Source organism: Sycon ciliatum, chromosome 8, assembly GCF_964019385.1.
Source record: "Sycon ciliatum chromosome 8, ocSycCili1.1, whole genome shotgun sequence".
NCBI classification, from domain to species: Eukaryota; Metazoa; Porifera; class Calcarea; order Leucosolenida; family Sycettidae; genus Sycon; species Sycon ciliatum.
Genome location: NC_088650.1, coordinates 28,988,940 through 29,061,028, shown reverse-complemented (window position 1 = coordinate 29,061,028; position 72,089 = coordinate 28,988,940). Strand labels below are relative to the sequence as shown.

The window sequence follows — 72,089 nt, the reverse complement described above, 5'->3', positions numbered from 1 at the left end:
GAAATAATGATGGATCTCGGAGTGTTTTTGTAGAGCTGAGCATACTAGGCTCAGCATAGCATCGCTATCAGGACCGTAGCCAGATCATAGAGTCCATCATAAATGATCCTGATCTTGCAAAGGTCCCGGAGTTACGGCGACTTGCTGCAGTTCAAGCCATGTACGTCTCAACCGGATGTTATTACATCTCCTTTTTCTGTGGGGTTGGCAAGACCACGTTCCTTAAACCGTTCCTGCAATGTGCCAGTTTTATACCCGGCGGCAGCAATGCTGCAGGTAGTCTGGTCTCAGTGATGGTGATGTCCTCAGCGCAGAGCGCATTACACCGAAGAAGCGAAGTAAGGCTACTGGCAGCATTGGGAGCACCCGCACTGGCCCAAGACTGGTCAGAGTAAAGCTCACGGTGAAGGAAAGAGAGTGTTGATGTACAGCAAACGTACTGCTAAATATGGCACACATGATGTTTTCATCAACCACGACTTAACATCACAAGAGCAGGCCAGACATCACGAGGTGCTTCCACAGTTTAAGGCCCTCTGAGAAAAGAAGTTTTGCGTGCACCCTCCCTCGAGACGTGGTCCTAAGCAAGGGCCGTCCCGTGAGCACCGATGAAATCACCCGCATTCTGTCCCCTCCGTAGAAATAGGATGTGCATGGGAACCCCTCATCAGTTGCTGTAACACGCCCTATACCAGAATCAGAACTGAATACTGTAAGGAAAAGGACGCACTTCAGGCTCTTGAACATCTTGAAAGTGTATGCGAGTATACTTTTGAGAGGCGTCTGGAGGTATTCAACATTGGTGTGCCTATGGAGAGGTGGGGGTCCTGTGGACGTCCTCAGCGGGAATTTTTGGGAAAATGGCCTCAAACTGCTCATATTTTCAGCGAGTGCGACAAAATGGCCCAAAACTGACAAGGAGCACTGAGACATTCAGTGAGCTGACACCTAGCTGCAACACTTATCCAAGGTTGATAAGGTTGCTGGTTTGCGCCTTGGAGAAGTGTTGGAGCTAGGTGTCAGGTCGCTGAATATCTCAGTACTCCTTGTGGGGTCGGCAATGTTATTTCTTCAAAAAGAACAATATGAAATGACTGTAATTATTACACAAATTTTCGGTGTACTTTTATTTTTGGTACTTTCGATGCATCTGTTTCATATAGGGCTGAAACAATTATACCGATAACTCGCATATCGATCGTTCAGAGTGCAGTCGATAATCGTTAGTGTTCAAAACGAGTGCTAACGATTTTGATGCATGCACATCAGTGACAGCATTCTAGCCCTTGGACTCCATCCGATAGTGAATACGAGTACAATCAGTGTATATATAATAGAAGCCTTGCTTGATACTCTGCCAACCGGGTTATGGTTGTAGTCAGGAGCACTATGCGTCCCCGCCTTGTAACATGCTGTCGAAATCGAAAACATGAGTACAATCATGTACTTTCAAGCACAATAAAATTCATTTGTGGCTTTGAAAGAGATCGGGAGAGAAGATAAGAGCAGTTGCCAGAGGGTGATGACAAGATTCAAATGTCAACAGTGCGGTGCCAAACATCTCTAATGTAGCGAAGGTTTTATGCAATTTCTTCCTAAACAGGTGTTCAACGTACACGGGTAGAGCCAACAAGAATCGATAAAACCAATAAATCGATCGTTAACGATATCGGTTGATCGCTAGGAGTTATCGAATGATCATTTCAGCCCTAGACTTTCCTACCTAAAATGTCTATACACCGAACAAACACTTACACACATAATCCAATAGGGAACTGCTTCTCTGTACCTAAAAATTCTGTTCACCTAACCTGGCCTTTTGTCCTCATACCGAAAATATTGAGCACCGAAAATTTCTGAATTTAGAGTATTGAGGAAGGAAAGGAACATAATGGTTACGAGTTAACAGTAACTGTCCACAACTGTAACTAGATACTATAGTACAGTTAGAAAGTGCGACAACTAGGCACAAAACTGACAGAGTACTGAGACATTCGACGACCTGACAATTACCTTCAACACATCTCTGAAGCGCTGACCAAACAGCCTTCGAACTCGAAAGGTTCTAGGTTAAGGAGAGCCCCAAGAGGGGTCAGGTCGTCGAATGTCTCAGTACTCTGTCAGTTTGGTGCCTAGTTGTTGCACTTTCTGACAGTAGACACCCTTAGCAAAAACGCTATGTTGTAAACGGTGTTACCGTAAGGGGGAAAATAACGTGATTTTGGTTCCACCTTTAGCAAGATGCACGCAATTTTTAGTACGCTGTTGCCACGAGAATAGGGAGATTTCGCTTCACGTTGTTCTGCACTACACCATGAAATTTCACGTCGGTGTGGCAAATGTTGGCGTCGAAACTCCCGTTCATGACGTGAGCTGAGGTCAACTCACGTTCGACGTGAACGCGAGTTTCACGGTGTAGTGCAGAACAACGTGAAGCGAAACCTCTCTAACAGCTTTTATTTCGCGCGGCACAACCATTTATGTCACCATATACGCAATGCAAGGTGAAATGCGTACAGACTATGCAATATTTGGGCAAAACACGTACCGCTGGTCACAACGATAAATCAGCCCCTATAACGTTTTACGCTGCAGCTTCAACGCTATTAGGGTGATCAAGGTACGAGTACCGTAAAAAATTAGCGTTACCGTTGTTTGCTAAGGGTGTCTACTGTCTAGTACTAGTATAATAGTATCTAGTTACACATATGTTCCTTTTCCTGCTCTAAATTATGCTATTGGCTCAACATCCGAGTTTAATGAAATTATCTCCTTTCCGGAGTCAACCTGAGGGTCATGGGCATAGGTACAACACGAACGACACGAACGAAGTCAAACACGACAAACAGAAAGCAGCTGAAAGCACTCGTTCTGAGAAGAGCATTTTTCGTACCGTATCTTTTGAATTTTTCAGTCATTTTCTTCAGGCATTGAACACGTAAAAGCAGGTCCCTTGTCAGTGTGCAACTGCACTTGAACAGGCTTGCGCATACTGTAAAAGCAGAAATTTCCGGTGGTGTTTTATTTTTGGTAACTTCGGTGCCGACAGTTTTTACCAAAAATAAAACGCACGGAAAATTTCGGTACTGCCGGTACGTATACATGTAGTACAAGTACACTTAGCTGGAAAACAGGTTTTACCGAAAATTTCCCTCTACCGAACCGCCGATTTTGGAGAATACCGAAAATATTACACCACCGAAAATTTCTGCTTTTACAGCATGCAACGTATGCACAAGTTGGTTGCGTTTTACATGTACCGTAAAGTACCGCCAGAGCGCCCCACCATCTCATCCTTTCGTGGTCGTATTGTGGAGGTGGTCTGCTGTCTGTAGGTCATACGACACGAACCTTGTACACATATTCCACATTTTGCGGTCAATCCGTACCTTCGAGTGGACACAAGCTCTACACAAAAACCTGCCAAGTGTGCCCTTAGTACACTAAGGGTCTCACATCGCACAAACTTCGTTTCACTCTGCCATACGATTTTCCTTTCCCTGGCTGTAAAATCAAGGTGGGGCGCTCTCGCAAGACGGGGCGCTCTCGCGGTACTTTACGGTACTACTAGTACCTAGTGTGCAAGAGGCCTTTAAATAATACAACGGCTATATGTTTAGTATTTATCTCGAATGGTTCCTCACTGTCTGCTTTGTGGACATAACTATTTTCAATTTTCCATGCCAGGGAAGGCTGAAGGACACCCATGAACGCAGTGCCAAACAAAAATACGAAGTTGAAAAGCAAGCGCAATTGTGCAGCATGCATGGTGGGGAAGAGGAGCCAAGGAAAGTGTGTTGATTTTTTGGTGGAAAGGACAAGAATTCAAAGAAAGCTGGCTGCTTCCTCTATTTCCATGATCGGCCAGAGCCTGCATCACGAACAGTACAATGTATTTCAAGTATGTGAATAGACAGACAAATACACACTAACCTGAGCATGGGTACCGCTCGCTTGTATTCGTGGTCAGGAAAGTGAAAGGACGAACAAAGGGGAAGAACACCTGCATATCCAGAGGGCACACGGCTTGCCAGACCGGGTTTGGCCACATCTTCGCTAATCTTCACTCCTAACAGCATTCGGCTTTGAGGTCGAGGACGACAGCATGTTCGGAAGGAAATTTCAAATTTTCAAATTTTGGAGAAGAAGTTTGCTTTTTGAAAAGCTATCCTTTCACGCAAGGAATCATGCCATGCATGCCCCCATGCTCCAGGCGTGTGTCGGCAGATCTTTCCATGATCATGAAAGACAATCATGATGATGATCCAGGCCTACAATTTTTGCTCCGATACTGAGACGTAGACTACTCTTGCTCTCTGAGCTCATGAGTCTGACGAGAGTAATGTTGCAGCAGCAGTGCCCTGCCACAGTACCAGTGTGGCGCCCACTGCCACTGGCGCCAGTCTGGCGCCCTGTAGCTGTGTGGTCATGTGAAGCAGCTGCAAAGACTAGACATAGCCCGATTTTGCCAGCAAAATCTCGAAGAATTAATTTTAATTTGACAAGAATATTTGCTGGCAAAAACGGAGCAATAATATCGGTATGTTCGCGCTGGAAATAATTCATTGGGGACTGCACTGGGCCATATTATGGGGGGCCGGGGGGGGGGGGGTTGTACCGTATTTCCACAAATAGTAGGCCGGTCTACTATTTTTTCAACCTCGTCCTAACCCGGCCTTATAATCGAGGACGGTCTTGTATTCGAGGACGGTCTTTTATTCTTTCAACCCAGTTTGACCCCGGTCTTCTATTTCTCGCCACACAGTTTTACCCCCGCTCTTCCATTTTCTTCTACACAGTTTGAGCACGGTCTTCTATTTTTTCCCACAGTTTGAGCACGGTCTTCTATTTTTAACACAAGAACAAAGACTCATTTAGTAGGCCCGGTCTTCTAATCGGAGACGGTCTTTTATTTTTTCAATCGCCCCCTGCCCCGGCCTTGTATACGAGGAAGGCGTTGTAAACGAGGACGGCCTTTTATTTGCGGAAATACGGTATGTTATAATTTCCACGGATTCCAGTTTTTCTCCCTTCATTAAAATTTACCGCAGTTTAGCGGGTATTGGCTTATGATTTCTTTTTCTTCTGTTTGTATTTAGCGCTTGACCGGTTATTATTTTCCTTCTCTTTATTTTGCGCTACATATTATTATGTTTCTGGTTATCATGGTTGTGCACAAGTGAAAAAAAGGACTGGGGGGGGGGGGGGGGGGTCGCGCGCCGGGGCCCGGGGGAGACTTTAGTCTTACACGGTGCACGTGACTCATCTTCGCATAGTACTAGACGGCTACTAGACGCATACCGGGTATTTTTCGAACACGTGGCTCACTTTCTCTCAGTTTGCCAACACGTGACCCACTTTCAGTCAGTTTTCCCACACGTGACACTAATTCTGCCCCATACCGGAGCAAAATAAAAGCAGAATATGGAAGATGAGCCAGCAAAATATCGAAGCTTCACTGGCAAAAGCGGGCTTCATGACTCATATTGCTCTTTTTCTCTCCGAAATTCAACACATGCCATGGGCATCTACACACACACACACACACACACACACACACACACACACACACACACACACACACACACACACACACACACACACACACACACACACACCTTGACCTTGCCCATTGTGTACGGAATGATAGCGAATGTCGGAAAGTTCAAGTGAGAACACGAGCGCAGAATTTGGCATGTCGTTTCAGGTCACCTCGTCAGCGAAACGGGCGTCCACAGACACAGAGAAGAGGATCAGGAGCGGGCCGTGGCGGTGGAGTGCTACACACAACCCGTCTCCAACAGGGACGATCTTGACAACTCTCAAGCCAGGTGGTCACGCTTAGGTCCGCCAGGTCAGTCGACACCACATCTCGCCACCTCTTCTTCGGGCCGTGAGGAGGACGGGGGCAGGCACCTCGCCAAACAGCAATTGTTTCGGCACACACACACACACACACACACACACACACACACACCCATCCTTCCTTCCTTCGCCCACTGCCACGATTGGCTATGTGCCCCCAAACGGGGCGACTTGAAGGAGTGCTGTCTTCGGTACGCGGCATGAGGCAGTCCGGCAGGACGTGAACGGCTGTTTCCACACACACACACACACACACACACACACACATGCGCACACACACACACACACACACACACACACACACATGCGCACACACACACACACACACACACACACACACACACACTCACTCCTACACGCTCATACGCATACTCCCACATACGCATACTCCCACATTCCACCACAGGACAAACAACTGCGGGGGCAGCCATGGCAAAACTGGTTGCACTCTTGTATCCAGAACATAAACAGAAACATCCAGCAGAAAAAACACCCCAGAAGGTAACAGCATGGTGCAAGGCACACCATAAATAGAATCGCGCTACAATCAACAGAGCACACACACGTTTCACTCCTTTGACTTATAAACTACATATGGCAGCAGCAACAGCGACAAATCTTTCAGCGACAAATCTTTCAGACAAAAGAACCGAACACTGTTACTACCACGACCAGCTTGAGAAAACGTACAAAGCTCCTCACAGGGAGGGAAAGAAACCAGCTTGCAAAGCAAGAAAACAAAATATGAGGCACTGCGGCATACCAGTACACCCAAACTGTACTACCTCTATCCCAGACATGTTCTTTCGAAAAGAACAACGTTTCTTGTTTATTTCGTAAAACAACTCAGCCGACAAGAAATGAATTTTTCTCCACATGCTCGTACGACATACACAACTGCACACAAGCATGCCTACACATACACACTCCTACACACACTCACATCACATCACACACACACACACAAACGCGCCTCCATGTTCTTACACACACACAAACGCCTCACCACAGAGCAGACAATTGGGACAGGGGCAGCCAAAACAAGGAAGATAAAGCACAACAGTTAGCACTTGGAACACCTGCGGTAGATTGGGTAGGGACTCCTGAATGTAAGCCTGCATAGCATCACTTCGCCTTCCTTCCTGTCGCTGAACGGGCCTATCTGGTACTCCTGCTGCAGCAGCCATAGGTACACCTCCCAACCTCAAACTGTGTAAACCATACTCGTCCGGGTTTACGCCGATACACTTCAGAGCTTCATGCACTAGCTCTCTTGCTCTGCGGTAGGATAGCGAGTGCTAGATAGCGGTCCTGCCCTTCACACAAGTTACACAACCGAACAGTTTGACATGACCTTGGTGCCCTCCTTTGTCAATCCGATGCTCAACTAGCGATACCGGGCACAGGTCACTCCCCCACCGGCTGATGAACACCCAGCTACCTTGCCTCAGTGGGTGGTTCTTGCGAACTTGCAGGAAGACAACCGTATGCGATGACTTGATGACAATCTCCTCCATGAAGATATTGGCCAAGTCATACCACCTCATCTTATCAGAATAACCCAGTACTATGAGGGTTAGGGTCGGCAGGTCTTGCAGTGATGAGCTTGACAGCTTCCGATGGAGGTGCTCCAGAAGCGGTGTGGATAGTGGCACTTTTCTATCCGTCGGTCGAGCAAGTGAGCATTTGGCTGCCTGCATCGCATTCTTCACTACACCGCTAGAACATGTACCTGGCACAGTGTGCGTCCATGACTAGATATAGGGCTACATGAAACTGGTCTGTTGGGAAGTGAGGCACCTTCTAACGTGCTGCCCACTTACTCCATCGGCAGAAAGCCGATTTGCACTTCTTCACAGTTCTTGGTGCACGACTCATAGTCATAATGGATGGCAGACATTGTTCCAGCGCCTTCATGTTCTCTGAGAAGTTGTCCTTAGCTGGGTCTGAGTAGGGAATAGAATAGTATCTGTCAATGTATATCGCTGACTATGTCGGCGCTGTAAACTCGACAGCGTCCGTCTTCACCCAGGGGGTTGTCGTCGCTACATGGCTATCTTCCACCACTTCAGCAATTCACCCATATCCACAGCTTTCCACTGCCAGGCAGTTGATCACATGCTCAGAGCACAATCGCCTCCCCACAGTGGGGACATCCTGCAGCAGGACCTCCCAGACACCGCATGCATTCTCGCTCATCACCGCATGCTCCACAAACACAGATCCTTCCGTCAGAGAAAATTCCAGCAGCCAGGTAATTACAGCATCCCTCTTCTAAAACACATAGTGTGTCACTGTACAAATGCGTAGTGCATACACTTCACAAGGACTCACACTGCCACCAAGGAAATTATATGGACAAGTACCCTCCAGGAAGGTATCAGGTGACATTGGTAGGCTGATCGCCTCCGTAACAAAGGCTGGCTACTTTGGGCCACTACGCGTTACTTTGGCCACCGTGGTGCCGATAGCCACTGAAATGACCAAAGCTGCACAATACTTTTCGGAATATAAGGCGGTACGATGGCATTTTGACAGGATCTCCATATCCACCAAACGCCTTATCAGGTACATTGGTGGCACCAGCCAAACTCTTTCTCCGCTCCATATCATAGCAAATGCATCAATACCCGAGCACCCTGGGTTCCACCACCTTGAGCAGAATCTACTCATTTGCCTTGTTCTGCTGCTTGCAAAGCAATGATCAATGCTGTGAGGGCTCCACACTGAATCCAGCAAATGGTACAATTTCAGATTAGCTGCATGATGGCTGTCATCCATATCAGGCACCTTTGAAAGGTAATCAGCCCGTTAATTTTCTGTGCACGGCTTGTGAATCTCAAGTGCTTTTCTCTGCAAATGAGGTTTAGAACTGCCTGCTTGTATGATGCGCACAGCTGCCTGGTTATCGGTTCTTTGAATGCAAACGCCATCTTCAATCTCTTTCGACAGCGAAATCAGAATTACTAAAATGGCTCGCAGCTCCCGCCATGTGGAGCTGGCACTGGCACTGGCTTGCAAAATTGATTTGGCCCATTCTCCTTTAGTGAATTGAGCTCCTTTGGCTGTGTGGTGCCTTGTCTTGGCCTCAAGCCACAGCTCCAAAAATCTAACTGAGAAACCTCCCCAGCCAGAGTCGCCCGTGTCGGACCAGGAGAGCTCTGTCACCCTGGTGGGTCTTTTCCTCCAGAATGGTTGACCGTGGTATTGACCAAACGAACCCGACCAAAATTCCAGATCTTCAAGCGCCGTTCGAAACCAGCTGAGCTTTGCATGCCATAACTCATGGCTCATAATCAGTGCAACAAATGACCTCCTACTCAACCTGCAAACGGGACCTAATGACAGCGACATAGATAGCAAATACCCTGTAAGCCTGGCTAACTGTCTGGCAGTTGGATATTAAACCTGTGACATCCCTTTTACAAAACTCTTCAGCTTTTCCACCCGTCCCTTAGTGACCCGAATGATCCCCTCCCTCATGTTCACCTCCCGGTGGCACTTCTGTTCGTTTATGGAACAAACCAAGCCTGAATCAGATCTTATTTCAATCTTTTGAATTATTTTCACTATTGCCAGTGCACCCTCGACCGTAGAGTGTTCACCCGACCCTTCATCCATGGAGAGCTGGCATCTGATATTGTCTTTCCGCCAATGTCTGAGTAAAACACGGGTCACGATTATGAAAATGTATCGAGCAGTGGATAGACCGAAGGGCAGAACACAGAAAACAAACCAGCTGTGATCCCCACCCTTCCCCACCCAGGAAAACCTAAGTACAGTCTGTATCGGCTATAGAGTGACCGGATATAAGAATATATCGGCTACAGTGATATTGGTACGAAATATCAAAAACAAAACGTATTTTGTCCAATACAAATATCACTATAACCAATATTATCGGATGTAATTATATCGGATATTATGATGGCAACAAAGAATCAAAACATGCATAACACACTATATTATTATCGGCTATAGTGATAACTTTAAAATACATGTAGCAATGATATCAAAGGCCCTATTTTTTTTCTTTCTTCACGTTGCTTATTTTTATAGTGATACATGTACATGTACATAACAGAATACTTTTATGGAAATGCGGGCACTGTCAACTATGCAGCATGCTCATTTGTCAAAACGCCATGCTAGCTGGAAGTATTTCCTTGCCTTTCATGCGTCGATCGAAAAAAGAAAAAAAATTGATCGTATCGCATATAGTGATGCATCGGTTATAGTGATAAAATCACGGAAATCAAAAGGGTACGCTATAGCCGATACAGACTGTACTTCCAATACGTAAATATTCTAGTCGGAGACAAGATAGCAATTCTTGATACAAACACAACCAATCGACAACCAACGGACACCGATTCGTTTGGACAGAAAGGTTTTTCTCCGGAATTCATCAGTGACTACTTCTGGTAGATGGTAGAGAATAAAGGAAACAGGTCATGGTACGAAATAGTGGTTGCGACTTCGACGATGATTTTGGAATCTGGTGGAGGTGGCTGGGACACCAGCTCGAAAGGGCTGCCTTGCAACGGGGGCTTTTTGGTCAGTATTCTGAATGGCAGCATTTAGCTTTTCGCATAATATTATTTGTGATGACATGATGTCGACCAGCTCTCTCTCTCTCTCTCTCTCTCTCTCTCTCTCTCTCTCTCTCTCTCTCTCTCTCTCTCTCTCTCTCTCTCTCTCTCTCTCTCTCTCTCTCTCTCTCTCTCTCTCTCTCTCTCCCCCCCCCCTGGAATCTGCTGGCCGTTTCATGACCATGCCCATCTGCCACCACCAACCATTCTTGTCTAGCAGACAGCAACAACTTACCTCTCTTTAGCTTTTGGAGAGACGCCGGCCGCCCTTCAGCTTTCCCAGGTGCAGCCTGGTCTTCCTCAGATTTCGTTGCAGGTGGCAACCAGGGTCGAGGAACTAACTTCTGGATTTTTTTCGATTTTTGAATTTTTCAGTTTTTCTATGACGGCGCGAGCTGGAGTCGTCCGACGAGTCTGGGCCTGACGACAACGATGAAGATGATGGAGATGATGATGAAGACGATGAAAGAGGGCCTGGAACTTCTTTCTTTGAGTCATAATCATGATGGAAGGGACACAATAGCTAACTCAAGGGAGTCCAAATTAGGCATGCAACCAACTACATGTACTTGCATTTGTAAAGCAAGAAAACGAAAAATTCTTATTTTAAATATTTCGTAAAAATAATGTGTAAAATTTGCTTTTCTTCTTGTGGCTGTTTGCATGCATGCTCCGGATCCGCGGATGGCTGTATCAAAACATGGGTGCATGGGTACGGTGGTGGCAACAGGCAAATGAGAGCCAGTTTATCGTAGGTCAACATTGACCAAGGGCATGATCGATTGGGACATTTGGTGCATATAATTTAATTCTCCCTACCACGTCGGTATAAATAGTGGTGGGTGCTTTGCCATGTTGTGTAAAATCTGTAAAATAAGCCCTGAATGGACAATGAGGGCAGTGAATTGCTTCCGCAGGGAGTTTTGGACTAGGTCAGGCTGTCTTGCCATCACTAAAGACAATAATAAAGAACAGTGGGTCACGGAATAAACTCTGTGAGAACGAAAATATACCTGAGGACGGTGCTATGCTACCTATCCAATTCCACCGTATGCCACAGCCACTAATTACAAATTCTAAAACACAGCTTTCGCAGCATACAATGCAGTTGACAAGTTAATTTTCATCCACTAGCAATCCTTGAAGTGATATCTATCAATTTCAGAACATTGATGATCGAATCTCCCGGTTTGTGATGCCATTTTACAAATTTGTTAATTCCTGAAAATGACACACCAATTATTTGAATACTATTCTGCTGAGAATACTATGAAAGTAGGACATGATTGAAGACACTTTACAAAGTGAGCTCATTCCCATTTTTTGACAGAACGGGCATGAAGGATAGCACTTCCACTTGCAACAATTCGTGTGGACGTAGCTTTCCTAGAAGTGGATGAAAAAGCGACAACCATGTAATTGTTTAAAAAAGCCAAATCACCTCGTACCTAACGACGCGTCGGCGGGAGAGCATGGTCAGAAAGCACATGACATGTCTCCACATTTTATCAGTTTGTTATGCGCGTGTATTTTTTGTACATGATTGTATGTGCATGCGTGTGTGCGTGCAGGTGCGCATTGCGGTAACATAACGTAAGGTGGAAGGATCTCAGTAACGCTATAATAGAGTCTAGACTGAGTATATAATAGGGGGTATGCGAACGATTTCAGCAAGATACATGTAATCTGATTTTCAAATGGACAGTGGGCATGATTGCCCGTTTGACTTGCGCTGTAAAAATAGAAAACAAAATTCAATAGGCCTTATGCACATTGTACAGATGCACGAAATCCCGTATAATCTTGTAGAATCCCGTAGACCCGGTTGGGTGTTGAATGTGCAGGACCCTATTGTGTTTACTGCTATTTCCACTATGAAATGGGCCATGAAGGCATTTCATACGAAATCTTTTTCCGGCAGAGATCTAGCTAGTCGTTAGTTCAATCCCAAAGTGAAGAAGGCTTGAAAAGTGATCGTTTGCCATGAATTGTGAGGCTAAATGGGTCAAACGCGCATGTATAGCACACAATGAACACCCAACCGGGTATGTACACACCTACGGCCATAGTACAGAACTTCGTACATCTGTACAATGTGCATAAGGACTATACAGTACACCATGGTACACAAGCATAGGATCGTACTAGCGTGAGTCTCCAGTTTTTCGAATGAGTACGCAGCGTGAGTCGCTAGTGCAAGTGCAGCGGCGCAGGTCTGCGACTTCGCCCAAGCACCTCAACTAGAAATAGAATAGTAGTAGCAGTAGAATTTATTATTTTGGGAAGGCCCTACAGACGTTGCCATCTTGTTACATACTGATGATGTAATCGCTTAACCTCTATCGCGTATGCGCTGCTGTATTTCATCGCTGATAAAATACATCATGTAGATGAAGATAGAAGCAGGATGGCGTGGGGCTACAGGTATTGGTTATCTTTTCAAAGTGTTCCTGCATATACTGTGGACCCAAGAAGTAAGTAGTTCTTCCGCAGAGCCAGGCAGCATGGATGGTGATTATAGTTACTCCCCCCCCCCCCTCTCTCTCTCTCTCTCTCTCTCTCTCTCTCTCTCCTTACATCAGCCACTGCCCACTGGCATCAAGCCTGTCAGGTCTGTTCTCAGAACCATGTACACTGTACGTATTATCGCAGAATGCAACGTATCCCCCCCAAAAAAATAAACGTATCCCCACTGCAGCAGGATGCCAGGGTCTCAGAACCTTGTGCATGGCTACCAATACTCAGTAGTTGCAGGTATTTACAAGAGCAGAAGTACATAGCACCCCTGAGCTCTTGGTATTAATATACGAACGCAAGTAAGTTTTTGTGAAAAGAAGAAGGACAAAATGTTACGAGTTATGACTAACTTTTCACAATAATTTGATTGGCTCACCATCCGAGTTGCAAGTACGTTTACGCGGCTTTTTGACCATCTCTGTCGTGTAATAGCGTTGCGCAGCCGGCTAGGCCAACACTTGCGAACACTGGACTGCGAAATGGTGCAAGAGTGGATTTCATTGAGCAGCACTGTACTGTACTGTACTGTAAGGCACACATCACGAGGTCTTGACTTACCGCAAACCCTTCTATCTGACTTTACGTCGCTTGCAACCCCCTCAAGCTCGCTCTCTTATTCGCCAATCTTGATCGCTTTCTAGGTAGACCTTCTCCACCCATCCTACATTATCTCTTCCAACACAGAGCTAAAGGCTATTCCACGCAAAATACATGACACCGCTTTACCTGCCTTCTCGACTTCGCCTCAATTCTCAGAGTTCTGCAACAAGGCAATAAAACGAGCTCCTGGTTTGCTACTTACCCATTCGCTTTCTTGTTCAATAGAGGATAAATGTAGTTTGAGTGATAATAATTATTGTGCCGTACGATCTGACTCCCTTACCACTGCCGAGAGTGTGAAGAAAACCGATCTCTACACGAAAGTCTGACGGTAAGTTCTGGGATCGACCTGGCACTAGGTTTTACGGCTCAATATTGCCAGCTAACTGAGCACCGGTTAAATTATTTTTAAATTAATCTCCTCCTTTGTTCTCAGTCTACTGAATGACACGGCCAGAGGTATTTCAAAGTACAACAACCCAATACGACAACTATATCGGAGACTTCCGAGTCACGAGATATCTGCGTCCGAGACTGATTTCAACATCCGAGGAAAGAAGTGACTACAGCTTGTTACTTTTTTATTAAGAAAAGTTTCTTCCCGCAAGTTAACCGTTGACTCCCACAGTAAAAAAATCAGCTATGCTATCAAAAGAATAGACCATCAAAACCTATCCGAAATGTTTGGAAAATGAGGTATTGAATTCAATCACACTTATCAATTGTCCTTTTTGGCGTGACGCCATAGTGGAATAAAAGTATAATAAACAAAACCTTTGAAGATGGAGTAGTAGGGCGTTATCGGGATCCTTAATGAAGCGTCAGATTCTGAAGAGATTCACTGAAGAGATAGTTCTGTTTTCAGTGCAACTTTTCACCCTCATGATGTGCCATGCCTGAAAATTTGGTGAGCATATTAATTTTGGTGACGTATGCAGCCAGGAAACTGTTGAGTGTTTAGTTGAAGATCCCCGAATTCATGATGTAGAAAACAGCCAAATAAAGTGGACAAACCAGGAATAACGCAGACATGTCCGCAGGCCAGATGATTATCGATTACAATTGCAGGGAGGACATTATCGACACGAGACAGACATCCAACAATGAACAAAATACTCAGCTGATACCATAGACTTCCAGTACAAACAAGACATACAATGTACATGATTGTACATGAGTAAATATTCGCGGCGCCAGAGCTTTCGGCAACACTCCAATTCACTACATGTTCAACCCGTCACCACCACGCGCTCTCAGTCGAACCAATGCACAAAACATAAACACCAGCACACCAAGGGCACTTCCGTTGACAGATATTTGTTACCCCTCTGGACAGCTGCTTCCGAGGCTCCTTGGAGCTCATCAGTTAGAGGATGATACTGAGGATAATGGAGTGTAAAGGAATGATATACAGCAGAAATGGCGCAAATGCGCGCTTTCCACATACATGTCCGGAACATTGGCACATGCAAGCAGCTAAATGTGAGAATAGCGTGAAGAGCTATTGGTCGCGCTCATTGCTGTAGGAATACGCCACGTACATGATTGATTTTTTAATTTTTTTGTGAAGACCCCGGAGTATTGAGGATCCACCGGGGGCAGACCCCACACAGTTCAAATGATCCCAAAACCGGGGCTCTACCAAATGGCTCATGATTATAACAAGAGTACATAATCCACCCGGGGCTCTGGGAGGGGGGGGGGGTATGTACTCTTGGTATTCATATTGTAATTTGTAGTGTTAATGACTTTACAATAATATACAGGTATCAGGAATGCTGGTGACTACAGGGCACTGTACACCAGGAGCAAAATAGAATTTAGCATTACGCTTAGCACTCAGGTGAAGGAGTTTACAAGGGGAGGGGGGGGGGAGAGATTCATGTTCTTCTGAGTTCAAACCGGTAACATACTTTGTCTGGCTTGGTTTCCTGATCACAGTCTTTCAACCCCTCTTGTGAAGCTGAAGCGAAGTGCTGGCACGGCACTAACGACTAACGTAACAATGACACCTGTAAGTAACGTCATGTGCGTACAGGCATGTCTGTGTGACATCATTATTAAACAAAAAATAACATAAGTTTATAGTTGAACTCGGATGCTGCTCGCTGTCTGTATAAGATCTGGTTACGTTCGTGGACAGTTAGTCATAACTCCTAACATTTTGTCCTTCTCTTTATCACCATAAAAACAAGAGTACATGTACTCTTACGAAGTAGTGGTTGCGACTTCGGCGATGATTTGTAAGAAAGTGTGGGGAGCAAACCCTTTCTTACATGTACTCTTGATAATAGTAATATTAACTTTATTAGGACGACCCAAAGGCTGACCGCCTGTCGTGGGGTCCGTTGCGTTGAAGGATGATGATGGTACATGGAGTACAGATTGGGAAGGGGGGGGGGGGCTGTTATGCACAGGGTAGCGGCATGCCAGAGAGTATACCTGAATACTTAAAGGAATGTTTGGGCAGCTCTTTCTTGAATACATGGACAGAAGATTCCGAAGTCAATGTGGCTGGGAGAAAATTCCATAAAAGGGAGGTTTTGAATAAAAAAAAAGTGATTCGGATGTTGCCTGGGCCTTGGGGTAGATAGTGTCATGAGCATCACAACCCCTTTATTAAATTTTAGGATTTGATGATAATACGGATGATTGAAAGGCATCCCTGTGATAGGTGTTTCAGACGTGCTCCCAGGCGAATGATTCGCCTTACCTTACAGATGTCCTTATTTTTTTGTTGTCCTTGTCCATGCGCAGGCTCTGTCACTCCTTGCACTCACCATCACCGTGTGTATTGTGCACAGTGAGGCAAGCGTGAGAAATCTAACGGATGTTAGAATTGACAGTGACGTCACAGCCGATCTTGGAGACAATTGGAAGGCAATCGAACTCTACTTGATCGACTGTAGGGACCACGGGCGGAAGTTTAGCCAACATATGCAAATGGGTCCCACGCACCGTCAAAAGGCACGCCACGGAAATTGCAAACAGAAGGTCCGGTGTGCCGAATTCGTGCCCGGCGTGGTTACATTTCCACGACTCCACTATGAGCAAATACCGCCCACACGTACTCACCATTTTTATGGTTGCAACTGCCTTCCAATCAAATATCCTTTTTCTTATTTAAAGAAAGTTGGCAATCACTGGGAAATGCAGATAAAGGCAATTCTGGTCGGGCAGCGCTGCAACAAGAACCCCACCTGCCGTAGATATGAATGCTGAGGCATCTATTCTTCAATCAAATTGAATGATGTTGCATAGAACTAAGTGGAAATATTTACGACGGCGTAATGCATGCGTTCGCATTTCACTAGTGTAGTAAACTCGCTCTGCACGAATCTAGAAGTGTACGCCTAAACGTAGATCACTATTATTTGCTTCATGTGTTTCATGATCTCTAACGTTACAATCCGTCCAAATTACATGTATATCCAGATAACACAAGAGAGAGAGAGAGAGAGAGAGAGAGAGAGAGAGAGAGAGAGAGAGAGGTAGAGAGGGAAGCTGTGTTGTGTTTTAGTCACGATCACCAGGCAACATGCATATCCAAATACATGTATTAATCCGAATCATTTCCGTGCAATCAGCTCAAACAAACGGCCTACTATTATGGTCCCTACCAACCAAAAGTTCCCATGTTGTCTCCTCTACATGTATTATCCTTCTGCAATATCTTCGATATTTTATCCTTTTGATTATTCCGATTTAACATCATATTACCACTATTTCAAACCATATCATAACACAAAGACAATTCCTTTCAATCATGATCTACTTGTGGAAGAATAAAGCTCTCTGCTTTCGACGCTTGAGCAATAACAGAAGTTTGCAAAGCCAAATCTGTGACTTTGGGTGCCCCAGCAACAATATTCTAACGTAGACATTCTGTGGGAGACAGTACTGTGGGTTGGGGGGTGAAAACATCACCATCACGATTTGAACATAGGCGAAGACAACACTCTCATGTCCATTGACATCTCATTCATATCGCACCACGAATTACTGCACATGCATACAACCTCATGGTGTTGAGATACAGATATACAGATAAGAATGGCAAGAGACCAGTGAAGTACGTGTGACGTTGCATGTGCTTTGGCAGTGTCAGTACGGTCATCTAGCAAACCCACCGGCTGATGGGTGGCCCACGAATCACAAGTAAACATATAGTGGGATATGGTCAGTTTGGATTTTGGAAGGTGGAGTTATACATTAGGCCTTTGATAATGAAGTTAGTACTGAGATGGTGAGCAAAGGAAACTATTAATTTTCCAAGGAAAACGGCGGGGCACAAGTTATGCGTTAGAGTCCACCAACTAAACCAGGTTTTGAACAGTCGGATGTGCACAAGGTAGCACCAGAATGAGTGTAAACCATTGTGTTGAACAGTCAGACGTGCACAAGGTAGCCCCGGACTGAGTCAGGTGCTACCTTGTGCACGTCCGACTGTTCAAAACCTGGTTTAGTTGGTGGACTCTAACGCATAACTTGTAGTCCTAGGGCCCATTTGAAATTTCTCACTTTTACTTGACACATGTTTGCTAACATGGATTTTATGATCATTCCTGGATGGTTTTTGCCTCCTGAATACGATGGCATAGGTTTCGATTGCCGAATTGTGTCCGAACATGGTGAAAAGCATCAAAATAGAAAAGGCCGTCATTACCATGGCAACCTAACTAGAATTGCTCCTATATATCCATTTCTACTGACACGTATATGGCCAAGTAGCACCTCATTTTGCTCAGAATAAGCAGTAGATACAGTACGGCGACAAGTACTGTACTTCTACAGTGTCAAAACAAAATGTCCAAAGTGCAGTGAAACTTGGATATTGTACATGTACATGTACGTACATGTACATTACATGTCACGTCGAATGTTAGCATTGAGGTACGTGTACATGTATGTGCAGCTAGCAGGTACATGATACTATTTACATGCATGCAATACTATAATTACCAGACTGCGAACACGAGAGAGAGAGAGAGAGAGAGAGAGAGAGAGAGAGAGAGAGAGAGAGAGAGAGAGAGAGAGAGAGAGAGAGAGAGAGAGAGAGAGAAGCGTCAGACGGTTGGGCGTTCCACTTCAACTGAGAGAATAGGTATTGTAAACCAAGTACTGACAGTAGAAGGTAAAGGTGGGTAAGACACTGTCAGAGTCTAAGGAAAGAAATGCTATAGGACAGTTGCAACCTGAACTAATTTACTCGAAGTACGTGTAGATAATACGATAGATCTCGCAGCAATGTAAGAATGAGAGCACTACTTGTATGCGATGGCAGTGCTGTAACAAAGAAATGATGAAAATGAAAATACCAAAATCCTTTGCATAGATAAACAGTCCAAACATTGGCTAGCTTGTCACTATTCTTAAATGCTTTGAAAAGACTTCAAGGCTGCAGTTGGACAACACTCACATGTGAATACCTGGAGTTTAAAAAGCTGATCAATCCGAACATTGTGATACAAATACTGTCGCTTCCATATGTTTCACTTTAACTGAAGTTGTTCTTCCGTCTGAGCGTTGGGAACTCAACTCTACGCCGTACAACACATCCCTGCTCCATCACCTACACCATCACTCTTTGCTCTGCAGTCATGGACAATAATTCTTTAGCCACTAGTACATGAGGTATTATATAAACATGGTTTCCCTCTTCACCGCCGCTCTTGAATCGCATCAACTACATGCCGTGATCAGTTTAGGAGAGACAAGCCATGGCATTGGACATCGGACTCTTTCTTGCAGTTAGTGTTTTATAAGTATAACTGTAGTTTCACACTGCCTAGGCCCAGCCATCAAATTCTGTGACAGGGAAAGGATTCTTCTACTGCTGGTGTTGAATATTGGTATAGGTTACCTCAAGGTACTCGGATTTCGTTTTTGTAACACTTAGCTACTCCCTCTCGCCGCAGCATGCCACTCCTAAGGCAGTAGTCCTAGAGCTGTTGAGCTGGTAAATAGGCTTTGTGCAAATGGTAGCTGTCAAACTGTTGGGTTCTCGTCTAGGGTCAGCGGAGGACATTGATGCACGTATCATAGCAGCGAACCGGGCATTTTCCAGTGTATCATGGAAACGCCATACCCAGCAGTCCCGCTTAAGCATGTTCAACTGTCTCATTTTGCCAGTTCTCCTATATAACGGCGCGCTATGGACTCTAACAAAAGCCTTAGAAAGCAAAATTGATGTATGGCACCGCCGTAAACTCAGATACATACTTGGAATCATCTTTCCCAATAAAATTTCGAATAATGCTCTTTATGCTAAAACTGCTCAATGCCCAATAAGTGCAGTCTGTAGACGCCGGCGCTTATTATGGTTTGGACATGTCATTCGTGAAGGGAAGGACGCTGTGTCCTACAAAGCCCTTCACATGGCAATGAATATAACAGATATAAAGAAGCCCAGAGGTCGCCCAGTGACCAGATGGGTAGACAACATTAGGAATGACCTTTTACTTCTCAATATGTCTCTTTTGGAAGCGGAGCAACTTGCCTCAGACAGAACGCACTGGCTCGACGTTGTCGACAGATGCATGACCCTCATTTGATTTTTCATATGAGCTATATGCGTGCTGTATTATTAAATGGTAGCTGATCACCACGGTTGGTGTGTTCAAATCATGGTACTAACACTAGCTGCTCTTGGAGATTCGAATCAAATGCTCGTCCACTGTAACACATCCTGTACTCACAAAGTAAATGCCTTCATTCCAGCCCGATGAAGTAAACCAGGTCTGAAACTTTCCACGGTAGTAGAGTCGTCCTATGAATAGTTTACAACTGGCTTGGCAAGCTATGATGACCTTTCCCCTGCTTTCCACACAATATAATTGTTGTGCTGCTCCTTGTTGGAATCATGCCTACTTTTCGGGGAGCCAAGATGTAATGAAGGTTCTGCTGAACTTAGCATCGATCCATTCGTGGACGTTCCGACAGCTAAAGCGCCAGCGAGTCAATGCAAAACTTTGAAGAAAATGTCGAAATGAGGTAACACCGTTCTGGTATAATCACAATTACAATGTACACTACTTGATGCTCAAAGTTTCCGACTCTCGCACAAAATCCGTGGACGCGTCGGTTCGCATTCTGTGTATGTACGGTGTTACTAGCTCCTGGCACCTAAAAGGGTAAAAACTCCCAGGTCCAGTCGATATAGTACCGAGAAAGTCTTGAAAATGCTTGAATATAGCCGATGAGAACTTAGCTTTTCGGCAATTTTGTATTCCTATCGAGGGTGATTTCGGGACCTTTGGACGCGATTGGACACACCATACTTGGCGAAGATGCTCTTGAAGACATTATCTATCAAATAACACCGAAAAATCCTTGTTAGCCAACATGTGTCAAGGCATGTATTTTAGAGGTCGATTTTTTGAATTGGCCCCAGTACTATTGTGCCCCGCACTGGCACCACCAGTTACGTGACAATCAGCTGATGTGATAATATTGCACGACACTGACCGACCGTACTGACGTTCTACAACTAACGTCAATCATCTCTTTCATGTCTTGGATGCGCACTCCAACAGCTTTCAAACTTGGAAGGTTTTAAGTAGTTATAGGAGTACCATAGGAGGGGACGGTGCGCACAAGCTGTAAGTCTTAGTTGTGAAGGATGTTGGCGGGATGTACATGCATGTCGATGACGATGCTGGCAAGACCATCGGACAATACGATCAAACCACGATCTTCAGAGCCACGCAAATTGCGTGGTATGTTGCTTTGCATCCTTGATTCGTTGTTTGACCGTATTGACCAATGGTTTTCCCAGAGTCGTCATCGACATGCATGTACACACGTACACCCGCCAACGTCCTTCACAACTGCACTTTGTGCTTGTTTTGGTTGCGCACACCTACCCTTTCTATGTTATTTCTAACATTTTGAACCTTCCAAGTGGGAAGGCTGTTGCAGTGCGCATCCAAGACGGGCTGGAGCTGATTGGCAGTTGATTGTAGAACGTCAGTACCGTCGGTCAGTGTCGTGCAATATTATCGCATGAGCCGATTGTCAAGTATCTGTCGGTGTTAGTGGACACTATAGCGTAACTTGTAGTTCCTGGTTCCTTTTCTTTGCTAGAAAGTATTAATACATACTTGGCTCTCCATCCGAGTCCATCCATGCACATCGGATGAGCCTTCCTTATATATATACGGCGAAACGATCGTCGTGTGAAACTGTTGCTTGTTACTGCTGCTTATTGTCCATCTAAATTGTCATAGGTGAAGTACAATACTGTTTTACTGAGGCCCTTCGGTTATACATGATTCTTGTTTTTGGCTTAGCGTTCTCTTCAATTGTATTTCGAATCTTCAAAGCCACGCAAGTTGTGTGGTATGCTGCTGTGCGTCCTTGAATCGTGCTTTGACCGTTATTTTTCCAATGGCCTTGCCAGGACCGTCATTGACATGCATGTACATTCGCCAAAGTCCTTCACGACTTAGACTTACAGCTGCTTGCTCGCACCTTCCCCTCCTATGTTATTCCTATAACTTAGAACGTTCCAAGTCGGAAGGCAGTTGGAATGCGCATCCACTACGTGCTAGAGTTGATTGTAGTTAGTTGTAGAACGTCAGTACTGTCGGTCCGGGTCGTCCTTTGTTATCGGCTTTTTTTGAATTCTTTATTCTCACTTCTTGTTATCGCCAATCAGGGCTTATCGCATGAGCTGATTTTCAAGCAACTGGTGATGTTTGTGGACACTATAGCGTAACTTGTAGTTCCTTGGTCCTTTTATTTACTAAAAACTGTAGTTGGTTAATTTAAATTACAGTTTCTTTGCAAGGCCAGGGGGACCAAGTAATCCCTCGCTCCCATTACCTTGTAAAGCGCGCCCCTTTTCATCCACCAATGCACATTTACACAGCACTAGTACCGGCTAAAAATCGTGCGAGCTTTAAGAGCGCACACCATCCGAAAGTGTGTCTCACCTTTCAACATAATGCCAGCTATATCATCCCTTTTTCATGGAAATATGAGCAATCATCCGACAACATGAATTGTTGATTAATCATAATTACCATAGTACAGTGTATCGGAGGTTGCAACAAAACAAAGTTCCGGACATTGTGAACTTGTGTTGCAAGCTTCTCTTAGTGGGTTGAGTAGGTCTACGTTCGCTAGTTAGCGGCCACCCCGTGGTACTTGTACAACATTTAATGTACAGTCATGTATATGTACATGACTGTACATCCATGTACATGATTGTACATGACACTTTAGAGTTAAAGCATACACATGTACACATGTACACAGATCAGAGACCGGAGATTATTGAATGACAACAGGTGTGACACTGATTTGTTGATCTGGGTTTGACACGAACGTCGCGACGGCAATGAAGCCTGACAAGATCAACAATCGTGTCATCAGGGAGAGGCGTCACGTACCTGTAGATGTACAACGCATAACTTCTATAGCGACGCAGGGATATCAGATCCCCGCACTAACATGATGTGTCAAAGTGTCACACGCGCAGGCAGCGGACACCACTATTTCCTGGTACATACATGTACATGTGCATGCCCCAGTTTCTCTGCGATGATGATTCCACAACGGACGAAACAGTTCTGTCCACAGATCGAGTATTTCGCTCCTGCTCGTGTAGCAGTTGAGCACTCCTACTGTGGGGTAGTGACTTTGCTGTTTGCGTTACGCAGAGCTCACTGACTTGGCAGTTTGAGCACTCTGGGCCTGGCAAGGTACATGTAAGTTTGGGCCTGGTTTGAATCTGGCTTTGGAAATTCGCCTTTGGAAATTGTTTTTTTCATTGCTATCAGGTTCGGCCTCATTTTCTCTGTGCTGCGCTGATGAGTCCAAAAAGGACGAAACAGTTCTGTCCGCAGATTGAGCATGTACATTACATGTACAATCGTCATGTAGTTCTGTACGCAGATTGAGTACTTGACACAATCTTTATTAGGAAACTTGAAATGGAGATGTGAAACACAAATACACCCATGTAGATGGAGCAGCAATGCAATACAATGTCCAAAAACTCAAAAATTCACTATCATGGGACAATGTTCGGCAAATGTCTGTGAGGTACCATCACGCTCAGGCTGCCCTCAGCCGGCACAAGTCGTGAAGTTCATCCTGTTGCAGCGCTACTAGTACATGACATTGTACATTTACATGTGTTCTGTGCACGGTCGACTGGTCCTGCCACCACATGTACGTCCGAATTCATGAGAGGTCAGACGTGGGGCCCTCTGCCTCTGGATAAGAAGTCTCCAAACTGACTGCTTGGATGCCAACTTTGCGAATCCCCGGGCCTCTATATGCGTTGGTAACATGGAACCCTTGTCTGATGACACGATTAATTAAATTGAGGACGATGGTTATGGAGATATTTGCTTGCCCCTGTCCCGCTCCGGTTTTTGCAAGTGAAAAAGATGTTTGTAGTGTGTTCTACTGGCAGATTACAGAACACAATAGCTACATGTAGATGCGATTTGGATTTGCACGAGTTTGTTTTACCTGCCGGTCTACGCTTCGAAACCGGATGGCGGCTGAGAATGGCTGAAGGCAAACATTTCAGCAGTTTCCTTAGCAATGGTGACGTGAAAAAGCTCTTTTCCGATAAATGGCTGAATCGCGTTTGGTGTGACCACAGCCTCATTCAAGACCTTTAAGGCTTTATACAAGCTGCGAATTCGGCATCTCGTTTGGGTCTTCTGACCCACTATGAAATAGATACAATTCCAATGCGGCCTACATGTAATACTAGCAGTGTCGACACAAGGCTGAGTTGCCAATGTCCTGCAACCATGATCACTACTGCAAGACGTGCTGTGTGATCAGTACTAGCAAGAATAGATAAACAGTGAACATGAGCTCTCGGTTATAGTAGTATGGTGATTAAGTGATGTCCATTTAGCTCACCAGGACCATATCAGTATCATTATCACTAGTGGTACTTTTTGGGAACTGACACTCTGTAAGTGCGCTCAGCTAGAAGGCAGAAGTTGGCTGTGCCCATGCCATGGTGAAGTACAATAAGACTAAACAAGCAACACACACTTCCTACCGAAGCTGACACTTGACTGAATCACGACGACCACCTCGAGCACAGGAGGACCACGTTGGCACTCGGCCCTGCAAAACGTCCTAGGCAGGAAGAGTGTGTTCTACGTAGGGGCAACCAAATTCATTCGCACAATTACCGTCGAAGTCGCTACTTCTACGTTGAAAGAAATATGAGTTGAATTACCTACAGCATGTCGAATATCTAACTGTCCAGGGTTCTTACCGAACAGTTCCACTAAATTCTGCATTCATTCTCGCACTGAGAAAACCTTAATATTCTCTAACTGCCATACCAGCTGAACAATTTGCGTACCGCTCACATCACAGCTGTGAGGATGCCCTGACACTTTGCACAGACAGGTGGAAGAACTTTCTACTTGTCAATTATTATACAATCAACTCCAGAATATGCATGCAAGTAATGTGTATGCGTACTGTTTGAAAACTACCCTATATAACAGGCTTGTAACGGTCAGCCATAGTGCGATGAAGAAGGCATTTTGGTTTAGGTAGAATGACCCCAACTGCATTAGCTTTACGACAGTGTCATCTGTATTCGTTTGAGCAAAGAGTTAATTTTAAACTATACGTTTTGGTCTATCGCTGCGTGTCATCAATTGCTACCCCCTCCTTAAATCACTGTTTCTCCTGCGTTCAGCTGGCCCGCACACAAATGCTCGTACTCGTCGCCAGGATACAGCTGCCTTATTATTACCTACTGCATATCGGGTATGGACTTCGCTCAGTTTCTTTTCTGGCGGCAGGTCGGTGAAACGCTCTTCCTTCAAACCGTCGTCAAGCACAATCTGTTGGTACTTTTGCTGTTGTTGTTGTTGTTGTTACTTTATTTTACTTCTCCAGAATTACAGCTCACCTCACAAAGATTCGCCTGGGGTTCCCTGTAACAAGACCATGCTTGTTGTGACTCCCCTAGTCAACTAATAAATACTACTACATACTATTAACAGCGCTCCCGCCTAGTGCTCCCGATCGGCAATTATTGTTCACATAACCTTTGAAAATAATTATTAATACGAGGCACACTCAATGATAATAATTATCAACATTGGCCATGACACGTCCGTGCGAACAAAGCGGCATAGAGCGATGGGCTTTCGTAATGAAATAGTGAAAGAGCTAGAAGTAGCAGAGATGGAAGAATGTGAAAAAACTAGAGGAATAGGAATAGACGGATAATGTTTCGTGCGGAGTAGCGGAGTAGCATACATGTATGGCAGGCTTAGGTGTAGAGATATATCAACGTGTATAGAATAATATATTACCATTGCATGCAGCTTTGCTTTCTATTCAGGAGGTTACAAGGAGGAGGATTCTTCTGCTGCTTTTTTACAACTTTCCTTCAAATTTACGAATAAATTAGAAATAGAAATGTTCATTAGTTGAGGGAATGGAAACGGGACATATAAATGTATTCATCTTGGGCATCCTGCAAGAAGACTTCACGGTCTGTTGGGAATGCGCAAGTAAAAAAATAAAATACAATACAAAAAATACAAATGTATGGAGAAGGAAGAGCACCGAGCTATACAAGTATGTCTGGAATTGAAGGAGAGAAAAGAAGACTACTCGATCGAGTGGAGTATTTCGGAACGAGCAGGAGCCTACAACATCAGCAAGAGGTGCCAACTTTGCCTCTCGGAGAAGTTCCGGATCATACCCGCGGATAGAGCAACATGCCTCAACAAGAGAAGCGAGCTCACCTCGAAGTGTAGACATGCCAACAAATTCTCGCTAACGCTATTATAACCTATATAAAGTCGAGTAATCAGAGAGAAGATATAAATGTAATTTACCTTGTGTGCGAGATCATTTGAAGTCCGTTAAAACACTCCTTATAACACTGGAGATAGGCTGTCAACATTCCAACCGGCGACAATGGCGATGGGATTTCTCGCAGCGTACTCCGGCTCTGACCTTCTTCCATTCCACACTCCACGCTTTTAAGGTGTCGTCGTCCTCTATCAACTGTTGACTCGCATTATGATTAGCACTGTGATTGGCACTGGCATTGCCACTACTATTGGCATTATGACTGGAGCTACGTAAGTATAGGTGGTTCTGATGAAACTCTACACAAGCACATTCTTGGAAGTCCATGCGATCGTCATAGCTATCGAAGTCCTCCATCTCCAGGAAGTGAGTAGGATAGGTCAGTGCGTCGATCCTCACTGGATTGCAGCTCCACTGCTGCCGACAACTCTTAAACTGAGGCGGTAGTACTTGCCTAGAACAAGCGGAGCTCTCCACGTTCAGCTTCTTTCTTGGATAGGGCAAGCGTGGAACGTTCTCAATGGCCGGGTTGAGGTCTCCCGTGGCGGATGTCGACGATGCATTGTTGCAGCTGTTGTTGCGGCTTCGTGTATATGCCTTTAAGCGCTCTAGGAACGTGGGGCCAGTAGTCAACGGAGCTGCATAGGTCAGTTGCGGAGAACCAATCTGGCCGAAATAGAAAAACACCAAGGATAGGAGGACGGCACGAGGGCCTGAAAATTCCGAAATTGAACACATCTTTCCTGTTCTAAGAGACCGCTCTGGAGAGGCACAACCCATTCTAGGATGTTTGTCCGTCCTAAATGGTCGTCTCTCTGTCTGAGATTTACAAAGTCCAGCTTGGCGGAACTCAGTATTTATACTTGGCTCCCAGTGTGTAGGGAACGGGAATATTTATCGGGAATATTCTTACACTGTAGATTAGGATTATAACCTTTTGATTCACTGCTGCCGCTCTCCACCGCCATTCACAAGTGACGCTGCATGGTGTCGGGACCTAGACACCGCCGCATGTTGCTATCCAAACGTGTACATGTACGTGCACGTGCCGTAGGAAAGCGATCATGTGTTCGCCGTTTTCTCCTTGGAACCTCCTATTGCCAGATGCAAGGTAACCATGCAGCCGATGAATCTATAGGTACATGTACATGTATCTTTCCTAGTACATTCGTCCGTTACAAGACTTTCTTTCGTGCGAGAGGTAGGTTTACTGGCTCTCCGCATCCGAAGGCCTGTATTTCCTGAAATGGTGTCAATGTTATTTGAAGGAGAGGTGTCTAGCTTTCGAGGTACATGTACTGGGTCAGTGTGGACGTGGCTAGTTTGCAGGGAGCCTACGATTCCCGGACGTCCCACACCAAGAGACGGTGAACCTGGGGAAGTTTTCCTCTTCTGACAACCTGAGCTTAGCTGCCACGTTTCAGGTAGCCAAGTACATATACTTGTCTATGATAAAAAAAGTCTCAGAAATCTCATCTCTCGCTTGGCACTCCCATTTCTCTGCTCTCTCGAAAGCGTCGAAGTCTTCAAAGTAGATCACTTTTTTATCTGTTCAACAATGGTCAATCCTTTCCAATTTTGTGTGTGATTTTATCTGATCAAATCCTATCCTATTGCTACCTAATGTTCTGCAAGGATGTTAGGAAATGAAATTCTCGTCATCATATCGGTCAGTTACACTCCGTGTTTTCGGGTTTTCAACAAGGGACTTTTTTCCGCAGCTCTGTCTGTAACATATTCAGCTACCTTCGGTGACTTCTTTCACTTGTGATTGTTCTCCTCCCCTCCCCATTACTATTAATATTAAATTTTTCATGTCGCTCACATGTTTAAAAGGAGGCGCCATCGCCTGTTTGTGTTGCGACTATAAATAAAATTCAACAACATTCAACAACAACCTAGCACCAACACCTGTCCAAGGCGCAAACCAACAACCTTCTAATTTGGAACGCTCAGGTTAGGAATAGTCCAAGAGGGATATTAATAAAAGGTTAAATAATCACACATTTTGCTTTAATCAAATCTTGTTCCGCCATAGTCAATAAAATTGTTGTGAAAGGAAAATTTAGTTGGTCTCGATGATTACTAACTGTCCACCACTGTAACTAGATACAATATACAAAATGGGAATTAGACGTTACGGTGATACATTCACTAGATTTTTAGCTCCCAAAATTCCCAAATGGAAACATCAGTCATCAGCACATGACGAGGAAGCACCAGCTACAGTCAACTTCGCTAATAACGACTGCGGATATAACGAAAATTCGCGAATAACGACAGAATTTCCATACCCAGAACAAAGTCCCATCCCACTGTAATACATATAATGAGACCGTTCGGGTATAACGACACTTCGCCAATAAGGACACCTTTTTGACGCCCTACCGAGTGTCGTTATAAGCGAAGTTGACTGTACTTCAAAAGGGAAAGCAAGGCGTACATGTGTATTAATACCATTATGCAAGAAAAGGAATAGAATGATTGATGTCTAGTAGAGGATGTTACGGTGATCAAGTTATAAGACTTATCTTTAAAACAAAAGAACACTTATCTCAAGCAGCGTGAGTCTGGCTCAGACATAAATAAAGCCATGTTACGTGAAGAAATTGAAATGGGTGAAACTAAAAGGTAAAGTAAAGAGGTCGCTACTGGGCAACAGTAAAGCCAGATAATGAACTTTACAGGGCCAATAACGTTCTCCAGTATTGTCTTCTTGCCCCAAATCAGTTTCTCGAATAGCGAAGTATTATTCTCACTATAGTCGGCTGACATCAGGCATTACGCCTGTTGGCTTTCCATATGGAGTGGGTGAAGTGGGTACCAGCGGGAAAACTGGTGGCACCGACACTATCAATGGCTTGGCCCCCGTCGAAGAAAGAATTTTGAAATTATTTGTGTCCTCAACACCCCAGACTGCTGTAAAAATGCAAGGCGCACCGTTCACTTGCCAAGACTTCTAGCAAAGGTACTGCAGCTGGACTCTGCTCTCAAACAAATGCACGTACATGTACGCTGTCGTGTTAATGAAATAGAAACGCTGGATAGTTTCTGAGCACAATGAAAGAAATCGTAATTCTTATTTCAATCAGTTACGAAACAGAACAATCGCTCTGTTACAGGGGTTGACTATTAGTATTATCTCCAAAGGAGAATGTACCAAGCACAATCAGAGTGCCATTGAGAAATGGATATGACACTGACACTCACAGTGTCCCAGAACAAGAGAATACATGACACATTGACAGGGCGGCCATGCCAGCAATCTCTTCCCCTGAGCTTGTGTCATGGAGAACCGGGGAAAACGCATGCAGGGCGAGAAAGCGCGTGCAAGACACTTGAAATCTGAGTTGCATACGTGATAGTGCACGTTTTGCGCCCACTCGAATGAATCGCAAATGAGCGAAACTAACGCGAGTTCACAATTTCAGTCGAGGCATACTTTACGGTGTTTTCTTCGAACACATGTGGCACGTTATCAAAGCCACGTATAGACGCCATGAGTATAACCAGAGTGGAACAATCACTGACAGTACAAGGCCACACTGCAAATAGACCACCTTACAAAGTTTAGATTTCGCTCTTAGAATGAATGCGTCTCAAGGCGCACTTGGCACCAGATTATCACCTCGCGGCGCTCTTCAGCAGGCAACGACGTTGCCTGCTGAAGAGCGCCGTATTTGACAGGGGTATGTACTAGTATTTGTTTCATCATCATCTCTTGTCCCAAAAATTCAACATATAGTGTAGTAGTAGACTTGAGTAGTTAGTGCGGGGCAGGTTCTGGCACACTTTTTGACCTTTGACCTTTGGGCCAAATAAGGCACACTGTGTCGGTCGTGCTTGGTCTGGCCCCAGGACTTCCCCCAGGGTTTGACCTTTGACCTTTGGGTTAAATAAGGCACACTGTATCGGGCGCGCTTGGTCTGGCCTCGGGACCCCCTAGGGTTTGACCTTTGGCCCTGCCATGTCATAAATGTCATCATGTTCTTTTCCGTGACGACCGTGCACTTGTGCACGTTCGGTGCATTCACACCGGGGAGTAGTAAAATACGTACTACTCCCTGATTTGCACATCGTAGATGTGCAGTGACATATTGCGCATGCGCGCATAAGCACGCGGAGCGTGCGACCTTCAGTGGCCCTGCGGAAAAGACGTATACACAAGGTGGACTAGTATAGCTGAGGACTTTCCAATGAGTCATACCGTGCGGCCTATGAGGATTCGGGCCAAAGATCATCGAGTTCACCACCGATCACCGGACTTGAAACGGAGCTTGGGTGGCAAAAAAAGAAGACTGCACTGGAAGGAAACAGTGTTTTTCGAAAGCAGTTCCATTTTGCATACTGTAGTTTGAGAATACCAAAGGGCTGCTCGCGATCGGATGTTCCCACACCTGGATCGTCTTTGAGTTGTTATCGTTTTCCCTACGATGGAGAACGACGGAACCAGTGGATGACGGACACACGACTCGAGAAATTCGCTCCTGATGCAAATACTTCGAAGTACACGAATATTGTTCCATCGCTTCGTTGGCGAAGAGAAAAGTCATGATCATCCCCTGTCACCCCAGTACGTATCGAACTAACTAACCAACTTGTTCAGCTCATTTGTGGCAGCACCAGTAAAGGCGGAAACACGAAGATGATTCCGAACACTATCAACTTACTTAGTTTGTTGGGGTGCAAGGTATAGCTGGAGTTTGATGATTGATAGGGCTGATGCTGATGGTAATGACTAATGTACCCAGCTCTATGCACGTACCTCTACATGAGTAGTTAGTGCGGGGCAGGTTCTGGCACACTTTTTGACCTTTGACCTTTGGGCCAAATAAGGCACACTGTGTCGGTCGTGCTTGGTCTGGCCCCAGGACTTCCCCCAGGGTTTGACCTTTGACCTTTGGGTTAAATAAGGCACACTGTATCGGGCGCGCTTGGTCTGGCCTCGGGACCCCCTAGGGTTTGACCTTTGGCCCTGCCATGTCATAAATGTCATCATGTTCTTTTCCGTGACGACCGTGCACTTGTGCACGTTCGGTGCATTCACACCGGGGAGTAGTAAAATACGTACTACTCCCTGATTTGCACATCGTAGATGTGCAGTGACATATTGCGCATGCGCGCATAAGCACGCGGAGCGTGCGACCTTCAGTGGCCCTGCGGAAAAGACGTATACACAAGGTGGACTAGTATAGCTGAGGACTTTCCAATGAGTCATACCGTGCGGCCTATGAGGATTCGGGCCAAAGATCATCGAGTTCACCACCGATCACCGGACTTGAAACGGAGCTTGGGTGGCAAAAAAAGAAGACTGCACTGGAAGGAAACAGTGTTTTTCGAAAGCAGTTCCATTTTGCATACTGTAGTTTGAGAATACCAAAGGGCTGCTCGCGATCGGATGTTCCCACACCTGGATCGTCTTTGAGTTGTTATCGTTTTCCCTACGATGGAGAACGACGGAACCAGTGGATGACGGACACACGACTCGAGAAATTCGCTCCTGATGCAAATACTTCGAAGTACACGAATATTGTTCCATCGCTTCGTTGGCGAAGAGAAAAGTCATGATCATCCCCTGTCACCCCAGTACGTATCGAACTAACTAACCAACTTGTTCAGCTCATTTGTGGCAGCACCAGTAAAGGCGGAAACACGAAGATGATTCCGAACACTATCAACTTACTTAGTTTGTTGGGGTGCAAGGTATAGCTGGAGTTTGATGATTGATAGGGCTGATGCTGATGGTAATGACTAATGTACCCAGCTCTATGCACGTACCTCTACATGAGTAGTTAGTGCGGGGCAGGTTCTGGCACACCTTTGGACCTTTGACCTTTGGGCCAAATAAGGCACACTGTGTCGGTCGTGCTTGGTCTGGCCCCAGGACTTCCCCCAGGGTTTGACCTTTGACCTTTGGGTTAAATAAGGCACACTGTATCGGGCGCGCTTGGTCTGGCCTCGGGACCCCCTAGGGTTTGACCTTTGGCCCTGCCATGTCATAAATGTCATCATGTTCTTTTCCGTGACGACCGTGCACTTGTGCACGTTCGGTGCATTCACACCGGGGAGTAGTAAAATACGTACTACTCCCTGATTTGCACATCGTAGATGTGCAGTGACATATTGCGCATGCGCGCATAAGCACGCGGAGCGTGCGACCTTCAGTGGCCCTGCGGAAAAGACGTATACACAAGGTGGACTAGTATAGCTGAGGACTTTCCAATGAGTCATACCGTGCGGCCTATGAGGATTCGGGCCAAAGATCATCGAGTTCACCACCGATCACCGGACTTGAAACGGAGCTTGGGTGGCAAAAAAAGAAGACTGCACTGGAAGGAAACAGTGTTTTTCGAAAGCAGTTCCATTTTGCATACTGTAGTTTGAGAATACCAAAGGGCTGCTCGCGATCGGATGTTCCCACACCTGGATCGTCTTTGAGTTGTTATCGTTTTCCCTACGATGGAGAACGACGGAACCAGTGGATGACGGACACACGACTCGAGAAATTCGCTCCTGATGCAAATACTTCGAAGTACACGAATATTGTTCCATCGCTTCGTTGGCGAAGAGAAAAGTCATGATCATCCCCTGTCACCCCAGTACGTATCGAACTAACTAACCAACTTGTTCAGCTCATTTGTGGCAGCACCAGTAAAGGCGGAAACACGAAGATGATTCCGAACACTATCACCTTACTTAGTTTGTTGGGGTGCAAGGTATAGCTGGAGTTTGATGATTGATAGGGCTGATGCTGATGGTAATGACTAATGTACCCAGCTCTATGCACGTACCTCTACATGACTGGTGGTGCTAGCTATTCTAGTACTGGCCCTGGGTGCAACTCATCATCTCTTCCATGCCAGTGTGTATGCCTCATGTTCTGCACAACGTATTTCCTTTGTCATGGATAAATACTCTGATCGACCTACTTGCGCAATCTTCTTCTGCTTCCCACTTGGTTGCTGCGCTGTGCAGTTCTTCATCTGCTGCGGCACATACTAGTATACCTCATATTCTGTCTTTCTGGTCAATTAGGTACATGTATTCAGCTTCTTGATCTTCTTGTGGTGAGGATCATCTTGATCTTACTTCTTGTGTAACTCTTGCAAAGACAGTAATGGAGGACACTCTACCGGTAATCAGCAACTGCTTATGGAGAATGCCAGGTCGAGGGACGGCCAGGAAAAAACAATTGCTGTATTGGATGTGCATTCATCAGCGTGTTTTAAGATCAGGACAACTAAGTTCGCCACTACACCAACTTTTTGGCTACATAGGAGCAATGATGATGATGGCCGTGTTTGACTTCGTCAGTTTTCGTGCTACCAGCCACCGCATGTCAACATTGTCATACTCGTACTGATAAGGAAGAAAAACCCACACACGCACGCGCACACACGCACACACACACACACACATGGATACACTGACAGGCATGCAAAGCAAGAGAGACACAGAGAGAGAGAGTCAGGCAGCGGAAGAGAAGTGAGACTACTTGTAGGTTATGGCCCTATGGGCACGGTGCTCCAATTTCTGCCCAGCTGAAGTAAAATCCATGTACACTATTTTCGTGTAGTGTTCAGTGACGGTGCCAGCCACTGGTGAGTGACCCAGTGGTGTAGGTGTTGACATTCAGCACACATCACATTTCAGTCTCCAACGTAAATTCAGTCAAAACAACACTGCACTGCAGCAACATGGGAACATGCTTCTCCCAGGCCCACCATGCAAGTGCAGTGTGCGCCAAGAACAATTCCAGGTAATTCAGCAGCTACCCAAGGATGGACAGGTTCGGCAAAAACACTCCGCGAGTGCCTGACGTTTGCAAACGTATTTTGTTGACAGTTGTTGTTTCTTCCTTCGATTGGGCAAGACACGATAATGTGCCAACCCAGCCAGCAATGAGACACATGCATTTGTATCCATCAGGGCTATTGTAAGACTTTAGAGAGTCCTTTGCATATGTGCTGGGGACATTCACTAAATAATTAGAGAGGCCTGGATACCCAACGCAGGGGGATTGGCTGAAAGGTCTTCGTCCATAGGTAAATATGGATCAATGTACTGGGCCCACGGATTCTGTCAATCTTCTCGCGGCAACGCCTCTTCAAGGCTGGAATAAACAGTAGAGTAACTACGGCTAGTAATCCTCGCGACTTACCGAAACTATTCACCACATCAAAGAAAAGCAAAAGTGCTTCACCACTGCGACGGCCTGCAACATCATTTCCAACCGTACACCCGAACAACACATTTGATTCTCTTTTTGCCACCCAAGCACATTTTACCGTAGGACACGGACTTGTCTTATGGGTGATCTTTGGGTGGACACCGGGAAGGCGCCAAAAAGGTGATGTAATGGAAAGTCCTCTATAGTACACGTGTCATTGTAGGGTGATAGCCGACCTCATATACGCTGTAGATCTACGGGGAGATTATTTCCTCAGTATGTTGTAGGCAGTGCTGGAGGTTACGTGACGATGGCGGAGCCAAGTGCAAAAAGATCCAGGCAGCCCAGACAGCCCACCTCGAGTGCCGTGCGAGGTTTTTTGAAAAAGTTTTCTTTGCCAGGTTCAGGCACTGATCCTCTCGTCTTTTTCAGCAGCCATCATGACGAGCTCCGACAGGTTCTGCTCGAGGAGCTTCAGTCTCACCCTTTCAAGGTGGTTTTAGTTTTGAGGGTGGAGATGACACGAGAGTCGGCCACGGGTAGTACGTCTGCCGTCCCGTTTTTTAGAAGTAGACCGGCTCGGATCCTCAGCGAAGGGGACATTGATAGTGCAGTCAAGACGATGGTGGCGAGGATCACTGGTCTTATTGATAAGTGGGTGCAGAACGGATCCAACTGGACCGTTTCTCGAGTGAGACAGCTGGATGTGTCCACAGCAAAATACACTCCTCTTCGAGGTGAGTTTCTGTTCATCCGGCAGTGTTTGTTCGAAGCCTGTCGAATTTCTTGTGGAAAGTTGTAGATGTATTGTTTTGTACTAGATGTACAGTTTTTCGTGATTGTCGAGAGGGTGTAGTTGTGATGTGGTGTTACTCTGAGCAAAGCCTTCGTTGTATTTTTGTGGTGTTCTGTAGGTGGTGCAGCTGATATCCCGCCCAAATTAGAAAAAAAGAAGGCCATCATTAACGTAAAGAACAACGATGACAGATGTTTGATGTGGGCGTTGTTGTCAGCGCTGCACCCCGTCGACTACAACCCACAGCGTGTATCCAAGTACACCCAGTATGTGGAGGAGCTGCGGTTCGACGGTGTGATGTTCCCTGCAACTCTCAGTGATGTACCCAAAGTGGAGTTACAGAATGGTCTTGCAATCAATGTGTTTGGCTACGAGGGGAATCTGTACCCACTCTATCTCAGCGAGCGACAGGAGACTCCCATCAACCTGCTTCTTCATGAGAACCACTTCACATGGATAAAAAACTTCAGTCGTGCATGCGAGAATAAGAACAGACACGCAACACACTACTGCTTGCGATGCCTCTCCGCACACAAAACAGCAGACTCCCTGCAGCATCACAGCGAGAGATGTCAGGTGATGAAGCCTGTGCCAGTAGTCATGCCCACAGCAAAGGACAGCATCCTCAAATATACAAATTTGAAGCACAGGATGGTGGCTCCATATATCATTTACGCTGATACGGAGGCCATCATTGAGCCGATGGAGGAACAGCATGGCAGCAGCACTGTACGCACAGCACGTCATGTACCATGCAGCATCAGGTATGTTTTGTTGTTGGTGTTGTTTTTGACTAATGTTTGCTGTACTCATACCTGCACAGTGCTTGCTGTTATTCCTTCTTGTCTTGTTCTCCCCTAATTGTGTTCGTGTTGTAGTATGTGCATTTTGTGTGATTCCATTTTTTCAAAATCACTTATTCTTACTTTCCTTCTTCTTTTATGCTCTTGTAGATATGCTGCCATCCGATCCAACGGTGAAGTCCGTGGCGAGTTTGACGACTGCAGTGAGAATGCCATTCACAACTTTTTCGACAGTCTCAAAGAGTTGGAAGGCAGTATCCAGGAGGATTTGGCGGATATCAAGCCAATTCAGATGACGGCAGAACTGGAGCTTGAGTTTCAGAACGCAGTCAACTGCTGGATATGTGATGAAGTACTTGGAGAAGATCGTGTTCGTGATCATGATCATCTCACTGGTAAGTATTATAATTTTTTGTTTATTTTTGTTGTTTTGCAGTTGTGTGTAGATATGCGTATGTGTATAGTGCATTTTCATGTCTTTGTAGCTGTTTGCATCTGTGTTTTATCGTGGTGTATTGAATTGTATTGTCTGTGGTATCACCTTCACTGTAGATGTTTACTATGTTTGTGTATTCCCCTCTTTCTGAATATCTGCACAGGCAACTACCGTGGTGCTGCACACTACCAGTGTAATATTCAGCTGAGTATCTACCCAGATCGCCAGATCATTCCGGTTGTGTTTCACAACCTGAAAGGGTACGATGCTCACCACCTCATCGCCCACATTGGTATGACCGAGGTTGAAGAGGTGGAGTACGAGGACTCTAACCAGCGTAAGCGGATTAAGAAGGTTGGTGAGATCAGTGTCATCGCCAACAACATGGAGAAATATATTTCATTCAAGTGGCGTCAGTACCGCTTCATCGACTCCATGGCCTTCTTGAACTCCTCTCTGGACTCGTTGGTGAGCAACACTCCGGAAGATGCCTTCAAGCTTACTCGTACATTGGCCCATCATGACCTTCTCCTGCGTAAGGGTGTCTACCCCTACGAGTACATGGACTCCTTTGCTCGGTTTGATGAGACACAGCTGCCACCTAAATCAGCATTTGAGTCTAGTTTGACTGGAGAAGGTATCAGTGATGCCGACTATGCCCATGCTCAGAACGTATGGCAGGTAAGCAGCTTGTGCCTTCTGTATTGACCCTCGGAATTTCCCTGATGCCATGCTTTTTGCATTATTGTGCTCTACTTATGACTTTTGAATGCTGTTGTGATGTGCTCTACTCATTTTTTTTTGTACTCATTGCTCTCCATCTGTGGATGTGTGGATGCTTGTGTGTATGGATGTGTGCGTTTGTGTGTGTGCGTTGATGTGTTTTTTTTTTGTATTTTTTTTGCAGACATTTGAGTGCAGTACAATGGAGGCATATCATGACCTCTATTTGCAAACAGATGTCTATCTTCTAGCAGATGTCTTTGAGCATTTCCGCAAGACGGCATACAAGACGTATGGGTTGGATCAAGCCCATTACCTTACTCTCCTAGGTATGTTCATCAGTCTTTGTTGTTGTCCAATGCATTCTCTCCTTTAGATGGTGTTCTCTGTTAGTATTCTTGTGCTTTCTTGTCGGTGTATTTTTATACTTTTTGCATGGTGTATTGACTTTCGTGTTTGTGTTCTGGTGTGTTGTATGGTGTTATGTAGGATATGCATGGGATGCTCTACTACGGTTCACCCAGATTGAACTGCAGCTGCTCACGGATGTAGACATGCATCTGTTTGTCGAAGCCGGTCTACGTGGGGGCATCTCAATGGCGTCGCAGCGGTACGGCAAGGCCAACAACCCAACGATGGATCAGTACAATCCTGCCGAGCCCACATCATACCTGCTATACCTTGATGCCAACAACCTGTATGGCTGGGCTATGTGCCAGAGTATGCCGACGTCTGAGTTTGCCTGGTGTGACAAGAACCTGTCCGAGATACTGGCACACCCTGTAGATTCGAGCACTGGGTTCATTGTGGAGTGTGATCTTGAGGTACCTTCTTCGCTGCACCACTACTTCAATGATTATCCACTCGCACCGGAAGTGATGAGAACATTCTCAGATAAGCTATCACCATACCAACAAGCACTTGTGGAGGAGCTCAAAGTGTCAGCCGTAGATGGAGTCAAGTTGACACCCAGTCTCCTACCCAAGTCCAAGTATGTGTTACACTACCGTACACTGCAGCTGTATTCGCGTCTGGGCATGGTGGTGACCGCTGTTCACAAGGTGTTGGGATTTCAGCAGAGTGCCTGGATGGCTCCCTACATCAATCTGAACACTGCACTTCGCACGAGGGCTACAACCGACTTTGAGAAGAGCTTTTACAAGGTAAATGCAACCGTTGTGTGCAGTCTCGTATGTTGTTGTTGTTGTTTTTTGTTGTTGCATGTATGGTGCAAGTGTGACGTTGAGTATGCTAATTGAAAAATATGCTGATGTGAAGGAATGGCATGATATGATTCTCATGTGTCATGTTTGCCTGTTTGTGTGCTGCAGCTGATGAACAACTCAGTCTTTGGCAAGACGATGGAGAACGTTCGTAATCGAATACGCATCGATCTCTTGCGAGAAGAAAGTGAGGAGCAGGTACTGAGGGCAGTGAGCAAGCCTACATATGTGCGGCACGACATTTTCCCGAACGGGCTTGTCGGAATAGAAAAGCAGCACACTGAGATCAAGCTCAACAAGCCGGTCTATGTGGGTATGTCGATACTAGACCTGTCAAAGGTACACATGTACTCCTTCTACTACGATGTGCTGAAGGAGCAGTACGGTAGCAGAATCCGGCTGTTGTACACCGACACCGACTCTGTTATTGTGCACATAACCACCGGTGATGTTTATGCAGAGATGGATCTGTCTCTGTATGACACCAGCAACTTTCCCACTGACCATCCTCAGTACACTTCTGCCAATAAGAAAGTGGTTGGCAAATTCAAAGATGAGCTTGGTGGGAAATCCATGGTGGAGTTTGTAGGTCTAAGATCGAAGATGTACTCCTACATCGGGCAGGAATCGGCCAAACGAGCCAAGGGTGTGCGAAAGGCAGTCCTGGCAAATACCATCACCCACAAGGACTATGTAGATGCACTGCTCAGTCATCGTGTGTCTGCCAGGCCTATGACGGGTCTCCGATCACATTGCCACACAGTGTATGAGGAGGTAACCACCAAGGTGGCATTGTCTCCATTCGACTGCAAGCGGTATATACTGGATGATGGCATGGCCACACTTGCATATGGTCACAAGGACATTTAATGGGCAGGACCCCACATTGAACATGTTTCATCATTTTCATGCAAAACTCCCCGCCATTCTTCTGTCTAATATTCCTCCTTTCTTGACGTGTGGAGCTGGCTCCAACACTCTACATTTTTGTTAAATATTTCAGGCTTGTGCCTCAATTATATTGCAGGATATAGTGCATTGTGCGGTATAATAATCTTCATCGCATCATAAAATATTACCCTACATACTTTGGTTTGCAGTGTGTGCGCAGCATAGTCCATATATCATCAAATTGATCAAGTTCAGTATCTGCGGGCATATATTTCCCCAGCTTGAGAAAATGCTTATATACTTGCGTAAATTTATGCTCACAATGATGACATAAAAATGAGATTAAAGTCCATATGATGGCCAGTATGAATGTAGTTATGATGCTTGTTCTTTCGGCTGGTGAGGTTTGAGTGGATTTCTCTGCCACCACATTGCTGGCTCCGAACAGCACTGGTGCAAGCAGGAGTAGTTGTTGAGTAAGTTTAACTTTATTCAAACGCCCCTTCACTTTCTCATAGGCTTCGCTGTTGCTCGCAGTTGATGGCTCGGCTGATGGGGTGGCATTGCTTGAGGAGTCCATCTTGATCTTACTGTACCGGGAATTTTTTCTCACATCCATTCAACCATTAGTATGAGAAAAATTATGGCCAAAAAGGCTGAACGGGGATGAGTCCATACTGAGCGATTTGACCAGTTGAAGTCGTGTGTAAGGGTGTTTTCAAAACTTTGCCAACCTCCTTTTTCCGCCAACCAGGGCGAAACATTGGTGGTCATGTAATCTAAGTGCCAGGTCATGACATGATGTACATAGTGCAATCCCAGTTCCGTTGAATTCTCCATACAGATGTTCGCTAACTCGCTGCTGAATAAGTACAGGGCCACAATTTTAACATGGCTGATACCGTTTTTAAATAGTTCTTTTGCAAATGTAAGAAATTGCGTACGACCCGTTCTGGAGTTGAAACACAGTTGCTGCATCAGCACCTGAAATCTCGATCCACTGCGCCTGACTAAGCGACACACTCGTACCAAAACTCTAGAAAGCCGAGATGGTTTCGACTCCGGCGACGATACACATTGTGGTAGGTCTACATGACCTTGTTCTGCCAGTCGATCAGCAATAACAGCAGAAAGCAGATTTCTTGCAGTAGTCTGCATTGTGCACTGCATCATCGTTTCCCTCTACTACTATCCTTGGAAATATACCTCATTTCTTTCTGCGATACCCATTGGTTGAACTTTTCGGGGTATCCCTTCCACTTGACCAGCAAACTACCCTTACGTCTTTTCAACACCTTATCGATTCGAAATGTAGCTTGCGCAGTCTTCATGAGCTGCTGTTTGTAGAAGCTTCCTGTGATGGGTTCATCGGCAAGGTCTTTCACTTTGTAGGTGACCGGATAAGTGGGGAGAACCTTACGAATCACAAATACCTCTTCGGTCCAGTTGGGTGTGTATCCCTTCGCAAACATTCTTTTTTCCACTGTAATGCGAACTTTATCTCCGACTTGAAAGACAGGCTCATCCACAATGGGCTCATACAGTTGCTCAATCGGTTTCCCTAGGGAGGCTTCCATGGGGGTCATCCCAATTGTACGGTGTTTACTATTGTTGTAGTTGTCGACAAGTTTTTGCAGCACATCGATGTAGACGTTGGTCGAGCGAGCGGTGAAGTGCTTCCACATACGAGATTTTAGCGTTCTGTTGAAACGTTCAACGACGACGGCTTTTCCTTCATTCTCTGTACTGTACATGTGAATGTCGTTTTTCTTCAACCACTCCTTGAACGTTTTGTTATAAAATTCCGAGCCATGGTCCACCCATAGTAGCTTAGGTTTCCGATTGGTTGTGACGGTTTTAAAGGCTGAGACAACACTATCCCCGGTTTTGCTCTTAAGTGGCACACTCCAAGCATACTTCGTGTATATGTCTATAACATTGAGAATATATCTAATTCCTTCGTTATATTCGCTAAAGGGCTGCATTTCTACGAGATCAGCACTCCATACATCGTCCTTGCCGTAAACGTCCACTTTTCTGCGTGGGAAATGTACTCGCTTAGGTTTATGTAGCTCATCGGCAAGATCATCTTGCCAATCCCCACCAACCATGACTTGATCGTTGTGAAGGGTATCGTGAGAGAACGTACAGGAGAGGAATTCCAATACTCCGTCTATACCAGTCTTTGAGAAGACTTTCGCTACCAGGATGGCATAACGTCCGCAGACCGCTGTGCTTCTATCTTGAATGACTTGCGTATTGGTGTACAGGTTGCAGCCGGAATAAACATTAAGAAAACATTGTTTTAGTTCCGGTTCTTTATAGTCTTCGGCCATCTGCATCAATGCACGCCCGAAGCTGTCAAATATCAGAACATTATCGCCTTCCCTACACACCGTCAGCCAATGGTGTCCCCCTTCGGGTTTGTCCAATATCGGGAGTATGTTGTCCGTGTTACACACACAAAACTCGCCATGGTTTAAGGCAGGCAGGAGATCATAGCTAGTCACACCTCGGAACCCGCGAATGTGTTTCAGCGCAGACTCGATGTCCACGTTGCTCAGCTCCACATCCATACCTAGTATACCAGGGATTTTCCTTTCAGAATAGCAAGTGTTCGGTAATAGGGACTCCTTGTATTGCTAGCCACTTGCCGATTCTTGAAGACACTTTTGATAAAGGTGGCATCATCAGCCATGTACTCTTTGAGACCTAACATAAATTGTTCTGCGTTGATAAGTTTTGCTTCTTTGGTTCGAGTGTAGGCGTTGATCATATCTCCTATACCGGAATATTTGTCTGCGGATCCTGGTATGGCTAGAAGCTGAGTTCTTATTGCAGCCAATTTCACATTACTCCTCGAGTGGTTTGGAAGCGCATTAAGGTTGGCTGCTGCTGCAATCTGCTGGAATGGATAACGCGACAGGTGAAACTGATTGATTTGGTTGACCAGAGTAGCATAGTCTTTGAGGATTTGAAATTCGAGGGTATCTCTAGTGTTTTCCATTCTACCTCTGAGCCCCTGCTCATCCTCCTGATAGACTTGGTGTAGTTGCGGCCTTGCACTGAAGTGGCTGCTTTGCAGAAAGGCTTCCGGTATCTTATGGTCTACTAGGAGTTTACCAAATGTATTTATCACTATTCTATCAAACTTTGGCTCCATGGCGGTTTGCAGTGGGATACTAGCGGCAGAGATGTTTCGCCTCATTCTAGCCTCTGCTATGGACCCTCTTGCCATTCCAGAACTCTGATCATAATCGAGGAGATTCGATGCAACAGCATTAGTAACCGAGGATGGGTTTATCAGATCCGGATTGTTCTTAAATGTTCTATCATACATAGCCTTTACTCGAGGGTTTGATTTCACTTGGGAGATAGGAAATGGGCGATCTTCTTCGGGGATATAGGCCAGTGCTTCTCTCACTTGCCCGGAAAATTTCTTATAATCTCCACCTCGTACTGGAGGAGTACCTTGAACCTCCCACACGGTGTCACCTTTACTCAGGATATCCTGGGGGTTTTGTAATATCATCTTCATGGTCTCGTCTCTCTTCTCTGGTGGTATTGGGTGAGTACGGCCGTTGCACTCGATGCAGATAGGTTGGAAGTGCACCCGTATTCGCTCCATTTCTGTACAACGGGCTTAATCAATCTCATCCACTCCTACCCCCCGTGCTTCACAGCCAGCAATCCACTCAAAACTATCAACTTCGGATTCGATTTGGACAATTAGTTTTACTCTAGGGAATGTGACCTCCCAGGTGTCTCCAATCTTAGTGACGGTAACCGCATCCCACTCACTGTGGGTGGGTATAATGCGAACACTGACACCATCCATACTTACTATAGGCAGAAAATATTTTATTCAAACACAACCTTCGATGTTATAGAATCACAGTGAGTATAAAACTCATTGCGTGATGCATCGACCGCTAGAAAGGGTCTCCAACAAGCTTCTAATAGTTTTTCATAGAGTTTATAGACAAGATTAGCTTTCAAACAGGATCCGCCAAATAAAGTATGAAGATAGCGTTTGATGTTGGATTTATCTGTAAAGCGAAAAAGATAGAGGAAGTTGGTATTTATCTTCATATCTTTGATGTTATCAAAGCTTTGAGAGAGAAAGAACACATTAAGTTCATAATGATGGCTATACATGGTGAAAAACTTGTAAAGACATTCCCTCTGACTGCCATGCTTCAGTCCCATGACACGTATATCATCTATAATGACAAAGGACTTGGGCTGAATGTCCGTCTCTTCGATACACTCAGGCATTGCACTGTAATGTTTCAACTCCGTGCCTTCCTGCCTGTATTGCTCCGGTGAAGTATTGGAGATGACGTAAAGTCGTTCCGGCTTTACCTCTCGAAGTATTTCCTTGAGGTAATGGGATTTCCCCATGCTGCTCTGACCCAGAAATAGCACATTTTGTCCCCATGTTTGGAGGGAGGGGAGAATCTCAGAGTACTTGGGTTGAGATCGTAGAGACAGACCTGCTACGCGGAGTAAAGAGGCAGACCCTCCTTTCAGAGACAGCAGTGATGAAAAGTCCATACTTACTATAACGAGAAAAAATTAAATGTTAAAGCTCTGAGGTATAAACGAAGGGTTATGGGTATTTTCTATGCGAGTTCGGATACGGTCAGTAATGGTTTCTGGAGGGTTTGAGGATCGTCGTCTTCTACCTCTCTTCTTAGCTCCTGACTTGATGCCGGACTGTACTCTCGACTTTGCATGTTCAAACAGCTGCCTTCCCAGACCTTCAACCTCCCTCTTCAAACCGTCTCCTTTGCGCTTCCTTGCACGTTGCCCCCTGGAGAATTTGTTAGTGGGTGGTAGCTTCGATCGTCTTTTCTGAGATCGTCTCTTGCTTGCTCGAGTACTGCTTTTTCTACTATTTCCCTTTCGACCCCGGCCAAATACCTTGTCCACCAGATTGTCACCGACGGACGCTAGCGCCCCCATAGCTAAGGGTGCACCAACGGTTTTCAATATGGGTAGGGCTTTAGCCACGAGTCCCGGTGGAATGCTCAGTCCGCCTCGCTGCATCATGGGTTCACGGCCAGCTACCATCTGACGTCTGATGGACTCACCGTCTTGACCTCGACCCAAGAGCATGGGAAGAAGCGACATGCCTAACATCGCCCCCATCCCAAGCCCACCCCTCTGGGTGAGCTTTTGGCCTTGTTCGGGGTCTTGCATTCTTTTTCGAAGCTCCTCAGCCTGTGCACCTCCAAAGATGTTTTTGATGAAGCCCCAGATACCAGACCCGTACTGTCTTTCCAAAGTCTGTAGATCACCTCCCCACGCTCGGGGTGTGGTTTCCAAATCTCCTCCCTGCATTGTTACTATAACGTGGAAATATTTACACAGTCTCCCACTTGATGCCTTCTTCCTTGCTCATGGTATACATATACTGGTCGAGACATAATAAATTGACCTTGATCGATGTGCTTGCGTGACTGGGTACATTGATCGGGGCGTTGGCCACATTGGCGAATTGATAATCGAGTGACATGTTACCCCTGACCTTTTCATTGTCCAGCATCCTGTCTAGATTGAGGTTGATTGGTATCATAAAGTAATGGTTACAGTAATCCGAGGCTGTGATAGGTATTTCAGCCCCATAGGTCTTTCCAAAGAACTCTTGAACCAAGTTGTATCCACGTAAATAGCTCGACTTGTTATAGTCATAATAGTGCTTGGCATCACTGTTTTCGGAACACTCCCATCTGAACTTCAGCGGACTGTCGAACACAGATTCATCGTTAATGGTTACTCTGAGTTGGGAAAGATTCGCATGTACCATGGCCAGGCGATTGCTGAAATTACTGGCAGCGCCGCCACCCAAGACAGCATCTTCTCCGAGTTTCAGATCAGAAAAGAACAGGATCATCCTCCTAGGAATATCTGAATTGTGGAGTAGCTCCAGAGTACCTGCATCGTCTGTCAAACTCTTCTGTACAAGCCGAGGGCACCAGGTATGGAAATATAGTTCTTTAGGCAGACGCACTTGATCTACGTATGCCTTATCCATTCTATAGGTAGGGTAAACAAAGTCCAGCTGCAGCAGATCAATGTTGACAGGCCCAACACCTGTTAGACTGTTTCCTCCTCCGCCTCTATCCGAGACAATCATATATCTAGAGAGCTGGGTTTGCGGTAAATCAAACCGTATTTTGATTTGTGTTCCTGGAGGCAACCACGCATCATCCACATTGAAGAAGGGAAGGAATGGTCTCATTTTGAACTGGAAATGCCCTGATGTCACACGGGCAACGTTTTCCAGAACAGTATTACTGAAGTTCTCCTCATTCGACAGGTGGACAGTGGGCCGTCTTTTCAGTGTCGTACCATCGAAATCATCTTCGCCATCTGTGTTTGTTGCAAACGCATAGGCGTGCGAGCGTTTTACACCATACCGATAATTCCCTAGAGGTATATCTTTAACACACTTCTGGGGGTCGAGTTTCTGAAGTCCGTACAGATCAGAATCGGAATATTGGAGTTTAGCCACGTCACTCTCCATAAGGCTAAGAATGTGTTGCACACTCTGCATATCTTGCACCTTGCTAGATTGCGTCACCTCCGTGCCATTTAGTTCCACGCGGATATTCTTGAACCATGAAAATGCAGGGGAGGTGGTACACACCCAGTGTGGATATGATCTGGCTCCATTAGCCCGACTATCACTAACTTCATACCGGAGTTTGACGATAAAGTAACTTTCACTCAAGGCAATGAAATTTGGTGATGATATATCCAATTCGCTGTTCAGAGAGGGTGGTGAACCATTTCGAGAATACAGTCTTACAAAGTTTCTCCCCTCTAGGAGTGATATCTTCTTTTCGGTTCGCTCTAGGATGCTATTCTGCACCACTTTAGTTTTCGACAGCAGCCCCTTAAAGGGGTCTGGGATCTGAGTGGCCACGACGTGCTGCGCCATTCTTACTTGTACGTGGAAAAATTTACTCGATTCTCAGATCCAATAACGCCGGGTACCCCGTGGTGATAAACTCTCCAGTGTTGTACTTCAGCCAAAATGATATTTCCGTAACGCTTGAGTGCGGAAGTAGAGCGCGTTTGTCTCTCTCTCCAAATATGTAATTGTTGATACCGTTGTGAGTTTGAATGGGGAACGTCTTCAAAATCCTCGAGTCCTGATTGTCTTCATATTCCACGGCCTGGGCGATCAGGTCTGTATACAACAACACAAACCTTCTCCCTCTAGTCAGATCAACTGCATACGGTGATGTGAAAAGACCAGGTTGTATGGTCACGGATTCTGCAATCGATCCCAAGCCCAGAACGACACTGGGGGAGTCGGGTTTCAGGATAATTTTTTTCCCGACAGGTACGCTGATGCTCGCTCGGCTTGTATAGCGGGAATAGGAAAACACAATATCTGGGTGATTTGCACTTTTCAGTGCCTCGTTAATGACTGTAATGAGATCTGCAATATCCGTGTGAGTTCCTGTTAGGATGGAGAGTTGAACTTCCCCTTCTTGCGTCTCCACGTACAATTTGTTACTCTCCGTATCAACGTTTTCAGAATGAAGTTCGAACTGGGCAGTGTCCAAACTGATGTGTTTCCCTATGGTATTCAAAGACCTGATACGCAGTGTAAAATGAGGCGTGAACGCACCGGCTATAACGGCAGAAGCGTTGTTTACTGCAGACAGTACCACCGCCATACCTACTGTACAGGGGAAATATTTCCCCATAATAACAAGGATGGCGTTTTGGAGCATGCATTTCCACAAGAGCCCGTCTGAGGAAACCTCCAGCCGAACAATAAGAACCTTGAAGGATGATATTGCGCAACTCAAAACTCTGGTGGGTAACGATAACACCAAAAACACCCTGATGTACAATGTCGGGGCACTACAGAACAGCAAGTTGAATAAAACAGATGCTGAGATCATGGAGGGTCGAATCAAAGAATTCGCGGAGTCAACGGTGATAGATGACGAAACCCATTTGAAAACGGATGGCAGCGTGAGGATGAGAGGAAATCTGCACATGAATGGCAAACGTTTATGCTGGCTGGATTACGACGGTGTGTCGGACACCTGTGCTGTACCTGCTGGGTGGGTGAAGAAGGAATTAGCCCAAATCCGCAAAATGAAAGGTCCTAAAGGTGATCCAGGATTTGGTTGGTATAGCGGAGCAGACCCTCCGTCGCCACCCATCGGCAGACAGGGTGACTTCTATTTGGATGCTACCACCCTCGTTGTATATAAAAAACTCATTGCGGGTTGGACTGCATTCGGATCACTTAAAGGACATCGAGGAAGACCAGGGGTTCCTGGACCAAAAGGAAGTCCTGGCCCGACTGGGGAATCTGGATTGCAAGGTTTAAGGGGCCACACAGGACTGCAAGGACCCCAAGGGCCATCAGGACACATAGGTGCTACAGGGCCGCAAGGACCCCCAGGAAACATAGGGCCCCAAGGACCTGAAGGATCGCCAGGCCCTCAGGGTGACGTGGGACCGCCGGGGCCCAGAGGTCCTCGGGGCCACAGTGCAAAGAGTCTTCCAATACTTTTTCCATAATACGAAAAACCAGAGTGAGATTATAGAAATGTTTCCTTTCTTTTCAATTCAACGAATTCATGCAATGGATGGTTTGATTACGGTTGAAATTGACTGTATGATTCATAAAGAACAATATTCTCCAAGCAAGTGATGACACGTGCACCTTAAATCAGTTTAGAATGCCTGCACAATGGTGGATAGTATATAGATCAATGCATCTGGATAGTCATCATAAGCCAGTGAGGCAGCAAGTGGTAGCTTCGGTTCAACTCCATAATGTTGGATGAGTTCAATCATTAGCTGTTCTTCTTGCTCTGTCATATCCACCGTCCTCTCAATAAACCGTTCAAAGTGAGCCTTACGTAGTTTCTTTGGGGTTATGACCTTCATCCACATTTTGAAGAACACTGGGGAAGTCTTGAATAGGGAAGCATTTCTCATCCATGCATCTTTGCTTCTGGGGAGATGAAGACTGAGTATCTGCACCATCTCTTCATCTTCATAGTAAATGCATGACAGGGCGATGGCATAATTCAGAGCTCTATACTCACTGCCCTTCTTCATAGCGTAGAGGCGTTGCCGAGTTTCAAAAAGCGATGGGTATAGCGGCTTACACACTCCCACCTTCTCGATAAAAGCCCCCAGACTTTTATCCACTGATTCCAGTCGCTGCACATCTGTGTAAGGCTTACTGGGCAGCATTACACGCTCTGCTACATTTGCCTCTGGCGCAAACAAAGAGCCCAAGACTAGACCACATTTCATGCAAACGACAGCTTCTTCCGTTTCTATTTCTTCATGGTTACACCCATCACAAAATTCAACTTCCTCCTGAAACTCCATGGTGCCAAATGCAACTGTAATGATCCTGACGCATTACTTTATCCCTTCCACTAATTGTTATCGACCAATCAGCATACTCTCGTCACCTCACATCCAATCAGCATACCCCACGTCACACTAAGGTTACACACACTTGTGTCATATATGCGAAAAAATGGTACTGGATCATAGCAAAATCCTCCTGGATAATGAACAAAATAACGATTAAAACACAATACACAATAACGACAACAACCGACAACAACAACCAACAACAACCGACAACAACCGACAACATCCGACAACAACAACCAACAACAACCAACAACAGCCAACAACAACCAACAACAACCAACAACAACCAACAACAACCAACAACAACCAACAACAACCAACAACAACCAACAACAACCAACAACAACCAACAACAACCAACAACAACCAACAACAACCAACAACAACAACCAACAACAACCAACAACAACCAACAACAACACCAGCATTATAATGCATGGATAGTGCATGCAGGGTCAGGGACTGAAAGTCGCACGCTAAGTAAGGGCAACTTGTCAGTGCACATCTACGATGTGCGAATAAAACGAATGCAAGGAAAGTGAACTTGTTGCTGCACATCTACGAAGTGCGAATCAGGGATTAGTATAATGACACGTGTACTAGTCCACCTTGTGTATACGTCTTTTCCGCAGGGCCACTGAAGGTCGCACGCTCCGCGTGCTTATGCGCGCATGCGCAATATGTCACTGCACATCTACGATGTGCAAATCAGGGAGTAGTACGTATTTTACTACTCCCCGGTGTGAATGCACCGAACGTGCACAAGTGCACGGTCGTCACGGAAAAGAACATGATGACATTTATGACATGGCAGGGTCAAAGGTCAAACCCTAGGGGGTCCCGGGGCCAGACCAAGCGCGCCCGATACAGTGTGCCTTATTTAACCCAAAGGTCAAAGGTCAAACCCTGGGGGAAGTCCTGGGGCCAGACCAAGCACGACCGACACAGTGTGCCTTATTTGGCCCAAAGGTCAAAGGTCAAAAAGTGTGCCAGAACCTGCCCCGCACTAACTACTGACTTGCACTGCTGAAAACGGTGCTCAGTGCCTAACTTCCTAAGTGAAGTGTCCTCTAGTACAGATATCACCTGCCCATCTTGACTTCGGTGTTCTATCAATTACCGTGATAACATTGAGACTCTCTCCACCTAGGATATGGCACGTGGAGTGTACAAAAAATACGAATCCAAATACAAAAATGACAATGTGGTATTTGGGTTCTTGGCAGCTCTTCGTTGGCCTCCCACTTTGCATCTACATGTACATGACTGTACTGTACATTGATTTTTGGATAGTGCACCTTGTGCTAATGGTAGCTAATTCATCTCTTCTAATCTCCTACTCAAGAGTCACGGTTGCATTAATAATTTCTATGTTTACCCAATGCTGTATACAGCAAGCTGTATCGGTCGTACATGTACGCCTCATCAGTAAAGCTACGGGCGTTTAAGTAAGGCGAGCTACCAGCCATGATGCAAAGGAGGCATCACAGGCACTCTCTATTTTAAAGGAATTCTCAGAGGAGATGGCCAAGGGGATCTACTGATGCAGTAGCAACCATAGTATCAGTAGTGTCGACGTTGCCGGATGAAATAGAGGGCATATAAAATACAACAACATCTAGTAATTTTTTGATAGAACAGATCATCGGAGAGAGCGAGGATAATTAGCGAGGAAACTGTGAACTACAAAATGACCATTCTGAAGAACATTGTTACTGTCATGAGGAGTGGGTGTTTGCTGTCTGAGGTAGGGGATGTCGTTCCGTGCTGAAATACACTACATCTGCAAACACATTTTGTGCTATCCGTTATGAACTTAGCATCGCAGAACAGAGGATTGAAACCGAACCTGACAGCAATGAGAAACATCGATCTCAAGTGCAGAACTTTTTTTCTTTTTTTTAAATTTCGGTCAGTCGGCTACAATCATTTCGTCTTGGGGGTTAGACAAGGGGAAGTAGCCATGTAGGGGCGTGAGCCCGCCTTTCGGCACCGGGAGATTCAGCTCGCTCAACTCGACTGTACTGAGTGAAGAGAACCAACACCTTGATCTGGTTAGCTGCGTCGTGGGGAAAGTACAGAACTTGAAATGACGATCACCTTCTTGTTCATGTACTTGCAGGTGAGCATAGTGTGAAGCCTGGAGCAACGCCCCCTCTTTAAAAGCACAGAGAAGGAGTTTGGCTTCAGCACACACTTTTTTCTCTTATATCATTGTTTTCTTCATTTCCACTATGTCCCATGACCAAGAGTCCATAACTCCATATCCTCAAGAGTATGCGACTGGGGTCTGCCTGCTGTAGGCCCACTGCGCGGCGGAATTCTAACATGACGTCATGCCGCTGAGGTGCAGAGGACAAAACTCTGCATTCCGCGGTGCTTGGATTTTTGCCTTGGCACCAGGGGCAGGGAGTAGCACAAGCGCAACGAACGTGTACGTCATTTATGACGTAATGTTGGAATTCCGCCGCGCAGATCCCCATGTACAGATTTGCACACTCTTGGGGTTATGGACTCTTGTAATTACGATTCAAATCAGACTGCAATCGTGCAAAATCAATCGAGCAACGAAGTAGCAAGTATTATTAATGCAAGGGAGCCAAAACATGGTCCAGGCGTGGGATTAACCACAATGCTAACCAAGTTTGGGTTTGACGTGGGTACTTGACATGTCATTCTATGACGTCTTCAAATCCCCAAGACGAAATGAATACTGAACTAGTCATACTGGCCGAAGTTTCAAAAACAAAAACAAAAACATGTATTTGATTCAATTTGCAATCAGTACTGTCATCGCACTAGTGTTCAATCTTCGGAGCAGCGGCATGATAGCAGTAGACAATCACAAAGTCTGTGCACTGTAAAGAATTAGTTACATTCATAGGTTGATGTAATTAAATCTTGCCATTGTTGTTGAGTGCCCGGCTGGCGCCAATTAGCGGCGCGAACACTGGAAAGTTGACACTTCTCCTTTTCACCATCCACAGGTCCTTTGCCGCAAAGTACCTGTGGATGGTGAAAGGAAAGCTTAAAACGCTGCTCTGTAGAGACAGGTGCTCCGGCAAATATTTTGCGGAAGGATCTGTCTCTACGGAGATGAGTTACTACTTCCAAGAGTACATGAGTGTGCAACGCCTGATCCAGCTCTGCATAGGGTCTTGGTCGAGCGTAATCGGATCTTGGCGTCATAATACCGTACACATCTGAGGGGAACGCGGGGAGTCGCGGGTACTGTCGGAATAAAAACAACGGTGCCCTGCCTCATGTGTGCTCATGAATATGACTGTGTGCTACTACTGTATATGAGTACCCCTGTGGATGCGCATGTACATGTATGCCGCATCGCGTTTCTCCAGCCAACCCCAGAACCAGGAACCAGCACAATAATGCCACCAGCCACGCCTATCAACTGTCAGACACACTCCCTGTCTCAGCTCCATCCGTCGTGAAGCGGTCGTTCCCGTACTGCTGTATTGGCGCATGGAACTCCCTTCCTGACAGGCTGCTGTCGCAGCGCCCACACAAAGCACGTTTTCAGTCATTCAAGACAAAGGTCTACCGACACCTGAGAGACAGCAACTGGTACTGGGCAACAGATTCCCTGTAATTTTTCGAGCTCGTCGCTTGCCGGACCCGCTAATCCGCGTACCTGGCCTTGCTCAGAGTGCTCAGCTGTGTTTTGCATACATGGAAAAACTTGTTATGATTCTTTTCTTTTCTCTGCTTATTCTTTTACCAGGCGTGGGCCATCCCCTGGATTATCAAAATGGGTGCCTTATTATTTTTCTGTTTTTTAGCTTGTTTTCTTTACACTTCTTTGTGGGAGTTTCGTTTCAGATCTATTAAAAAAGTTTTGGTTGATGAAGTTGACATGTACATTGTATATCAGTCCAAACACTGATAATAAACAATCTCTTTTCATCTTGTTTTTATTTTTCTAAAGACCTACCGGTACTTTTACCTTCTATTCTACTTCCCCATAGCTAGATCTAGCTTTCCTTTCCTTTACATTTCTGTTTCTTTTTCCTGGTGCGTGCTTGTGGCATTGAAGCCGAGACCTTTGGTCGGTGGAGCCCCTGGTACCTCACCATCACTGCTGCCCAGTGCAGCCCCTGCTCAGTAGCTGTTTGGTTTTGTCCACATAATTATTTATTATACGAGTTGGGTTTGTGAATAATAGTAAAAAAAATAAAAAAATAAAAAAGTATGTTCTAAGAAATGGTTTGCTCCCCACACCGGAGCTCGCGCTATTCCGCCGACTTTACTTGACACTTGACTGACTCACGACTGCCATCCAGAGCACACGAGAAGTCCATCGAACCTTCGACTCGGCAAACCTGCAAGAAAGCACCACTCCCTGCTCAATACACAGTGTTTCGGGGAATTCACCCCTCATCAGTTGAGCTTGAGTAGGCTGAGGAAGATTGTGCCTGAAGAGCACCACTTATATAGTGCTCTCCAGGCACAAACATCACCAGGGATACAAACTTACAGAGACGCTCCGTTTCAAGCGCGACAAACACCTCGTGAACACCAGATAGCAGCGTGAGTCAGTGTCGCTCCTGGACGGTGAGACAGACGTCGAGGACCCTCGGTCATTCGCAACGCTGTCACCTCCAAACCAACTAGTCGCAAGCCCGCGCTGGGCACAACAGTACGAAGTAGTGGTTGCGACTTCGGCGACGATTTGTAAGAAATGGTTTGCTCCCCACACCGGAGCTCGCGCTATTCCGCCGACTTTACTTGACACTTGACTGACTCACGACTGCCATCCAGAGCACACGAGAAGTCCATCGAACCTTCGACTCGGCAAACCTGCAAGAAAGCACCACTCCCTGCTCAATACACAGTGTTTCGGGGAATTCACCCCTCATCAGTTGAGCTTGAGTAGGCTGAGGAAGATTGTGCCTGAAGAGCACCACTTATATAGTGCTCTCCAGGCACAAACATCACCAGGGATACAAACTTACAGAGACGCTCCGTTTCAAGCGCGACAAACACCTCGTGAACACCAGATAGCAGCGTGAGTCAGTGTCGCTCCTGGACGGTGAGACAGACGTCGAGGACCCTCGGTCATTCGCAACGCTGTCACCTCCAAACCAACTAGTCGCAAGCCCGCGCTGGGCACAACAGTACGAAGTAGTGGTTGCGACTTCGGCGACGATTTGTAAGAAATGGTTTGCTCCCCACACCGGAGCTCGCGCTATTCCGCCGACTTTACTTGACACTTGACTGACTCACGACTGCCATCCAGAGCACACGAGAAGTCCATCGAACCTTCGACTCGGCAAACCTGCAAGAAAGCACCACTCCCTGCTCAATACACAGTGTTTCGGGGAATTCACCCCTCATCAGTTGAGCTTGAGTAGGCTGAGGAAGATTGTGCCTGAAGAGCACCACTTATATCTACTTCGTAAGTATGTTCTACATAATAATATTATGTGTGTTCATGACGAGGAAGGATGTCCTGCCAACCTAACTTGCATCTAAATTAGTCTACCAGCTTGAGTTGTTGTTGTTGTTGTTGTTGTTGTTGAGTGCCGACAATGCGGTAGTAGGTAAGTTGGTAGGACCCTTCAACATCTGAAGCCACCTATCAAGCAGCATGTTCCACTGCATAATTATGCTCAATGGCTCTGCACTGGCCCTGCACTCCAAGCGTGACAGGCCACCCATTAACCCGAAACCACTGCTGGCGTTTGTGCAATTGCCGCCGTTGGCAATAGTGGCTGCATTACCTTTATGGAGAGCCTTGGAGCCAGAGAAGACGCACACTATTTCCACAACACAGTGCACTCCAAGTCTCCAACAACACAAGAGTGCACACCACAACAACATGACCAAAGTGTGGGCCGCGATGAGGTGGAACCAGCACCGTTGCCTCCCGTAGAGCAGCCACCTGCATCCAGCAAAGACATAGCTGGGGCTGTGTCCGTGGTGTCGGTTGCAAATGCGCTCACGGAAGAGGCAAACACTGGACCGCGACCAATAGACAGGAGACCTAGGGCTGCGTTTACACGACAACGATTGAAAACGATTTGCGTTTACACGACAACGAAGTAGGACCTAAACGGTACGAAATCGCTGCGTTTACTACTATCGTTTACACGACAACGCCCGAAAACGATACCTAAACGGAACGAAATGGAAACGCACTTCAAAGTGTTTTGAAACGTTTTTAAAACGTTTTCAAAACGTTTTCGTTCTCGTGTAAACGGTGAAAACAGTGAAAACGATTGGAAACGGAGCGCGGTCATGGAAACCATTCCGCGCGGGACTATTATTTCGCGGGATATACCTGACCTTTGCGACCACCAGCAGTGAAGCACACCACTTGATTACGTCTTTTGTACATAATTATGTATTAATATTTTGTGAATAAACTAAAAACCTCTACAAAGTGAACAAGCGTCAGTACGAGGAACGCCTCCGAGATAACGTCGCGGACACTGAAGATATCTCTGTGAAAGCTGACAAAAATAAAAAAAATTCTACAAAGTGAGCAAGCGGCAGTACGAAAAACTCATCAGAGATAACCAGGGATAACGTCACCACCAACGGACACTGAAGACATCATCGTGAAAGCTGACAAAACTAAAAACCTCTACAAAGTGATATCTCGATCACCTCTGCTATTGACCCCGCTCGTTTTTTATGATCCTTTGCTTATTGCCTCCCAGGGTAATTTCTATCTGAAAAGCCTTGCAACTGTCGGAGGAAGGCTGAATGCCGGCTAGATGGCCGATGTCACGCCCCCAACACAGTCTACAAAGCGCAAGCCACCAGTCATAACCTACTCAAGTACTAGTTCGGTGTGTAAGGCAACCCGTTCAAGCTGGGGTGCCACACTATGCCGTTCAGAAACTCAAAGTACCGAAAAAGCACTGGGCTGTCCAAGCACTGTGGAGGCGGCGGAGCGACAGCCAGGAGTACACGCTGACCTGGGCTATTAGGGACAGGGCCAGATCGTACAGCAGCCGAACAAAGAGACCTCTGCATCGCCGAAAAGACCAGAATAATCACCGCTGACAAAGAGAACCGGTTGAATAAGACAAGGGAGATCATCGGCAAGTGGCGACGCTGTAACAAGCACCGACTCATTAACTTCACCGCCATAGCGTAAAAGAGTAAAGTGTGACCGGCGGCAAGGGTGACCAGGACATGCATGCATGGATCTAACGCCTCCACCCTACCCTGTTATGCCCGAACTTTGCGCGCTCACGTCAATCTCATTAAAAAGATCTTATCTAATGGACTTTACACACCGCCTCTATCTCCTAACTCCCGCCTTCACACTTCACGCTTCGCGCTTTCTTTCTTTTGTGCGGCTTGCTGTATGGCTGGGTATACTAGTATCTTATAGTGATCCGTACAGCCCTTCAGGTTGTTATGTTGCGTGATGATTGCGCAAGCATTAATTTTAACTCCAAGTAGCAACGGATCTATTTCATGATGAGGACCGCTTCCATTGTGAATTATAATTAAAAGGGTTTGCTCCCACACTGTACTGGAGCTCGCGCTACTCCGCCGACTTGACTTGACACTTGACTCACTCACGACTGCCATCCAGAGCACATGAGAAGTCCATCGCACCTTCGACTCTGCAAGCCTGCAAGAAAGCACCACTCCCTGCTCACCCCTTATCAGTTGAGCTTGAGCAGGCTGAGCAATATTGTGCCTGAAGAGCACCACATAGTGCTCTCCAGGCACAAACATCACCAGGGATACAGACTTACAGAGACGCTCCGTTTCCAGGGCGCCAAACACCTCATACACACCAGATAGCAGCAGCGTGAGTCAGTGTCGCTCTTGGACGGTGAGAACAGACGTCGAGGACCCTTGGTTATTCACAACGCTGTCACCTCCAAACCAGCAATTGTAGTCGCAAGCCCGCGTTGGGCGTTGCGCGTTGGCGAAACTACATAATAGTTCCCGGTTCGTTTCTACCTGAATGCACTCCCCCTCCCATCTGCACCAGGTCCTTTCTTTAATTTCCCATCCCCTGTGCGAGAAGCCATCGGGAGCCCTAAAACCCTGATAGTCAGTGTCTTTCCTGTTTTCGCTTTATTGATGAGGTACTAGTACATGGGGTGAGAAAACTGGTAAGAGAGGGAAGAAGAAGAAAAAAAGAAGAGTAAGAGAGGCAAAAAGAAGAAGCAAACCAAAACTATATTATTGGAGTAAGAAATGGGAGAATTGTAGGCACACAAAGCATCATTCCACCCAATTGCTTGTAAAACAGCATCAGCGACGTAACTGTTAGCCATGTACAGTACTGTAGCATGTCTCACTCATTCATACCGTTGGATTACTGCATCACAGACAAAGTATTATGTACATGCAATTCCGAATGTTCATTAATGGACCTTTCAATTTCCTTTGTCGTTGGTATTGCCATGCTTTCTCTATGCTGTCGCCATCATTTGCATAGGATGTTATGCCGTTTTCACATTCGGGATATAATCGAATCAATCATCTTCACTCGTACTCCTCAGTAGGCCATCAATAGACAGGACACTGTTTGGAATAAAACGGGGGTTGGGTTCGATTCCTACTGCACATGGATACATTGTACTAACCTCTGTCTCTGAAATTGAGCACTCTCTGCAGCTCGGGGATCAACAGATTTGGATACATTGCAAATACTTTTGAGTTTTGACTTTTCAATATTATTGTTGCTCAAATTGAGGGTTGAATTACCGGTTGAAGTATTGACTCACGAGTCAGGGGACAGGGACGCGGGGCGAACGTGAAACGCACCAGAATACCAGAGTGCTGTGGGTAAAGCCATGTGGGCAACAGAACCAACTGATCGCGCCTACTGCAGCAGCTGAGAGGAGTTGGATACAATGTCATCAGCGTATCTTGGTGTTGCTACCTACAGCGACCCGAGCTGGCCTTCCCATACCTAACGCCTGTTTCACGCCCTATTGCTAGTTGTCTACATGTGCGTGTATGCTATTTATACCACCGTCTCCTGGCATATATACCGGCATGGTCGGCACCTGATCTTCATGTTGCCTGATGATTGCGTGAGCATGAAACTTGAAGTAGCAGCAAACAAGCCTTGATTGTCCTTGTTGTTCTGTTGTGTACGCGTATATAAAATCATCGCCAAATAAGTCGCTGCCTCAATTCCGTACTACATCTCAACTATCTAAATTCCTTACCCTTGTTATTCCTGATCCTAATCTTTTTCATGAGAGTCATTGTTTTCCCACAGGCTTATCCAATTTATAACTCCTTCAACGTTATGAATATCCACGTTATACATACTGAAGTATAACTTCTCATGCAATCATGAGAAGGGACTCTTTCCGAGGCCTTCAGACAATTGAACTAAAAAGAAAACAAACTACGTGTACAACAAGAACAACACCACAAGATTCCAACCGCAGCGAGCATCACGTAGCTGACTTGCTAACAGCTGGTCGCATAGCACAGGCAGAGGGGACATAATTACAGTGAAACCTGTTTAAGACGACCGCTCAAGGGACCTTCAAAATGTGGTCTCTGTTACCAGGTGGTCTCCTCATCCAGGGAAATTTGACTGGAAATAGCATCCCTTGGTCCTGGTTTTAGTGTTTTTTAGGGACAGGTGGTCGCCTTATCCGAGTGGTCGCCGTGAGAGGTTTTACTGTATGTTGATTGAGTCACGGAATTGGTAAAATGGAACAATTGTGCCTGGTTTACTAGTACTCGCCTGGTGCGGTCTCAGCCACAATCATAAACGTCGTTTTAATGTTGAGAATATGGCAATCAAGAGTACTAACTATGCGTTAACCATGCTTTATTACAATAGTAACGAATATGGGAGAGAAATGTTAATGGGTAATGTACATATAAAAGAAGAGGCCGTGTCCATAACTGAAGATCGTAACGCGAAAATGGTTCTGAATATTTTTTCTTCCTATTTGTACATTTCACATTCACATTTCTCTCTCATGTTCGTTACTATTGTAATCATGGTAATAAAGCATGGTTACCGCACAGTTACACTGTATTGTTTGAAGTCGACGATCTTTGTATAAAATTAATTAATAAAATCGAAGAAATCCTAGAAATCAATTACTCGATGGGTTTACATATACATGTACATGCATATGTAGATGCACAGGTAGAGTGATGCATGTAATCAAGTGACGAATACAAGTGTCTACAATAGCCATATTACACCAGTTAATATCCATATTAGTAGCAAAACTGGCAAACTCCATTACACAGGCACATACATGTAATAGATATTGTTTGTTCAAGCGGATCAAATTATTTCCTCAAAACAGCTGAGCTATTTCTTCATAGTGACGGTGTTGCGCTTTCCCACTGTGTTACATGTACATGCACGTGGATGCTTTCTCACAGACTAACAGAATCATGCGCCTGCTCCCAATTGGTAGTGTCCAAGTAGTCTGTAGGTTCTTCAGCACTCGTACTCAAGGCATTCCGGATTGCGTACATGGCAGTGGAATCCGACTTGCACCTTGCGCCAAGCTATCTCCCATACAGAGCCGCCAGCAGGTATACTCTGGAGTTCCTTTGCGTCAACATTGACACCACTGTGGCCGCTCTCCGGCTGTTGCTTCGTGCCAACTTTCAAAAGAAACATTTTGAGCGTTTGAAGCGGCACGCACTTGCAACTCTCAAACACAGTCCGATTAAAACCCTGAAAATATCCCGTGTCCTCTATACTGTGCGTGTTGTTGGTTTTTGTCGACTCCCCTACTCGCATGTATCCAGCCGGTATTGTGCGAACGCCGTGCCGACGAAATGGACAGCACAACTGTGGCTGTTTGCACAGGTGGAAGTGGGTGTTCTTCTCCGATGAATGCGTGGAGCGCTTGCAGTACGCATGTCCACCGTGACGACAACCAGTCAGAACTCCCCACTCATGCAAATCCACCATAACGGTGACGTTCTTGAATCCTCTTCCGTCGACAGCCGGCTGCGTTCGGTTAGGGGCATCGGTGATGCTGCGACACGATGCAGGAGGAGTATGGAATATTATCGCTGTGGTGGAAATGACCTGAGGCAAACGTAGATACGAAAAACAGGAGACACTACACCATTAGTTCGGTGGTCGCTGGTCACCGCCTGCTTAATGCAAAGGAGAGGGTGGCATAGTTAAAAAACGCATTTAAAAGGAGAGACTTTAATTTCATTGTATTTTTCGTTGCGTGTTGCTTTACGCTGGTCATATCAATAATTATTATTATAACGTATGACGTCCGCTACTTGCTGCATCTTCCAATTTCCGGTCGACGCAGCACCTGCATTAGTACAGGCTGGCTGTTGTTACTTCGAAGTACATTGTTACGTGCTTACCAACACTATGGGTACACAGATTACTGCGTGTGGGCTACCACTAATGTTCGGTACATGCTGCTGAGAGAGAGAGAGAGAGAGAGACTAATCTGGCTGCGTTGCCGCAGCTGGAAGCTAGCCCTCCCAATTACCAAGTGTCCACTGTTATGAGGACATCGCAACGTTTCAATCAGGAAAGCGCGCCTTGCAGCTGATTTTGCCATGGTCAGGATGTAAATGTACATTCCAATCTCCAATCACCCTGGGGGCGTCATTCGTTCACGGTGTGCTTGCCTTCAATGGGTTTGGTACTTCACACTTCTGAAACTGCTCCAAGCACGATTCAACACGCTTTTCGTACCCACCCTTTTGAAATACAATACAATACAATACAATACACCCAATGCTTGGCAATCACATTCAGGCCTGCTACCGCTGGGTCGAGCATACGCACAATGCACGATACTTTCTCTGTCCCTCAACCTAACAGACACGTCTCTCCTAAGTTTGCTTTGGTGGCCTCCTGGTAGTGCTACAGTGGTCATTCAGAGGAAGATGTATAAGGGACTCAACACAGGGTCTGATGCTTGCTAGGCTTTTTCGCATTAAAGACGATGGTGATCTACTACTGGACTTTCATGATGCACAATTAATGTTTTCCAAGCACAAGGCCCTCCTGCCGTCAACCCCATATGAATTCAATTTCAATTGAACAACCTTGGAAAAATTGAATCGACGGAAACAAGAACCAAGGCATTCTCTATTCGGGTCATGGATACTTGCAGACAGACATGTCAGAGATGCCCAATGTGCCGTAGGAAGCATCGACCTTCCCATCTTTATAAGTATCATCATTCTGACAATGACTCCAGTTTGGGGAGCAACAATCGTGTCTGACAATACTTCCCCATCATTGTGGTTCAAACCGGTGATCTGGTGGAAGTTTCCAAACATTAATGATTCTCCTGAACATACTTGAACTCGGATGGTGCGCCAATTTAATTATGGATAAAAAGGAGGACAAAATGGTATGAGTTATGATTCATGTCCACCAAAGTAACCGTTAGTCATAACTCCCACCATTTCTGCCCTTCTCCTTTTTATCCATGATTTTCCTGAATATAAGATTCGGCTGGAGAGCCAAGGATTTAATTTACAAAGAAAGGACCAAACAACGAATCTCCTGAATATAACAATTATTATCATCACACATTCTTACGTACCCAAATCAGACTCAGAATCTCCAGTGTCCATCTCCCTCGAACATAGGAGTCACCTGAACGTGTATGGACCTCCATCCTAGCGTTTCCGTTTAGGTGGTTCTGCTGAGCCGTTTAGACCAGGTGTAATCTTGATTTGCCCGTAGATATGTATGGCAGAGCAATTTATAGCATTTTCTTCCACTGCTCCGCTTTTATAGTCATCGATCTCGGAAGTTGTTGGTGATGAATACGACTCCAACTACTTTCTCATATGAAGCATTCATTATCCCAAGTGCTTGCCTGGTTACACGGCCACTCACTCCATTTAAACACATGCGGTTCTTGTATGGTATTAGAATTCCTGATGGAGTTGCAGCCTTCATGGCGCTCTATCATAGCACGAAGTAACTTTGGGCTGCCATGTGTTTGCAAGCGTGGCTTCGTGAGTCCATCGTGCAGCGGTGGACTACTTTGTCTGAGTTGAAGACCCACTTGTGGGAAAGGTTGCATGTGAATATCCACGCTCTACGCGTACATGTACGTGCCAGCACGTGCGTTCAATGCAGCAGAATGGTGGACATCTGGGGGCATTTCGGGGAACGTGTCACGTTCACCTTAACTATAGGCATTCACTGAGAAGAAACAAAATAAGTGTTAAAATGAAAGTACACAATGCACACTTACATGCACATGTCCATACATCGGTACATACATGTCACCAATACATGCCTGCACAATCATGTCCATGCAAGATGCTTTGTTCTAATTCTCCACACGGTCGAAAATAGGTCCCATAGAAACAGCTGATCGCGACTTAACCTTAATTGCTGCGTTCGCACAATGAAGCACTAGGCCATTGAGTTTGGACGGTCAGGACAAAGCCGGTTATGTCACGGCACACACGAGACTAGAGACATACCTTACGACACAAATTGGTTCCAGCAGCGTGCACTTAGCTTGTCAGTCTTTAGTGGTGTGAAATACAAGAGGGCAACTTACTAGACATAATTTCACTGACCTTTCCTGGAAGGTTTGGCGTGCGCAAAAATGTCACGGCGAGGTTGATTAATAACGGTATGAATCGGAATTATGCTGCGAGCTAGCATGCCATAGGGGCTCTCCACTGGCCAAACCCATCCGGCGACTGCAGCCATACTCTCTATGCTTACATGGAGACCACAGGCCATGCATGCCTCTGAAGACTGCTGAAAATATGATGAAACATTAAGCATGGACAAATTGCTAGCACATCGAAGTACAGAATACAAGGAACACAACTGCTACCTGTCCGGAGATCGAATAAAAATATTGCGCCTGCCACATGTCTTCCAAAAGTATTGGCGCCACCATTTAAATGCACAGGGTGCATGAATCCGGCTAATGGGGCCTTTCTCGGCACTTGCGCCAGTGGTTGTGAGACTTATCCACTCGCCCCACGGTTAGGCGCTGAATCTGCCGCTAGGGTTTACCGGGTGTTAACGACCGTCGTGAGTTCCTTTCGGAAGCGTACGCGCTAATTTACCTTTATCTATCTATCAATCTATCTAAATGTTTTGTGACTGTTTACATTGACCGCGCAGTGTGTTTTTCACGAAACTCGACATACTCGTGATCATTATGCTGATTCCGTCAACAATCAATCTTACCTATGCGCACAGAACAAAGTGTTTGAAAACCTCAATGCCAACACGCTACGTGTACTGCAGCAGACTGGCCACTTGCCACCTTCAAACAATAGCAAAAAATTTACATGAACTAGCTGTTCAACTCACACAGCCTCGTTTGCAGCTTCATTTTGTACAACTCAGTCAGTTTCATTGTTAATAGCTAGGTTCCGTCAACATACAGAACAGCCGGCCCATCCAACGCTACCATTTTGTTGTTGTTGTTGTTGATTTTTATTTTACTTCGCAAGGCCAAACGGGCAATGGTGCCCAATTCTATGAAAGCGAATTTCATAGGGGACAGAGCTACGGGGAGAGAGCTACGGGGAGAGAGAGAGAGAGAGAGAGAGAGAGAGAGGGGGGGGAGAGAGAGAGAGAGAAAGGGGGAGAGAGATAGCGAGACACAGAGAGGGAAGCAGTGAGGTTAGGGGCATCGGAGGGTGGTGACCGCATCAACGTGTGGTTGGGGGTAGCAGCGAAGAACAAATTGCTATGTTATTTAGTCTGATAAGCGGTTTTGAAGGTATTGTGGGATCTTCATAGAGTGCATTATGTTGGCAATCATGTCTATGAGGGTAATGAGGTACACTGTACAATGTACACGTATGTATTGTACAGGATGTTGTGATAAACAGTATCACCCATAAAGTGATCACGACTAGCGATACACGGTGTCAGGTGTAAAACAATACACAGTGATTCTTTGAAGTGGTGAATGTCGCACATCTTCACATACTATGATCAAGCCAATCCAAGTCCATTACATTGCATTCTCCTGATGATCTCTCTCGTGGCTTGAGCTTCAGAACAGTGTTATGACCAATGTCAGTATACAAATGATCAATGATGAGTTAGGTTGGTCTCCCGCAACCTTCCACAAGCGAAATCGTGGTCCATAGAGGCAGTCGGCTCTTCAGCACTGGACCTGGATTGTGGTCCCAGTTTGAAAGGGAGCTGAAACTCCCAGTGCCAGAGTGGCAGGCCAGGGTCATTAATTGCAGAGACCGCTGAGTGGAGTGGAGTTTGCACGTTCGCGTTATTGCCAGCTATGCGATTGTGGTGTGAAACAAACATGCAGTTAAGGTAGTTTCGCTTGTGGCGGGCCACCATCATGCATGAGAAAACACGCAGTGGCACATGCAGCACATAGCAGTGAGCGCTAGGCGCTAAGTTAGATCACTAAACGCAAGTATTAGGATGAGATCGACATCGTTAGGAATGGCATTCCACACTTAGGTCGAAGCAACCAGACTGGCATCCATCGAGGCACGGTCATTACCAAAATGAATGCCTGGATTCCCCTACCTGTGCATAATCTTCGGACCAGAGCACGTTCATGCAATATCGCGTATAGCTAAGAGCCTCTTAGTTGGTTTCCTTCCTCCGGGGCATTATCAAATTAATAGCACTGACATTCACAATCATTCAGATTATACGATCTCACTAACAGTGACGTTGAACGTGTCTAAATTACTGTAGTTCAACATAGCAAGAGCACGCTAGGAGTACATCTGCGCCTTACACAACAATTCGAATAGGCCTCTCTGGTGGTCAGATAAAGGTAGATTAATGCTGAGGTGCGCCGGGGTGCTTACTAGGTGTGCCATGCGTTTAGATCAATATCATCTCTATAGCATCCAGGCATGGCCGGTCACGTCGCCTCACCTACTCAGATCAAGAGTCTGAGACCATTCTATGGGATCTGTACTTGATCACATTATCTCTGAGTTACTCAACAGTCCTATATAATACTATAGACTCCTATTGTTCCTTAATTCCGGTGAATATCAGGGAAACGTGAGTGTAGAACTTAAGTTCCTTTCTTTTTATTATACTTGGATAATCACTCCGGTCGGTTTCATGCGTCGTATCCAGTACATGCGTTTCCATGGTCTCGTCACAGCTACCTAATTGCGTACATACATGTATGGGTATACCCTTATTTGGAACGCATACATGTTTTCACACATGCAGTGCACATGTACATGTACATGTGCATTGCATGTCCCTGTTGCTTATTATCACATAGGGAACAAACGGCACTGATGATTGCTGCGGCTTCTATGCATGGCTTAAGTATGCAGTCGTCTAAACTAGACCCGGGATTAAAAATAGATGCAGCATCCTCAGCGTGTCGGATGGTTGCGACAAACACAGGCTGAATATCCTTTCTCATGATGTCAGATGCAAGTCCGCCAGAATGATGCCTCGCGTCCCACCCACTGGTTCATGTAGGGTCAGTCTATGTTCAATCCACTCGACCACTGCTACGGGAAATGGCGTTATACCAGAATACACGTACATATACATGTGGGTGCGCGTGTATGTGTATGTGTGTGGTGTGTGTAACAGCAATAATAGCATTGAACTCCTAGCCTAGCTTGGTCGCTCGTTGGTCAGGCTCTTCCATTCGCCCCTATCTAGGGGAGAGGTTCATCGATTAGAGTTTTCAAGTTGGCATATGTCACACCCTTTGTTACAAGGGTTATCGACTTTGGCAGAGGCTTCTTTCTAGCGAAACTCGATCCGACCCAGTCAGGAATTGTTTCTTGATTGGAGTGACAATGACCCTCTGTGCACATTTCCTGTCGCACCGCGCGGAAAGTACCATGCCCCAGTGCAGGGCATGCAGACGTCTGGAGCGATGGAGTTGTGGAAGCATGATTGAGTAGGAAAACGACCACAAAGAATGTGGCAAAGTGGAAGTATGCAAAAGGTTCGTTCATTTCAAGGAATGTATTATGACAAAGCACACACAATCCTAATCATCCCTCTTTACAATTGTACAAGTACTTCGTACTACTGTAACGAACTCAAAACTCAAAAACTCAAAACGACCACCGAAATTGCATACATATACATTGTGCATATTACTACAATACTAGACCACACAGACTAATACACCTCCTCCTCAGACCTGCCCATCGCGGAAGCGATGATAGCGAACAGCTATGTTAGACATAGCAACTTGTGCTAGGATTACACCATTCAACAGCTTGCAACTTGCAAGGCTGATGAATTGACCGCCACTAATTTTTAGCCTGGTATCCACCACACAGCTGATTGAAGTGGCTTTTTCTGGCCAATGAACCCCTATTTTTCATTTTTCATTTTATGTCCACTACACACACACACACACACACACACACACACACACACACGCATATACGCACACACACGCATACAATCATGTACATGTGCATGTATACGCACGCACATCCAAAGCAACCACCGGACGTGCCATCTTGAGAACTCCCTCAGACCAATAAACAAATCAAAAAACCTCTTGTACGGGCAAAGCAAATGTGCTTACATATTACACAAAATCTCAATACAAAAAATGAACAAAACGCCAAGAATCTGAAGAAAGAGACTCAATCCAATCCTTTGTTGCCATAACGGGAACTGAAACCCAACACAAATCTGAGAAGATGGCAAGTACAGACAGTTGGCAGTCACGCGGCAACAAAATCACCAAACGTAAGCACTAACAATGTTGAAACATGGTTGCAGGAGACAAACTACAAGTAAGCAAGCAACACATACAAAGAAACAATCAGACAGTTAACACAGTTACATGTATTATCGTCTAGGCCGCTGACCTGGAAAGGCAGTGGTGCAAGAAGCCATGGTCTCGCCCATGGCCATACGACCCCCTGCACCCGCGGAAGCATGTTATGGCCCAACGGAGCAGGGTAAACGACAAGAGGCTCCGAAGCTCACCCATTACTACCGAGTAGGCAAGCTCGCTATGCTTCTCCACCAGTTGCGATGCCAGTACCTTCAAACACAGTGTCGTCTCTTTACCGCACATGCCGGATATACTGAAAACGAGAGGAGTGAAAGCTGTATACATGTACAACGTATACGGGAAGTAAAGTGGCAAGAACAACAACTGAAAGAAGACTGAACTGAATTGAACTGAACTCGTCTAGGGAAGCATTTTCCATTATTTTGCTAAGCCCTTCCAGCCTCTGGGAATCCTGAAGTAAATAAATTAAGGGGGCAGCCTACCCATAAATTTCATATGGCATTCAATTGACCGTAACTTTGGTGTTTCTCAATGGATTTGAGTGAAATTTTGACCACACACTCCTGCCACTATGCTGGCCCTCAGGACATGATTTACAAGTTCTTGCGCCTCACTGACAGGCTTTCCAGGCCGGAAAAACTCAAATTTCCGGCATAGTGCCACGGTGTTGTTAGCCAGCCAGGGGCCAAACAAATGCATTTACAATTTTTTCACATTTTCGTGCTCATTCTGTTCGTGCGCGGGACTCAAACCTAGAACAAGTCCAGAAGCAGCCATGGGTGATGGGGTAGGGCCCCTCAACGAGGCCCTGGAATCTGTTACAACGGAACGAGTGGGCGTTCTCTCACACACTCCCACAGACCCAAGTCAATTTTTGAATTTTTTTAGGTTTAGCCCGTGCTACGAGGTCGTACCTTTGATACAACATCCAGTGCTGGGACCTCCACAGCAAGCCATTTCCACAGCGCTGCACACCAAATCCAGGATACCCCAAGACTACCACTCACGTTCACTACTGCCTAGTACTGAATCCTACCTGACTTCTTGACACGACTCAAACTTGCCAAAGTCACTAAATCAACGTCAACTACAATAATCAAGCCACATATCTGCAACGTCACGAGGGTGCTGGCAAAAGTCCTGTTGCACGGCGGCGGGCTTCGCCCGCCGCCGTGCAGCCCAATACGTGGCTCAAAAACCTGATTTTTGGACTTGGAGCAAAATTCTGCACATTTCACGTGCTTCCATGATACGACAAGTTGCGCACGGTCTGCTCACATTCAAATACAGTGCTGCCAACAAATGACAGCGTGCAACAAAAAAATCTTATCTTGCAAGGGCACATTTTCGACCATAACTCTTGAACGGCCGGTCAGATCGGGACACAATTTTCAGAGAATTTGCAGCTATTCATGCTCTTTCAACTGACATAGCACTCAATATGAATTTACAAATTCGATTTTTTCAGCGAATTTTTGGGTAGTCTGCCACCTTAATAAGTCGCTCGCTAAGCTACATGTACCTCAAGTAGGTCTAGCCATCACAGATTGCCTAGCCGTTGTGTCGAGTGCGGAGAACAAAGCCGCCAGACCGGAAAAAAAAGAAAGAACGAATCGAGAAGCCTGCGGTGAGCAATTTTAGGGACCGGCGGATTATGCTCGTAAAGGTGGCAGATTCTGCTGGAAAAGCAGTAAAATTGGCAGAACCATACAAACCTTATGGCGAGCAATTCCTCGAATTCTGCTCCATTTCTTTATCCACATACCAAACATGCATGAAACTTACCAGAAAAAGTACCGAATTCTGCCAATTTTTCTGCCGGCAGAATCCGCTGGATCCTAGTGAGCATCGATGTAATCAGGCGAGTGTACATGTACATGTACATGTATAACGAATGCTGATACGCTGACATGTACATGTATAACGAATGCTGATACGCTGACTGGTATCACAATAATGGTACTGGAGTAGGTCGTCTGCACAAATATTGGCCCTGGTGATTACAGTTAAGCGGCTGCCCTCGACTCCTGGGGAAACCCTTCGTACATTGTCTGCAGCAATGCCTGGTACAGTAAAACCTGTCAAGGCGACAACTCGGAGAAGGCGACCACCTGTCCTAGAAGACCGCCACAACTAGGACCAAGGGAAGCTATTTCCAGTCAAATGACCCTGGATAGGGAGACCACCTGGTATCAGAGACCACATTTTGAAGGTCACTTGAGCGGGCGTCTTAGACAGGTTTCACTGTTTTCTGCATCCTCCTCAGCCACCTTCTTAAGGGCTGCTTTCTGGATATCGGCGCCTTCCCGCTGAGGGGTTTAGACTACGCTTATGTGTGCGATTGTCTAAGTTGCAATATCTTCGTCATCGTCGCGTTGACGCCGTCTCGATCCATCTCATCCAGCTGGCCTCTCCCTCCTGGCTGATCCACTGGCGCACTGGGCAAGGCATCGGCCTGGAAATGATCCTTCCGTTGCCTTCATTCTGTCGTGAATTGGAGTGCTTGCAACTTCATAATTAAGCGCAACAATCGTCGGTTTTCAATCTAATCCAGTGTATACGTTTTTGCCGCCTGTACTATGCTGATGATGTGCTTATAGTCTGGTACTTGCACAAGGTAACGGCAGTGCTTGCGTGTGTGATGTACATTTACTTGCAACTCCAGCAGCGGCTAGCTTGCTTGACATGGTCACTCTTTGCTCCATGCCTAGCTTCTCCGTATGGTACTAGTAGCTAGAGAGACTAGCCATGTTCCAATGGTGGTCGATGCTCATCATATCCTCCGCCAGAGACGCCACTGGCATGTAGTGCTTTCACAGTTGTCGACCGTAACCAGTGGTTTGTGTACTGCCTGGTTACTTTTGTCACTGCTTCCAGGGCCGAATCAGGTAAGTCTGTCAGGTAAGGAGGTCATGTTAGTCTCTTAGTGTGGGAGTATAACCATCACGTGATCATTCATGTCCTCCTACGGTGCCATTCAGGCCCTAGGGCCTGAATGGCACCGTAGCAGAGTGTAGTCTACGCTACAAAGTACATGAACTGTCGGACCTGGTGCATTCGATGGACTGGGACATTGTCGGTATGGCCAAGACTTGGCTCACCGATACAGTAGCTAACAATGAATTTGACATAATTATCTGGATACAGCCATGGCAGGCTGGATCAAGCCGGCCGTCCCGGTGAAGATGTATGCCTGTATTACAGGGCTACACTTCCTGTCACCGTACAGACAGATCTGAAGGTGGACGGTATTGAAGCCGTGTGGATCAGTCTGGACCACTCCAAACAGCGGCACCTTTTTGCATGTACATGTACTAGTGTGATATTAGATGAACCTTGTTTATTTTTGTTGAAACATTTTGTTGGTTGACTCCACCTTGCTACATGCTGTCAACCAACAACATGTACTTCGAAGTATTAGTATGTACTAGTACGTATCGCCCCCCCCCCCCCCCCCTGCTGAATCAATTCACTATTGGGACAGGTTTGTTTTTGTTGTTGTATATATATTTATAGTGGAAATCAAACAGGCATAATGGCTAATAACAATGGATCCATTGTGGATAAAAAATGTTGAACCTTAACTCACAGTGGGTCCATTGTTATCTCTACATTTCCACAATATCCTTTAAAAAACGTTAAAAAGGATATTGTGGAAATTCTAGAGATATGAACTTAGAAGTTGCGACTTCGGCGGTAATAGTCATGAAGTTGATCGTTCCAACTAGGAACACACGCTTCTTACCGAACTTGACACCTGACTGACTCACGACTGCCATCCGGAGCACACGAGGAGCACGTCGCACCTTCCACTCTGCAAACCTGCAAGAAAGCACCACTCCCTGCTCAATACACAGTGTTTCGGGGAATTCACCCCTCATCAGTTGAGCTTGAGTAGGCTGAGGAAGATTGTGCCTGAAAAGCACCACTTATATACTGCTCTCCAGGCCAAACGATCACCAGGGATACAAACTTACAGAGACGCTTTGTTTCCAGCGCGACAAACACCTCGTGAAGCTCCAGGTAGCAGCTTGAGTCAGAGTCGCTCATGAAGTTGTGCTAAACAGACGTTGATAGCCAGTATACCTATTCGCAACGCTGTCACCTTCGACAACTAGTCGCACGTCCGCGTGAGGGACAACAATACGAACTTAGAAGAGGAGCACATCGCATCTTCCACTCGGCAAACCTGCAAGAAATCACCACTCCCTGCTCAATACGTATCATACACAGTGTTTCGGGGAATTCACCCCTCATCAGTTGAGCTTGAGTAGGCTGAGGAAGATTGTGCCTTAAAAGCACCACTACTAGCTGTTGGAGGTGACAGCGTTTCGAATAGGTATACTGGCTCTCACCCGGTTGCCAGTAAGATGCAAGCCAGATATGGATTGATCAAAGAAGGATAGATTTACCCTCACTGTGGATAAGAGTCATACTGTAGCTCAGTTGGTTAGAGCATTGCTCGCGAATAGCAAGGTCCCTGGTTCGAGTCCCGGTGGTGTGACTGATGATTTTTTCTTTCTTTCATATCTGGCTTGCAAGTGTTGAGTTTCGGAGAGAAAAGAGCAGTACGTGGCATGTGGCCTCTAATTTCCTACTGGAATTACTCGTGGACTCAGTACCAAGTTCATTATGAGATCTCAGCAGCGTGTGTCCGACGTTCCTGGTGAAGCACGTACAGTAAGTTGTGGACCGTTACAAGCAGCCAAGTGCTATAAACAAGAGGATTATTGTGCCGATGCATTTATCTACACAATCAAGAGGAGAAGAAGGCAGCACAAGCAAAGGCTGTAGAGTGGCGAGATAACTTCGGACCACGTGTTAGGCTTCCCGCAAATGGGAGGGGTTTCGATCCGTGATCGCCTCGGAGGAACTGGCCTAATGTCTGCTGTTTTGGATAAGGCATTTTTCACAGAGTGGAAGCAGTGTCAGCTTGTCTGCAGGCAGGAATACCCTTGACTTGCAATGATAAATCAGTATTATGGTTTTCACCTCTCACTACCTGGATAATAAGGGGGAAGATTTGATACACCCATTCAGCTCACCAACGACAATAATTGGAAGTAAAGCAGTTAACCCTGCCGGTGTCTGGCTAGTGACTGGCACGATGGGTATTTCAATTACGGACGTTGCACCTGGTGATGACTGCTACTGCTCCTGCTGTTGCTCAATATTGTGGTGGCATATCTTTAGGTTTGGCTGCTGCTGGCAATGGCGATGCGGCAGCTATTGTCGCTGTGCCTGTTCATGATTATGTTTGCTTCAAGACCATCCCATGAAGAGCATGCATCAGGAATGCACGATCAGGACAATCAGTAAGTTCAGCACCAAAGCATCTGAAGAAAACCAGAATTAATTATGTTAGCCGGCAACTTGGATCCTGCTGTTTCTTGTCTCTGCTGACAATTCGCCAGCATGCTCTAGGTAGCACTTGCTGCCTCCACAGTGCTTGTCAATCTTCTCTGCCAGCAAGGCGCAAGGGCACGATAATGTCCGAAAGAAACTACTTGA

At 45.8% G+C, this 72,089-nt stretch overlaps 3 protein-coding genes and 2 long non-coding RNA genes across 5 annotated transcripts in view; 3 read left to right on the top strand and 2 right to left on the bottom strand.

Annotated features, from left to right (window-relative positions):
• Positions 1-4,209, bottom strand: part of LOC135823847 (uncharacterized) — an 8,019-nt gene extending 3,810 nt beyond the window's left edge. Inside the window, exon 1 of the mRNA XM_065336701.1 lies at positions 3,934-4,209. Within this exon, the coding sequence (XP_065192773.1) occupies positions 3,934-4,079 (146 nt within the window). The 5' untranslated portion in view covers positions 4,080-4,209. The remainder of the gene's footprint in view (positions 1-3,933) is intronic.
• A 9,576-nt stretch (positions 4,210-13,785) lies between these two features.
• Positions 13,786-17,352, top strand: LOC135823437 (uncharacterized). Its single transcript, XR_010554705.1, has 3 exons — positions 13,786-13,905; positions 15,516-15,588; positions 16,332-17,352. It is a non-coding gene; the product is annotated as an uncharacterized LOC135823437 (long non-coding RNA).
• Positions 17,353-35,309: 17,957 nt separating this feature from the next.
• LOC135823685 (uncharacterized) lies at positions 35,310-37,720 on the top strand. The gene is made up of 5 exons (XM_065336532.1): positions 35,310-36,129; positions 36,319-36,563; positions 36,768-37,285; positions 37,512-37,656; positions 37,704-37,720. The coding sequence occupies exons 1-5, from the start codon at positions 35,564-35,566 to the stop codon at positions 37,718-37,720; spliced, it is 1,491 nt and encodes a 496-aa protein (XP_065192604.1). The 5' UTR covers positions 35,310-35,563.
• Positions 37,721-37,738: 18 nt separating this feature from the next.
• Positions 37,739-39,815, top strand: LOC135822614 (uncharacterized). Its single transcript, XM_065335428.1, has 2 exons — positions 37,739-38,490; positions 38,659-39,815. Exons 1-2 carry the CDS (start codon positions 37,882-37,884, stop codon positions 39,418-39,420), a joined length of 1,371 nt encoding a protein of 456 aa, XP_065191500.1. The 5' UTR covers positions 37,739-37,881; the 3' UTR covers positions 39,421-39,815.
• An 18,800-nt stretch (positions 39,816-58,615) lies between these two features.
• LOC135823435 (uncharacterized) lies at positions 58,616-61,545 on the bottom strand. Its single transcript, XR_010554701.1, has 2 exons — positions 61,404-61,545; positions 58,616-59,902 (listed from the first exon to the last, which is right to left on the bottom strand). It is a non-coding gene; the product is annotated as an uncharacterized LOC135823435 (long non-coding RNA).
• Between the last annotated feature and the right edge of the window lie 10,544 nt (positions 61,546-72,089).

Bases quoted from the DNA above. Each gene is read 5' to 3' on its own strand.
- LOC135822614 (XM_065335428.1), top strand. From the start codon at position 37,882: ATGCATCTGTTTGTCGAAGCCGGTCTACGTGGGGGCATCTCAATGGCG. The intron at 38,491-38,658 runs GTAAATGCAACC...TGTGTGCTGCAG, and splicing joins TTGAGAAGAGCTTTTACAAG to CTGATGAACAACTCAGTCTT.
- LOC135823685 (XM_065336532.1), top strand. From the start codon at position 35,564: ATGTGGGCGTTGTTGTCAGCGCTGCACCCCGTCGACTACAACCCACAG. The intron at 36,130-36,318 runs GTATGTTTTGTT...ATGCTCTTGTAG, and splicing joins CATGTACCATGCAGCATCAG to ATATGCTGCCATCCGATCCA. The intron at 37,286-37,511 runs GTAAGCAGCTTG...TTTTTTTTGCAG, and splicing joins ATGCTCAGAACGTATGGCAG to ACATTTGAGTGCAGTACAAT.